Source organism: Rhinatrema bivittatum, chromosome 19 (assembly GCF_901001135.1).
Source record: "Rhinatrema bivittatum chromosome 19, aRhiBiv1.1, whole genome shotgun sequence".
Classification (NCBI taxonomy): Eukaryota; Metazoa; Chordata; class Amphibia; order Gymnophiona; family Rhinatrematidae; genus Rhinatrema; species Rhinatrema bivittatum.
The window spans coordinates 21,125,192-21,196,583 of NC_042633.1; the positions used below are offsets into that span (position 1 = coordinate 21,125,192).

General features: G+C 50.6%; 2 protein-coding genes across 2 annotated transcripts in view; both read right to left on the reverse strand.

Moving 5' to 3' along the window:
- Positions 1-32,533: 32,533 nt before the first annotated feature.
- CACNG7 (calcium voltage-gated channel auxiliary subunit gamma 7) lies at positions 32,534-44,804 on the reverse strand. Its single transcript, XM_029585717.1, has 5 exons — positions 44,609-44,804; positions 43,664-43,750; positions 34,226-34,366; positions 33,666-33,811; positions 32,534-32,890 (listed from the first exon to the last, which is right to left on the reverse strand). The coding sequence occupies exons 1-5, from the start codon at positions 44,802-44,804 to the stop codon at positions 32,633-32,635; spliced, it is 828 nt and encodes a 275-aa protein (XP_029441577.1). The 3' UTR covers positions 32,534-32,632.
- Positions 44,805-66,197: 21,393 nt separating this feature from the next.
- PRKCG (protein kinase C gamma) overlaps positions 66,198-71,392 on the reverse strand; it is a 43,671-nt gene continuing 38,476 nt past the window's right edge. Inside the window, 4 exon segments of the mRNA XM_029585346.1 lie at positions 66,198-68,009; positions 69,911-70,051; positions 70,405-70,512; positions 70,857-70,937. Of these exon segments, the coding sequence (XP_029441206.1) occupies positions 67,818-68,009; positions 69,911-70,051; positions 70,405-70,512; positions 70,857-70,937 (522 nt within the window). The 3' untranslated portion in view covers positions 66,198-67,817.

Consider the following 71,392-nt stretch of genomic DNA (forward strand, 5'->3'; position numbering starts at 1 on the left):
AGAGAAAGATGGGGCCAGGAGGGACCTTGGAGGGGGAAGTTATACAGAATCAGAGAAAGATGGGGCCAGGAGGGACCTTGGAGGGGGAAGTTATACAGAATCAGAGAAAGATGGGGCTGGGAGGGACCTTGGAGGGGGAAGTTATACAGAGTCAGAGAAAGATGGGGCTGGAAGGGACCTTGGAGGGAGAAGTTATACAGAATCAGAGAAAGATGGGGCTGGGAGGGACCTTGGAGGGGGAAGTTATATAGAATCAGAGAAAGATGGGGCTGGGAGGGACCTTGGAGGGGGAAGTTATACAGAATCAGAGAAAGATGGGGCCGGGAGGGACCTTGGATGGGGAAGTTATATAGAATCAGAGAAAGATGGGGCCGGGAGGGACCTTGGAGGGGGAAGTTATACAGAATTAGAGAAAGATGTGGCCGGGAGGGACCTTGGAGGGGGAAGTTATACAGAATCAGAGAAAGATGGGGCTGGGAGGGACCTTGGAGGGGGAAGTTATACAGAATCAGAGAAAGATGGGGCTGGGAGGGACCTTGGAGGGGGAAGTTATATAGAATCACAGAAAGATGGGGCTGGGAGGGACCTTGGAGGGGAAGTTATACAGAATCATAGAAAGATGGGGCTGGGAGGGACATTGGAGCGGGAAGTTAAACAGAATCAGAGAAAGATGGGGATGGGAGGGACCTTGGAGGGGGAAGTTATATAGAATCAGAGAAAGATGGGGCTGGGAGGGACCTTGGAGGGGGAAGTTATACATAATCAGAGAAAGATGGGGCTGGGAGGGACCTTGGAGGGGGAAGTTATATAGAATCAGAGAAAGATGGGGCCGGGAGGGACCTTGGAGGGGGAAGTTATATAGAATCAGAGAAAGATGGGGCTGGGAGGGACCTTGGAGGGGGAAGTTATACAGAATCAGAGAAAGATGGGGCTGGGAGGGACCTTGGAGGGGGAAGTTATATAGAATCAGAGAAAGATGGGGCCGGGAGGGACCTTGGAGGGGGAAGTTATACAGAATCAGAGAAAGATGGGGCTGGGAGGGACCTTGGAGGGGGAAGTTATATAGAATCAGAGAAAGATGGGGCCGGGAGGGACCTTGGAGGGGGAAGTTATATAGAATCAGAGAAAGATGAGGCCGGGAGGGACCTTGGAGGGGGAAGTTATATAGAATCAGAGAAAGATGGGGCCGGGAAGGACCTTGGAGGGAGAAGTTATATAGAATCAGAGAAAGATGGGGCTGGGAGGGACCTTGGAGGGGGAAGTTATACAGAATCAGAGAAAGATGTGGCCGGGAGGGACCTTGGAGGGGGAAGTTATATAGAATCAGAGAAAGATGGGGCTGGGAGGGACCTTGGAGGGGGAAGTTATATAGAATCAGAGAAAGATGGGGCCGGGAGGGACCTTGGAGGGGGAAGTTATACAGAATCAGAGAAAGATGGGGCTGGGAGGGACCTTGGAGGGGGAAGTTATATAGAATCAGAGAAAGATGGGGCCGGGAGGGACCTTGGAGGGGGAAGTTATACAGAATCAGAGAAAGATGGGGCTGGGAGGGACCTTGGAGGGGGAAGTTATATAGAATCAGAGAAAGATGGGGCCGGGAGGGACCTTGGAGGGGGAAGTTATATAGAATCAGAGAAAGATGAGGCCGGGAGGGACCTTGGAGGGGGAAGTTATATAGAATCAGAGAAAGATGGGGCCGGGAAGGACCTTGGAGGGAGAAGTTATATAGAATCAGAGAAAGATGGGGCTGGGAGGGACCTTGGAGGGGAAGTTATACAGAATCAGAGAAAGATGGGGCTGGGAGGGACCTTGGAGGGGGAAGTTATACAGAATCAGAGAAAGATGGGGCTGGGAGGGACCTTGGAGGGGGAAGTTATATAGAATCAGAGAAAGATGGGGCTGGGAGGGACCTTGGAGGGGAAGTTATACAGAATCATAGAAAGATGGGGCTGGGAGGGACCTTGGAGGGGGAAGTTATATAGAATCAGAGAAAGATGGGGCTGGGAGGGATCTTGGAGGGGGAAGTTATATAGAATCAGAGAAAGATGGGGCTGGGAGGGACCTTGGAGCGGGAAGTTATACAGAATCAGAGAAAGATGGGGATGGGAGGGACCTTGGAGGGGGAAGTTATATAGAATCAGAGAAAGATGGGGCTGGGAGGGACCTTGGAGGGGGAAGTTATATAGAATCAGAGAAAGATGGGGCCGGGAGGGACCTTGGAGGGGGAAGTTATACAGAATCAGAGAAAGATGGGGCTGGGAGGGACCTTGGAGGGGGAAGTTATATAGAATCAGAGAAAGATGGGGCTGGGAGGGACCTTGGAGGGGGAAGTTATATAGAATCAGAGAAAGATGGGGCCGGGAAGGACCTTGGAGGGAGAAGTTATATAGAATCAGAGAAAGATGGGGCCGGGAGGGACCTTGGAGGGGGAAGTTATATAGAATCAGAGAAAGATGAGGCCGGGAGGGACCTTGGAGGGGGAAGTTATATAGAATCAGAGAAAGATGGGGCCGGGAAGGACCTTGGAGGGAGAAGTTATATAGAATCAGAGAAAGATGGGGCTGGGAGGGACCTGGAGGGGCTCATCTAGAATCAGGGAAAGATGGAGCTGGGAGAAACTGCAGGTGGGGATGGGCATGGGGGGCTAATCTAAAAACCAAGAAAGATGGGGCTGGGAGTGGCCTTTTGGAGGTTATCTACAGTCAAAGATGGATGGGAGGGACCTCTGCAGATCATCTAGAATCAAAGGGAGAGAAGACTGGGCGGGACCTCAAGAAATCTAGAACCAGAGAAAGATGGAGCTGGAAGGGACCATCAGGGAGTCCTCTAGAATCAAAGAAAGATTCTAGATGACTCGGGGTCATCTAGAATCAGAGGAAGAAGAGACGGGGAAGAACCTAAAGAACTCATATAGAATCAGAGAAAGAAGGGATATTGAGGGGCTCATCGAAAAATGGAGAAAGATAGGAAGGAATTTGTGGGGTCATCTAGAATTGGAGAAAGAGGGGGCTAGGTGGGATCTTGAGGGGCTTATCAGGAATCAGCAAAAGAGGGGGCTGGGAGGGACCTCTAAAGGTCATCTAGACTCAGGGAAAATGGGTCTGGGAGGGGCCTTTTGGGAGGTCATCTAGAGTCAAAGAAATATAGGAGTGGCAGGGATCTCTGGGGGTCATCTAGAATCAGAGACCGGGAGGGACCTCAAGAACTCATCTAGAATCAGAGAAAGATGGGGCTGGGAGGGATCTTTAGGGAATCATCTAAAATTGGAGAAACATGGGAAGGACTTTCAGAAGTCATCTAGAATCAGCAAAAGATGGGGCTGGGATGGACCTTGAGGGTCTCATCTAGAATTAGTCTGAGAGGGCTGGGAAAAACCTTTGGAAGTCATCTAGAATCAGGGAAATGGGTATGGGAGAGACCCCCTGTGGGGGTGAAGGGCTAATCTAAAATCAAAGAAAAAGGGGCCTGGGAGGGTCCCTGAAGGGCTTATCTAGAATTGGCAAAAGATGGGGCTGATAGAGACCTTTTGGAGCGTTATCTAGAATCAGCAAATGATGGGCTGAGAGGGACCTCAAAAACTCATCTAGAATCAAAGAAAGATTGGGCTGGGAGGGACCTTGGAGGGGGAAGTTATATAGAATCAGAGAAAGATGGGGTTGGGAGGGACCTTGGAGGGGGAAGTTATATAGAATCAGAGAAAGATGGGGCTGGGAGGGACCTTGGAGGGGGAAGTTATATAGAATCAGAGAAAGATGGGGCCGGGAGGGACCTTGGAGGGGGAAGTTATATAGAATCAGAGAAAGATGGGGCTGGGAGGGATCTTTAGGGACTCATCTAAAATTGGAGAAACATCGGAAGGACTTTCAGAAGTCATCTAGAATCAGCAAAAGATGGGGCTGGGATGGACCTTGAGGGTCTCATCTAGAATCAGTCTAAGAGGGCTGGGAAAAACCTTTGGAGGTCATCTAGAATCAGGGAAATGGGGCTGGGAGAGACCTTGGAGGGGGAAGTTATACAGAATCAGAGAAAGATGGGGCCAGGAGGGACCTTGGAGGGGGAAGTTATACAGAATCAGAGAAAGATGGGGCCAGGAGGGACCTTGGAGGGGGAAGTTATACAGAATCAGAGAAAGATGGGGCTGGGAGGGACCTTGGAGGGGGAAGTTATACAGAGTCAGAGAAAGATGGGGCTGGAAGGGACCTTGGAGGGAGAAGTTATACAGAATCAGAGAAAGATGGGGCTGGGAGGGACCTTGGAGGGGGAAGTTATATAGAATCAGAGAAAGATGGGGCTGGGAGGGACCTTGGAGGGGGAAGTTATACAGAATCAGAGAAAGATGGGGCCGGGAGGGACCTTGGATGGGGAAGTTATATAGAATCAGAGAAAGATGGGGCCGGGAGGGACCTTGGAGGGGGAAGTTATACAGAATCAGAGAAAGATGTGGCCGGGAGGGACCTTGGAGGGGGAAGTTATACAGAATCAGAGAAAGATGGGGCTGGGAGGGACCTTGGAGGGGGAAGTTATACAGAATCAGAGAAAGATGGGGCTGGGAGGGACCTTGGAGGGGGAAGTTATATAGAATCACAGAAAGATGGGGCTGGGAGGGACCTTGGAGGGGAAGTTATACAGAATCATAGAAAGATGGGGCTGGGAGGGACATTGGAGCGGGAAGTTAAACAGAATCAGAGAAAGATGGGGATGGGAGGGACCTTGGAGGGGGAAGTTATATAGAATCAGAGAAAGATGGGGCTGGGAGGGACCTTGGAGGGGGAAGTTATACATAATCAGAGAAAGATGGGGCTGGGAGGGACCTTGGAGGGGGAAGTTATATAGAATCAGAGAAAGATGGGGCCGGGAGGGACCTTGGAGGGGGAAGTTATATAGAATCAGAGAAAGATGGGGCTGGGAGGGACCTTGGAGGGGGAAGTTATACAGAATCAGAGAAAGATGGGGCTGGGAGGGACCTTGGAGGGGGAAGTTATATAGAATCAGAGAAAGATGGGGCCGGGAGGGACCTTGGAGGGGGAAGTTATACAGAATCAGAGAAAGATGGGGCTGGGAGGGACCTTGGAGGGGGAAGTTATATAGAATCAGAGAAAGATGGGGCCGGGAGGGACCTTGGAGGGGGAAGTTATATAGAATCAGAGAAAGATGAGGCCGGGAGGGACCTTGGAGGGGGAAGTTATATAGAATCAGAGAAAGATGGGGCCGGGAAGGACCTTGGAGGGAGAAGTTATATAGAATCAGAGAAAGATGGGGCTGGGAGGGACCTTGGAGGGGGAAGTTATACAGAATCAGAGAAAGATGGGGGTCAAGAGGGACCTTGGAGGGGGAAGTTATACAGAATCAGAGAAAGATGTGGCCGGGAGGGACCTTGGAGGGGGAAGTTATACAGAATCAGAGAAAGATGGGGCTGGGAGGGACCTTGGAGGGGGAAGTTATATAGAATCAGAGAAAGATGGGGCTGGGAGGGATCTTGGAGGGGGAAGTTATATAGAATCAGAGAAAGATGGGGCTGGGAGGGACCTTGGAGCGGGAAGTTATACAGAATCAGAGAAAGATGGGATGGGAGGGACCTTGGAGGGGGAAGTTATATAGAATCAGAGAAAGATGGGGCTGGGAGGGACCTTGGAGGGGGAAGTTATATAGAATCAGAGAAAGATGGGACCGGGAGGGACCTTGGAGGGGGAAGTTATACAGAATCAGAGAAAGATGGGGCTGGGAGGGACCTTGGAGGGGGAAGTTATATAGAATCAGAGAAAGATGGGGCTGGGAGGGACCTTGGAGGGGGAAGTTATATAGAATCAGAGAAAGATGAGGCCGGGAGGGACCTTGGAGGGGGAAGTTATATAGAATCAGAGAAAGATGGGGCCGGGAGGGACCTTGGAGGGAGAAGTTATATAGAATCAGAGAAAGATGGGGTCAAGAGGGACCTTGGAGGGGGAAGTTATATAGAATCAGAGAAAGATGGGGCTGGGAGGGACCTTGGAGGGGGAAGTTATATAGAATCAGAGAAAGATGGGGCCGGGAGGTTCCTTGGAGGGGGAAGTTATATAGAATCAGAGAAAGATGTGGCCGGGAGGGACCTTGGAGGGGGAAGTTATACAGAATCAGAGAAAGATGGGGCTGGGAGGGACCTTGGAGGGGGAAGTTATACAGAATCAGAGAAGATGGGGCTGGGAGGGACCTTGGAGGGGGAAGTTATATAGAATCAGAGAAAGATGGGGCTGGGAGGGACCTTGGAGGGGGAAGTTATATAGAATCAGAGAAAGATGGGGCTGGGAGGGATCTTGGAGGGGGAAGTTATATAGAATCATAGAAAGATGGGGCTGGGAGGGACCTTGGAGCGGGAAGTTATACAGAATCAGAGAAAGATGGGGATGGGAGGGACCTTGGAGGGGGAAGTTATATAGAATCAGAGAAAGATGGGGCTGGGAGGGACCTTGGAGGGGGAAGTTTACATAGAATCAGAGAAAGATGGGGCTGGGAGGGACCTTGGAGGGGGAAGTTATACAGAATCAGAGAAAGATGGGGCTGGGAGGGACCTTGGAGGGGGAAGTTATATAGAATCAGAGAAAGATGGGGCTGGGAGGGATCTTGGAGGGGGAAGTTATATAGAATCAGAGAAAGATGGGGCTGGGAGGGACCTTGGAGCGGGAAGTTATACAGAATCAGAGAAAGATGGGGATGGGAGGGACCTTGGAGGGGGAAGTTATATAGAATCAGAGAAAGATGGGGCTGGGAGGGACCTTGGAGGGGGAAGTTATATAGAATCAGAGAAAGATGGGGCTGGGAGGGACCTTGGAGGGGGAAGTTATACAGAATCAGAGAAAGATGGGGCTGGGAGGGACCTTGGAGGGGGAAGTTATATAGAATCAGAGAAAGATGGGGCTGGGAGGGACCTTGGAGGGGGAAGTTATATAGAATCAGAGAAAGATGAGGCCGGGAGGGACCTTGGAGGGGGAAGTTATATAGAATCAGAGAAAGATGGGGCCGGGAGGGACCTTGGAGGGAGAAGTTATATAGAATCAGAGAAAGATGGGGTCAAGAGGGACCTTGGAGGGGGAAGTTATATAGAATCAGAGAAAGATGGGGCTGGGAGGGACCTTGGAGAGGGAAGTTATACAGAATCAGAGAAAGATGGGGCTGGGAGGGACCTTGGAGGGGGAAGTTACACAGAATCAGAGAAAGATGGGGCTGGGAGGGATCTTGGAGGGGGAAGTTATATAGAATCAGAGAAAGATGGGGCCGGGAGGGACCTTGGAGGGGGAAGTTATATAGAATCAGAGAAAGATGGGGCCAGGAGGTTCCTTGGAGGGGGAAGTTATATAGAATCAGAGAAAGATGGGGCCGGGAGGGACCTTGGAGGGGGAAGTTATATAGAATCAGAGAAAGATGTGGCCGGGAGGGACCTTGGAGGGGGAAGTTATACAGAATCAGAGAAAGATGGGGCTGGGAGGGACCTTGGAGGGGGAAGTTATACAGAATCAGAGAAAGATGGGGGCTGGGAGGGACCTTGGAGGGGGAAGTTATACAGAATCAGAGAAAGATGGGGCTGGGAGGGACCTTGGAGGGGAAGTTATACAGAATCATAGAAAGATGGGGCTGGGAGGGACCAGGGAGCGGGAAGTTATACAGAATCAGAGAAAGATGGGGATGGGAGGGACCTTGGAGGGGGAAGTTATATAGAATCAGAGAAAGATGGGGCTGGGAGGGACCTTGGAGGGGGAAGTTATATAGAATCAGAGAAAGATGGGGCTGGGAGGGACCTTGGAGGGGAAGTTATACAGAATCATAGAAAGATGGGGCTGGGAGGGACCTTGGAGCGGGAAGTTATACAGAATCAGAGAAAGATGGGGATGGGAGGGACCTTGGAGGGGGAAGTTATATAGAATCAGAGAAAGATGGGGCTGGGAGGGACCTTGGAGGGGGAAGTTATACAGAATCAGAGAAAGATGGGGCCGGGAGGGACCTTGGAGGGGGAAGTTATATAGAATCAGAGAAAGATGGGGCCGGGAGGGACCTTGGAGGGGGAAGTTATATAGAATCAGAGAAAGATGTGGCCGGGAGGGACCTTGGAGGGGGAAGTTATACAGAATCAGAGAAAGATGGGGCTGGGAGGGACCTTGGAGGGGGAAGTTATACAGAATCAGAGAAAGATGGGGCTGGGAGGGACCTTGGAGGGGGAAGTTATATAGAATCAGAGAAAGATGGGGCTGGGAGGGACCTTGGAGGGGAAGTTATACAGAATCATAGAAAGATGGGGCTGGGGAGGGACCTTGGAGCGGGAGGTTATACAGAATCAGAGAAAGATGGGGATGGGAGGGACCTTGGAGGGGGAAGTTATATAGAATCAGAGAAAGATGGGGCTGGGAGGGACCTTGGAGGGGGAAGTTATACAGAATCAGAGAAAGATGGGGCTGGGAGGGACCTTGGAGGGGGAAGTTATATAGAATCAGAGAAAGATGGGGCCAGGAGGGACCTTGGAGGGGGAAGTTATACAGAATCAGAGAAAGATGGGGTGGGGAGGGACCTTGGAGGGGGAAGTTATATAGAATCAGAGAAAGATGGGGCTGGGAGGGACCTTGGAGGGGGAAGTTATATAGAATCAGAGAAAGATGAGGCCGGGAGGGACCTTGGAGGGGGAAGTTATATAGAATCAGAGAAAGATGGGGCCGGGAGGGACCTTGGAGGGAGAAGTTATATAGAATCAGAGAAAGATGGGGTCAAGAGGGACCTTGGAGGGGGAAGTTATATAGAATCAGAGAAAGATGGGGCTGGGAGGGACCTTGGAGGGGGAAGTTATACAGAATCAGAGAAAGATGGGGCTGGGAGGGACCTTGGAGGGGGAAGTTACACAGAATCAGAGAAAGATGGGGCCGGGAGGGATCTTGGAGGGGGAAGTTATATAGAATCAGAGAAAGATGGGGCCGGGAGGGACCTTGGAGGGGGAAGTTATATAGAATCAGAGAAAGATGGGGCCGGGAGGGACCTTGGAGGGGGAAGTTATATAGAATCAGAGAAAGATGGGGCCGGGAGGGACCTTGGAGGGGGAAGTTATATAGAATCAGAGAAAGATGGGGCCGGGAGGGACCTTGGAGGGGGAAGTTATATAGAATCAGAGAAAGATGGGGCCGGGAGGGACCTTGGAGGGGGAAGTTATATAGAATCAGAGAAAGATGGGGCCGGGAGGGACCTTGGAGGGGGAAGTTATATAGAATCAGAGAAAGATGGGGCCGGGAGGGACCTTGGAGGGGGAAGTTATATAGAATCAGAGAAAGATGGGGCCGGGAGGGACCTTGGAGGGGGAAGTTATATAGAATCAGAGAAAGATGGGGCCGGGAGGGACCTTGGAGGGGGAAGTTATATAGAATCAGAGAAAGATGGGGCCGGGAGGGACCTTGGAAGGGGAAGTTATACAGAATCAGAGAAAGATGGGGCCTGGAGGGACCTTGGAGGGGGAAGTTATATAGAGTCAGAGAAAGATGGGGCCGGGAGGGACCTTGGAGGGGGAAGTTATATAGAATCAGAGAAAGATGTGGCCGGGAGGGACCTTGGAGGGGGAAGTTATACAGAATCAGAGAAAGATGGGGCTGGGAGGGACCTTGGAGGGGGAAGTTATACAAAATCAGAGAAAGATGGGGCTGGGAGGGACCTTGGAGGGGGAAGTTATATAGAATCAGAGAAAGATGGGGCTGGGAGGGACCTTGGAGGGGAAGTTATACAGAATCATAGAAAGATGGGGCTGGGAGGGACCTTGGAGCGGGAAGTTATACAGAATCAGAGAAAGATGGGGATGGGAGGGACCTTGGAGGGGGAAGTTATATAGAATCAGAGAAAGATGGGGCTGGGAGGGACCTTGGAGGGGGAAGTTATACAGAATCAGAGAAAGATGGGGCTGGGAGGGACCTTGGAGGGGGAAGTTATATAGAATCAGAGAAAGATGGGGCCGGGAGGGACCTTGGAGGGGGAAGTTATACAGAATCAGAGAAAGATGGGGCGGGGAGGGACCTTGGAGGGGAAAGTTATATAGAATCAGAGAAAGATGGGGCCGGGAGGGACCTTGGAGGGGGAAGTTATATAGAATCAGAGAAAGATGAGGCCGGGAGGGACCTTGGAGGGGGAAGTTATATAGAATCAGAGAAAGATGGGGCCGGGAGGGACCTTGGAGGGAGAAGTTATATAGAATCAGAGAAAGATGGGGTCAAGAGGGACCTTGGAGGGGGAAGTTATATAGAATCAGAGAAAGATGGGGCTGGGAGGGACCTTGGAGGGGGAAGTTATACAGAATCAGAGAAAGATGGGGCTGGGAGGGACCTTGGAGGGGGAAGTTACACAGAATCAGAGAAAGATGGGGCTGGGAGGGATCTTGGAGGGGGAAGTTATATAGAATCAGAGAAAGATGGGGCCGGGAGGGACCTTGGAGGGGGAAGTTATATAGAATCAGAGAAAGATGGGGCCGGGAGGGACCTTGGAGGGGGAAGTTATATAGAATCAGAGAAAGATGGGGCCGGGAGGGACCTTGGAGGGGGAAGTTATATAGAATCAGAGAAAGATGGGGCCGGGAGGGACCTTGGAGGGGGAAGTTATATAGAATCAGAGAAAGATGGGGCCGGGAGGGACCTTGGAGGGGGAAGTTATATAGAATCAGAGAAAGATGGGGCCGGGAGGGACCTTGGAGGGGGAAGTTATATAGAATCAGAGAAAGATGGGGCCGGGAGGGACCTTGGAGGGGGAAGTTATATAGAATCAGAGAAAGATGGGGCCGGGAGGGACCTTGGAGGGGGAAGTTATATAGAATCAGAGAAAGATGTGGCTGGGAGGGACCTTGGAGGGGGAAGTTATACAGAATCAGAGAAAGATGGGGCTGGGAGGGACCTTGGAGGGGGAAGTTATACAGAATCAGAGAAAGATGGGGCTGGGAGGGACCTTGGAGGGGGAAGTTATATAGAATCAGAGAAAGATGAGGCCGGGAGGGACCTTGGAGGGGGAAGTTATATAGAATCAGAGAAAGATGGGGCCGGGAAGGACCTTGGAGGGAGAAGTTATATAGAATCAGAGAAAGATGGGGCTGGGAGGGACCTTGGAGGGGGAAGTTATACAGAATCAGAGAAAGATGGGGTCAAGAGGGACCTTGGAGGGGGAAGTTATACAGAATCAGAGAAAGATGTGGCCGGGAGGGACCTTGGAGGGGGAAGTTATACAGAATCAGAGAAAGATGGGGCTGGGAGGGACCTTGGAGGGGGAAGTTATACAGAATCAGAGAAAGATGGGGCTGGGAGGGACCTTGGAGGGGGAAGTTATATAGAATCAGAGAAAGATGGGGCTGGGAGGGACCTTGGAGGGGAAGTTATACAGAATCATAGAAAGATGGGGCTGGGAGGGACCTTGGAGGGGGAAGTTATATAGAATCAGAGAAAGATGGGGCTGGGAGGGATCTTGGAGGGGGAAGTTATATAGAATCAGAGAAAGATGGGGCTGGGAGGGACCTTGGAGCGGGAAGTTATACAGAATCAGAGAAAGATGGGGATGGGAGGGACCTTGGAGGGGGAAGTTATATAGAATCAGAGAAAGATGGGGCTGGGAGGGACCTTGGAGGGGGAAGTTATATAGAATCAGAGAAAGATGGGGCCGGGAGGGACCTTGGAGGGGGAAGTTATACAGAATCAGAGAAAGATGGGGCGGGGAGGGACCTTGGAGGGGGAAGTTATATAGAATCAGAGAAAGATGGGGCTGGGAGGGACCTTGGAGGGGGAAGTTATATAGAATCAGAGAAAGATGAGGCCGGGAGGGACCTTGGAGGGGGAAGTTATATAGAATCAGAGAAAGATGGGGCCGGGAGGGACCGTGGAGGGAGAAGTTATATAGAATCAGAGAAAGATGGGGTCAAGAGGGACCTTGGAGGGGGAAGTTATATAGAATCAGAGAAAGATGGGGCTGGGAGGGACCTTGGAGGGGGAAGTTATACAGAATCAGAGAAAGATGGGGCTGGGAGGGACCTTGGAGGGGGAAGTTACACAGAATCAGAGAAAGATGGGGCCGGGAGGGATCTTGGAGGGGGAAGTTATATAGAATCAGAGAAAGATGGGGCCGGGAGGGACCTTGGAGGGGGAAGTTATATAGAATCAGAGAAAGATGGGGCCGGGAGGGACCTTGGAGGGGGAAGTTATATAGAATCAGAGAAAGATGGGGCCGGGAGGGACCTTGGAGGGGGAAGTTATATAGAATCAGAGAAAGATGGGGCCGGGAGGGACCTTGGAGGGGGAAGTTATATAGAATCAGAGAAAGATGGGGCCGGGAGGGACCTTGGAGGGGGAAGTTATATAGAATCAGAGAAAGATGGGGCCGGGAGGGACCTTGGAGGGGGAAGTTATATAGAATCAGAGAAAGATGGGGCCGGGAGGGACCTTGGAGGGGGAAGTTATATAGAATCAGAGAAAGATGGGGCCGGGAGGGACCTTGGAGGGGGAAGTTATATAGAATCAGAGAAAGATGGGGCCGGGAGGGACCTTGGAGGGGGAAGTTATATAGAATCAGAGAAAGATGGGGCCGGGAGGGACCTTGGAAGGGGAAGTTATACAGAATCAGAGAAAGATGGGGCCTGGAGGGACCTTGGAGGGGGAAGTTATATAGAGTCAGAGAAAGATGGGGCCGGGAGGGACCTTGGAGGGGGAAGTTATATAGAGTCAGAGAAAGATGGGGCCGGGAGGGACCTTGGAGGGGGAAGTTATATAGAGTCAGAGAAAGATGGGGCCGGGAGGGACCTTGGAGGGGGAAGTTATACAGAATCATAGAAAGATGGGGCTGGGAGGGACCTTGGAGGGGGAAATTATACAGAATCATAGAAAGATGGGGCCAGGAGGGACCTTGGAGGGGGAAGTTATATAGAGTCAGAGAAAGATGGGGCCAGGAGGGACCTTGGAGGGGGAAGTTATATAGAGTCAGAGAAAGATGGGGCCGGGAGGGACCTTGGAGGGGGAAGTTATATAGAATCAGAGAAAGATGGGGCCAGGAGGGACCTTGGAGGGGGAAGTTATAGAGAATCAGAGAAAGATGGGGCCGGAAGGGACCTTGGAGGGGGAAGTTATACAGAATCATAGAAAGATGGGGCCGGGAGGGACCTTGGAGGGGGAAGTTATACAGAATCATAGAAAGATGGGGCTGGGAGGGACCTTGGAGGAGGAAGTTATATAGAATCAGAGAAAGATGGGGCTGGGAGGGACCTTGGAGGGGGAAGTTATATAGAGTCAGAGAAAGATGGGTTGCAGTGAGATGCGGTTCTCACTGCAACTCTCGCTTTTTCCCGATGAATCAACTAGGATTATTTTCATCCTTTCGCATCTTGAGGGGAAGGTCTTGGCATGGACTTCCCCGCTCTGGGAGTGTTCCGACACAATTCTTCACCTGCTCCCTCAGTTCATCACCGTCTTCCGATGCACCTTCGAGGACCCAGGCCAACAGGCGGTCGCTGGCCACCACCTACTCCATCTCCGTCAAGGCTCGCACCTGCTCGCTGAATATACAGTGGAGTTTAGAACTCTAGCAACTGAGTTGGGTTGGCATGAAGACTGCCTGCGGGCACTTTACCTCGAGGGACTATCTCCTGCCTTTAAGGATGAACTAGCCGCCCACGAGATCCCCGTATCTCTGGAAGACTTGATCTCCCTGGTCGGTAGAATCGACTACCGCCTTCGACAACGGCATCAGAAGGTAAGGGTCCTTCGACCTCCTGCCCTACAACCACCCCATTTGGTGTTTCCTCGGTTGAAGGCCTTACCAGTGGCCCCTCAACCTCCCGAAGAGCCTATGCAGATCAACCGTGGCCGTCTGACTCCAGAGGAATGTCTCAGACGCAGAAGATCTGGTCTCTGCTTATATTGCGGCGGTTCCGGACACCTTCTTCAAATTTGCCCTGTGCGTCCGGGAAACTCCAAAGCCTGAGCCCGGCGGGGGTCCCGAGCTTGGGCGCTACAGTTTCTGGCCCTCAACTGATGCTGCCAATCTCCCTCCTTAGGGAGTCACGTTCATTCGCCACCACCGCCCTCGTGGACACTGGGGCGAGTGGAAATTTCATTATGGAGGAAATCGTCAAACTCCTCTAGATTCCAGTCCAACCACTGGAGGTACCACTACGTATCGCCTCAATTCAAGGAGAACCTCTCCCTGATCGGATCACTCACCGTACCATGGCCATTCACCTCACGGTTGGGACCCTCCATGACAAAGAGATCTCCCTCCTGATCTTGAAATGATCAACACATCCCGTAGTCCTTGGACTTCCTTGGCTTCAGTTACACAAACCCCATTTCAACTTCCAATCCCTGCAACTCACCCAGTGGGGCTCTCGATGTCAAACTCACTGTTTACGGCATGTGTCACCGTCTGTGACAGTTCTATGCTCTCCAACCCTTCCTGGGGTACCTGCTCCGTACTCAGAATTTAAAGACGTGTTCTCCAATCAAAACGCCAACATTCTGCCTCCACTCCGGAAGTTTAACTGCCCCAAAGAACTCCTACCTGGAACCATGCCTACTAAGGGCAGAACCTATCCTCTTTCACTCCCAGAAACCCAAGCGATGTCAACGTACATCAAGGAGAATTTGGCCAAAGGGTTCATAAGACCCTCTACTTCCCCAGCAGGCGCTGGGTTCTTCTTTGTAAAGAAGAAGGATGGAGTCTAAGACCATGCATAGACTACAGAGGTTTGAACGCAATAACCCTTAAGGACCAGTACCCACTGCCACTTATCAGTGAACTGTTTGACTGCCTACAGGGCACACAAATCTTTATTAAATTGGATCTACGGGGGGGGGGGGGGCATACAAGCTAGTATGGATCCAACCAGAAGACATCTGGAAAACTGCCTTCAACACAAGAGACGGTCACTACTAGTACGTAGTAATGCCCTTCGGGCTTTGCAATGCCCCTGCAGTCTTCCAGCGGCTAATGAACGAGATTTTTTGGGACCTTTTGTACTATTATACCAGTATTCAATTGATAGACAACTACCTAGTGCCCATGTTACTTCCCTATTATTCTGCATAAAGTCTCAAGTGGCCCCCCCTTCCCCCTCTCCTATTTATCTCTACCTTCACCTATTATCCACTACTTTTCCACCCCCTGTTGCGTTCGTGCCTATTCTCGCCCTTGCTCCACCCTCTCTACCTTTGTGGTGACTCCCTTCGGCTCAGATGGACAGATGCAGCCGCGGCTTCTCTCTGCCTCTTGATCCCGATGTCCCTGGGCTGGCTTGACGCTACGGATCCGCCAATTTCCTGATGACGTAAGGGTATGCGCGCACTCCAGACTTTGTAACAGCAAGGGCGCGAACCTCAGGGGCGTCCCCCCGTACTGACGTCATCCGTTTTCAATTTAAAAGGTCTTTGTTTGCTAATTACAAACGAGTTAGCAAGGAACTCCAATGGGACTTGCTTCAGCAGTCCACGCTACTTGCAACTACGCTCCGAGTCAGCAAGGGGAATTCTTCTCCACTGCTCGGCCTTTTCAAACTTACCAGGAGTACCCGCTCCTCGGGGGCTCCGCTCTCTATTCTTGATTTCAGATTGTTGGATGGGATTCGGTACTCGCTCCTCAAGGGCCTACATTCCCGAAGACTCAGAAGACTCCTACTGCCTGGAGGTGATCGCAGACATGAACACAGTGAGTCCTATTACAGACAGGAACCGGTACTCGCTCCATGAGGGCCATTGTTCCTAATCGCTAAGGCTCCCTTCAGTCTAAGACGTTATCACAGGTACGGAGATCGTGAGTTACCATTACAGATTGCAGATAGGAATCGGTACTCGCTCCATGAGGACCTATGTTCCTAATTCCTTTCTCATACTCTCTTCTTCCTCAGAAGATATCGCATACCTATATCTTATGGATTATTATTACAGATTAACAGATAGGAACTGGTACTCGCTCCACGAGGGCCAACGTTCCTAAATCTCTCCTAGCCTCTCTTCTATTCCAGAAGCCATCCCATACACAGTTATTGTGAGTTCTATTTCAGACTGCTTACAAGAACCAGTACTCGCCTGCGGCTCCTGTTCCTGAATACTGAAGACTCTTTGTTGCATATAGAAGACACTACTGAGATCTACTATTGTGAGTGTATCATCTATCATTGGTTATGCCCAGCATACCCTGTCTACTCACTACCTATAGTCTCTCCTTACTGCTCAGCAGCTCAGAGATCATGGTTCCAGTATCAGAGGGACTTCAGCCCTGCCGGGCATATCAACTCACTACTGCCACCTCTGGTGGTTCTACTTCCAGTCTAATAAAGAACTATCTGTGTTTGTTTCAATACTCCAGCCTAGTCGGTGGTCCCTCTCAGGATCTCCACTTGAGGGCGCTGTCAACTGCCATCGGCCCAGGGATTCACTATTTCTACTAAGTGTTATTCCTACACTAATAAGAGCGGTATCATCATCTACCATTCTGTGGGAGCCAACCCACATCAGACCATCACTCCTCTCTCTGCGGAAGCTGATCCATATCAGATAGCTATCTCCCCGTGGGAATCATACAGGTTGCTGGTTCATCTTCTACAGGAACAAGGCATAGCAGTTGCTACTCCTTCCCTCTGGAAGAGCAGAGCACTAACAGATTGCTACTCCTTAGTAAGATCCATACAGAGTGCTACTTCACCCCCTGGCAGGGTGATCATTTATAGCTTGTTAACTCCACCTTCAATGGAGGTATCCAGCATCCAGATTCATAACAGATTACTAACTCCTCCCCTCTGGGGGAACAGATCTATAACAGACTGCCAACTCCTCCCCTCCCCTCTGAGGAGCTGGTCTCTAACAGATTGCTAACTCCTCCCCTTTGGGGAGCTGGTCTCTAACACCCCTATCCAATCAAACATCTTAGTTCGAGACAACATCTTTCTAGCATCCCTTTTGAACCCCCCCACCACCACCACCACCACCACCACTTCCTACTCGTCCTGACAGCAGCCTACCACCTACCCCCTAACCAACAGCAATGCTATCCTGCACTATTCCCACCTTTAAATACCATCATCACCGCCACAAAATAACTCTATTTAACACACCTTCCCCCCCACAAGAAATCTGGTTCCAATCATGATTTCTCCTCTCACCAAATTCCTTGGCCTCACAGCTCTCTCCCTCATCTTGTTCAACTCTCAGTCACTAGTGAAAAAGACACCCATCCTGAACGACCTTCTCCTGGACTCCCAGCCTGAGATCTGTGCTATCACAGAAACATGGTTTAAACCTACAGACCAAGTCCTCATAAACCAACTTCCCTCTCAACTTTATGACATCATCTCCCTACCTAGACACAAAAGAAGAGGTGGAGACCTGTTATTAGCTGCCAAAAAAGAACCAAGGCTAATCCCTCAATCCACTAAAATCATCCCCTCAGTTGAAATAGGTCTCTTCAAATCTACCCAATTACAAATTTGCGTGGTGTACTCCCTCCCGGTCTGCTAGACAACAACCCCTCCCCTATCATTGAATTTATAGGTGATATGTTAAACTCCAACTTACCAACCATCATTCTCGGAGATTTTAATCTCCATGTTGACAAGGTCCCACTCTCCCCCAATTGTGAAGCCTTTCTATCATCCATGCTCGCCCTTGGTTTCAAACAAATCATCTCTAACCCCACTCATAAAGCAGGCCACTCTCTTGACCTAATATTTATAAACTCCCTCATCTCAGCTACAGACACACCCACCTGCACCCCAGTACCGTGGTCAGACCATGCTCTCATTAAGGCCCACCTAGTCATCAAAAACCTAAGCACCCCGCCGCCACACAAGAACACTATACACTTCAGAAAGCCCTGTGCCACAGAAGATCTTATCTCCCACCTCACCAACGAAATCAATAACCTTGACCTTTCCAACACTGAATCAGCCCTATCCTCATGGAACACGATAACCAACAATATCGCCAATAAAATTTGCCCACTAATGACTAAGGAATTAAACTCCTCCCTTAAGACCAAAAAACCTTGGTACACCATGGACCTAAAAAAGCTTAAACAGGAACTAAGAATTAAAGAAAAGAGATGGCGCAAGGACCCTTCAGCCACCAGGCAGGCTTCCTATAAATCAGCCCTCTATTTATTTTTTTATTTTATTTAAAAACTCTTCTATACCGTCGATAAGTTAGTTCACCATCACAACGGTTTTCAGAAAGGCACAATAAGGAAAAACTATAATTGGTATAGGTTACAATTAAACATATGCCATTATAGTACGGTAACATATTTTTAATAAGAGTAACTATGTGTTAATTTAAGCCTATATGTTGGAGACTATTAAACGGTTCAAATCTAACGTTAATATGCATTTGTAGATAATAAAGAAAAAACTGATTGCTTGGTGCATCCTTATCTATCAACTGTTTTTCTCCTTCTTTTTGTCTTTATAAAAAGCTTGTTTAAAGAGCCAGGTTTTCAGATTAGTTTTGAATAGTTTCAAATTTTTCTGCAGCCTTATTTTGAGTGGCATGGGGTTCCATAGAACAGGTCCAGCCAGCGACAGTGCTCTTTCCCTTACTTGAGTGAGGCATGCTGATTTAACAGAAGGGACAGTTAGTAGAGCCTTATTAGCAGATCTCAGGTTTCTGTGCGATATATGTACGCGCAGTGCTGTGTTGAGCCAGTCGGCTTTTTCATCGTGGATTAGTTTATGAATTATGCTCCACGATCCTCAAAACAAAAAGAGACTTTTACGCACAAAAAATCCATAACTTTCAATATGACGCCAAGGCCCTTTTCTCTTATATTTCTGACCTCGTAAAAACACCTTCTCCTGCATTCTCAGAAAACGAAGCAAAAAGCAAATGCGATGATCTCGCTGTCTTTTTCCAAGACAAAATAACCAAGCTTATGCTAAGGTTCACCACCTCCCCTACATCCCCTATCCCCAACCCCGGCATCTCTGAAGCCACCTTTAACTCCTTCGAGTCGATATCCTCCCTCGAAATCGAAATCATGTTAAAAAAGATGAAACCCTCCACACACCCTTCTGACCTGATACACTCAACATTACTATTGACGATACCAAATCTAATTGCTAAACCCCTAGCCGAAATCATTAATTGCTCACTCTCCCTCGGACATGTCCCTAAAGTGCTGAAACAAGCGACCCTCAAACCCCTATTAAAGAAACCCAACCTTGACCCTGGAGACCTCGCTAACTTAAACAAGCCTTCACATAGCCTACCCCTTTCTTCGATTCTCCCTTCCACTATCCCCATTATCCTGCTACTAGTGATCACTCAAGTTCCCTGGATCCCCTTCCTAACCTTAAATAAACTACTGTATATATTACATTCGTGGACCCTTGGGCTGGTTGGAACAGAAGATGGAGTGCTGTAGAGGTCCACCGCGAATGTCCCAACCAGGAGGCGGTTCGGATGCTCGGTGCTGGCTGACACACAGGATAAAGGTGAAGTCCTTTGCGACCAAGGACTAGATCCCCACTGGACAGATGGACGAGGTTGGACCTGCGGGGTAGAAGACTCTTCGCCCTGGAGACCAGCACTCCCCCGGGAGGAGCCCTTAGGAGTCTGGTCGCTGGGACTTTAGGAGATTCACCCTGGAAGCCAAAGTCCCCCCAGGAGGAGCCCGTAGGGACACGGCCGCTGGGACTTAGGCGACTTCCTGAAGGTGAGGGTGGTCCGGATGCAGGTGCCTCCTGCAGGTCGTGGTTCCGGACGGCTGGCGCCTCCAGCAAGGTCGTAGGGAATCCAGAAGTCGGTCCAGGAATCAAAGTCCAAGTCTGGTCCGCAGCCAGTCCAGGGGACAGCAACCAGAGAGTGGTCCAAATCCAGTCCACGGGTCGAAGCCAGAGAGCGGTCCAAATCCAGTCCACGGGTCAAAGCCAGAGAGCGATGCAATCCAATCTACGGGTCAAAGCCAGAGAACGATCCAATCCAATCCACGGGTCAAAGCCAGAAGAGTCAAACAGCGAAGGGAAGGCAGAAGCAGGACGAAGAGCAATCAGGAACTCAGCAGCAACACACCATACCAGGAACCTTGGTGCAAGGCACTGGAGAGGTGTAGGAGCAGGGTAGAAATACCCTAGGCGTCTGACGTCATACCAGGCATTTCCCGCGCTGGCCCCTTTAAGAACTAGCCCCCCTTCGCGCGCACGCGTCTAGGGGGCGGGGCCAGCGACGGAAGTCGGCAGCGTCTCCGACGCTGTGCAGGAGCCGCAGCAGGCAGCAATTCCGGCTCTGGAGTTCACTGGGCTCTTCTTCCCACCCGGAGCTGCCTCGGGGTAAGCGGGGGAACCGGGACCCAGCCCAGTTTTGTAACAGTATATGTCCACTGTAAATTGCCTTTAGTATAGATCCCATTGTATTTAACCCATAGTTTAGAATGTTTATATGTCCACTGTAAATTACCTTTGGTATACATCCCATTTTATTTAACCCATAGTTTAGAATTGTATATGGCATTATTATAGAGCCCTTTGTATTTTGCCTTTAGTTTAGAACCCTTCATATATAATCCATAGTTTAGAATTGTATACATAAATATATGTATTGTATTGTATATTGTCTTTAATAGAACCCTTTGTATATTGCCTTTAGTACAGAACCCATTGTATATAATTCCATAGTCTAGAATTGTATATTGTATACATACATTTATACCACCTTTAGTATATTGCATTAGTATATTGCATTATATTGTAGTATATTGTATATTGCATTAGTATGTTACCTCTAACTAACCAGTTAGTCAACTACGCTTTTATTTAGTTATCTATTTAACCATGACTGCCTTACCTCGTTGATATCTAATTCTCTTCCCTTCCAAGTTACCCCACCCCCTGTTCTTTGCAACTTTGTTTCTTCTGTTGCATTTTTTACCAAAGTTCATTGTAAACCGATGTGATATTTTATATGAATGTTGGTATAGAAAAGTCTTCAAATAAATAAATATTCATGTTGTGTATCTGGACAATATATTAATCTTCTCCAAAGACCTGAAATCTCATCATTCCCACGTTCAAACAGTCATCCAGTGCCTTAGAGACCATCATCTCTATGCTAAGTTAGAGAAGTGCATTTTTGAGCAATCCATTCTCCCATTCCTAGGCTACATCATCTCCAGCCGTGGGTTCACAATGGATCCTGACAAACTCCAGGGTATTCGAGATTGGCCTCAATCAGTAGGTCTCCGAGCCCTACAAAGATTCCTCTGATTCACAAATTACTATTGAAATTTCATCGCCAATTACTCCACGTTGGCCGTTCCACTCACCGCTATGACAAGGAAGGGATGTGATCTTCGAGTCTGGAGCCCCAAGGCCCAATCAGCCTTCCATGCCTTGAAAGAGGCCTTCTATACTGGCCTGTGTCTACATCACCTGGATCCTAACCGTCCCTTCATAGTCGAAGTCAACGCATCCGCCATTGGTACAGGAGCGGTATTGAGTCAATACTCCTCCAAGGGAACCCTAGTTCCATGTTCTTTCTACTCACATAAATTCTCCTCCACAGAACAGAATTATACCATAGGGGACCGCGAATTCCTAGCAGTGAAACTTGCCCTCCAGGAATGGCGTCCCTGGCCTGAAGGGGCGCAGCACAAATTCACAATATTTACCGACCATAAAAATCTGGAACACCTAAAAGATGCCCAATTACTTAACCCAAGACAAGCCTGCTGGGCCTTGTTCTTTGAGCGCTTCAACTTCGAGCTCCGCTATCGCCCAGTGGCGAAAAACCTCCGTGCAGATGCACTCTTTCACTCTGTCGAGCCAGAGGACACACCTGAGACTCCCAGATACATCATTGATCCAGCTTGCATATCAAAAGCAGTCGCCACCACGGTGCCAGCCGGGAAGACGGTGGTTGCCCGCCATCTATGTGAATGCGTACTCCGTTGGGCTCATGATTCCAAGCTGGCCAGTCACCCCGGCCGAGCCAGGACTCTCGAAATGCTCCAAAGGCACTATTGGTGGCCTGGTATGACGAAAGACTCCCGAGAATACGTGGACTCCTGTCCGGTTTGCGCACAGCAAAAACCCCCAACTGGCTGCCCGTGGGGGCTTCATCAACCACTTCCTGCACCCACCGAACCCTGGTCAAGTCTCTCCACAGATTTCATCGTGGATCTGCCTCCTTCAAAAGGAAATACGGTAATCTGGGTCATCATTGACCACTTCTCAAAAATGGCCCACTTCGTCCCCTTACCTGTACTCCCATCAGCTCCAGAGCTTGCCCGACTCTTCTTAACCTATGTATTTCGTTTACATGGTCTACCACAAGAAATCGTCTCTGATCGTGGCCCTCAATTTGCCGCTAAATATTGGAGGGCTCTCTGTAAAAAGTTCAATATTACTTTAACTTAACATCAGCCTATCATCCACAAGCAAATGGCCAGGCCAAGAGGACTAATCGCTCGTTGAAGACCTTCCTGCGATCCTATGTCAACGACCAGCAAGATAACTGGGCCGACCTCCTGCCATGGGCAGAATTATCCCATAACACCCATATCGCCTCGGCCACGGAAGTTTCACCTTTTGCCATAGTCTTTGGCAGTCAACCGCGCCTACCCCTGTCGGTTCCACTCAATGTACCCTCACCTGCAACCCAAGTTACAGCACAAACCATACGCCGGCTCTGGAATCAAGTAAGGAAGCGGCTCTGCCAAGCAGCTGGCCAGGCCAAATGCTTCACAGACACCCATCGTTGGACTGCGCCTTTGTTCCTGCCTGGACAGAAAGTCTGCCTTAGTACTAAGCACATCCGGTTACGATTACCTTCCCAACGGCTAGCTCCCAATTCCCGTCCTTCGATGCATAGGAGCAGTCACCTATTAGCTAAAGCTTCCACCCTCCATGAGAATTCACAACACGTTCCACGTGTCGCAACTCAAACCATTGGTCCTATCTTGGCCTTCCTGAAGGCCTCCTCCACCTATGCAACATACAGCGGAACCTGAAAACACTTTACAGGTCAAATAAGTCCTGTACATCTGACGCCGTCGAGACCACTGGGAGTACCTCCTGTCATGGGAGGGCTTCGGCCCAGAAGAAAACTCCTGGGAGTCCTTTCACCATATATTCGACAAAAACCTACTCTTGGACATCCACCGAGATCATCCAGAAAAACCCAGACTGGTAAGGGGGAGGCCTAGAAAGGGGGGGGGGGGGTACTGCTGCGCATCCCGGCTGCGGGGGGTGCCGCGGTCGGGCCTGCTCACTTTGTTTTGCCCTCAACTAGCTCCGGTCTCACCGCTGCTGCCAGCTCCCACCGTCCCCATTGTTCACCACGGCCCTCTCCGGCTTCCTCCATGCCGCAGGCCTCACAGCAGAGCTCACGTCGGGGCTCCACGTCTTCGGCCGCATCGGCCCCGCTCCTAGGTGCGTGTGTGGCCGAAGTCATTCCCTTTAAAGGGACCAGTGCGGGAAACTCTGGGAGGGACCTTGGAGGGGGAAGTTACGTAGAATTAGAGAAAGATGGAGCTGGGAGGGACCTTGGAAGGGGAAGTTAAATAGAATCAGAGAAAGATGGGGCTGGGAGGGACCTTGGAGGGGGAAGTTATACAGAATCAGAGAAAGATGGGGCTGGGAGGGACCTTGGAGGGGGAAGTTAAATAGAATCAGAGAAAGATGGGGCTGGGAGGGACCTTGGAGGGGGAAGTTAAATAGAATCAGAGAAAGATGGGGCTGGGAGGGACCTTGGAGGGGGAAGTTAAATAGAATCAGAGAAAGATGGGGCTGGGAGGGACCTTGGAGGGGGAAGTTATACAGAATCAGAGAAAGATGGGGCTGGGAGGGACCTTGGAGGGGGAAGTTATACAGAATCAGAGAAAGATGGGGCTGGGAGGGACCTTGGAGGGGGAAGTTATATAGAATCAGAGAAAGATGGGGCCGGGAGGGACCTTGGAGGGGGAAGTTATACAGAATCAGAGAAAGATGGGGCTGGGAGGGACCTTGGAGGGGGAAGTTATATAGAATCAGAGAAAGATGAGGCTGGGAGGGACCTTGGAGGGGGAAGTTATATAGAATCAGAGAAAGATGGGGCTGGGAGGGACCTTGGAGGGGGAAGTTATATAGAATCAGAGAAAGATGAGGCTGGGAGGGACCTTGGAGGGGGAAGTTATATAGAATTAGAGAAAGATGGGGCTGGGAGGGACCTTGAAGGGGGAAGTTATATAGAATCAGAGAAAGATGGGGCTGGGAGGGACCTTGGAGGGGGAAGTTATATAGAATCAGAGAAAGATGGGGCTGGGAGGGACCTTGGAGGGGGAAGTTATATAGAATCAGAGAAAGATGGGGCTGGGAGGGACCTTGGAGGGGGAAGTTATACAGAATCATAGAAAGATGGGGCTGGGAGGGACCTTGGAGGGGGAAGTTATATAGAATCAGAGAAAGATGGGGTCAGGAGGGACCTTGGAGGGGGAAGTTATATAGAATCAGAGAAAGATGGGGCTGGGAGGGACCTTGGAGGGGGAAGTTATATAGAATCAGAGAAAGATGGGGTCAGGAGGGACCTTGGAGGGGGAAGTTATATAGAATCAGAGAAAGATGGGGTCAGGAGGGACCTTGGAGGGGGAAGTTATATAGAATCAGAGAAAGATGGGGCCGGGAGGGACCTTGGAGGGGGAAGTTATATAGAATCAGAGAAAGATGGGGTCAGGAGGGACCTTGGAGGGGGAAGTTATATAGAATCAGAGAAAGATGGGGTCAGGAGGGACCTTGGAGGGGGAAGTTATATAGAATCAGAGAAAGATGGGGTCAGGAGGGACCTTGGAGCGGGAAGTTAAACAGAATCAGAGAAAGATGGGGATGGGAGGGACCTTGGAGGGGGAAGTTATATAGAATCAGAGAAAGATGGGGCCGGGAGGGATCTTGGAGGGGGAAGTTATATAGAATCAGAGAAAGATGGGGTCAGGAGGGACCTTGGAGGGGGAAGTTATATAGAATCAGAGAAAGATGGGGTCAGGAGGGACCTTGGAGGGGGAAGTTATATAGAATCAGAGAAAGATGGGGTCAGGAGGGACCTTGGAGGGGGAAGTTATATAGAATCAGAGAAAGATGAGGCTGGGAGGGACCTTGGAGGGGGAAGTTATATAGAATCAGAGAAAGATGGGGCTGGGAGGGATCTTGGAGGGGGAAGTTATACAGAATCAGAGAAAGATGGGGCTGGGAGGGACCTTGGAGGGGGAAGTTATATAGAATCAGAGAAAGATGAGGCTGGGAGGGACCTTGGAGGGGGAAGTTATATAGAATCAGAGAAAGATGGGGCCGGGAGGGACCTTGGAGGGGGAAGTTATATAGAATCAGAGAAAGATGGGGCCGGGAGGGACCTTGGAGGGGGAAGTTATATAGAATCAGAGAAAGATGGGGCCGGGAGGGACCTTGGAGGGGGAAGTTATATAGAATCAGAGAAAGATGGGGCCGGGAGGGACCTTGGAGGGGGAAGTTATATAGAATCAGAGAAAGATGGGGCTGGGAGGGACCTTGGAGGGGGAAGTTATATAGAATCAGAGAAAGATGGAGCTTGGAGGGACCTCAGGAAGCTCTCTTGTATAAAAAAAAAAATGGGGTTGAGAGGGATCAGGTGTAGAGGTCTGATTTAGTCCATCTGCTGCCTCTTGGCTGGATCCTTGGACCTAAGCCCTCAGACAGTCGTGTGTCTCGTCAGCGATGGAGATCCCACCCCCCTCGTACCAGCTCTTGACCCCTTTCTTCCTATGATCTCTCCTGCTGCCATTTGAACCTGTGATCTCATGTCCCTGCCTTAACCCGAGAGGGGAGAGCAGCCATGACCATGACCCTCCCAGCTCGACTCTGTCTATTGTGCAGAATAAACCTTCCGGTCTTGCAGCGGAGGAGGGGGGGGGGGCTCCTTCCCTCTCTGCAAATCTTGATGGGAGTGCAGAGCAGTGGTGCAGGGGTTAATAAAAAGAGGGTGAAGGGGCGTCATTTGATAACTCTTGGTTGTGCGTGACTGTGCCACAAAGCACGACATGACGGCGTGATCAGCCGGTGGCGGTGGTGGGCAATTGGGAACAGAAGAGATGCTTCATCGTTTTGCAGGAAAAGTCATCCAGCGAGGCATGCTGACCCCGCAGCCCCCCATCCTGCATTGTTCTCTGGCTGATGGACTCTAGAAATAAGAACCGGGGGGGAGAAGAATCTGGACGATCCTCCCTCAAATCCGTCCACCCATACATGCACGCATAGCTCTGTGCAAAATGACATGCCTTAGGTTGCCTCTTCTCCGGCCATTGCATGCTGGGAGGTGTAGTTTCCAATTTGCGAGCTGCAGGGACTGCATCTCCCAGCATGCAACGGGGAGGGGGCAGGGAGGGAACGAAACTAAGGCCTGCACATGGATCATCTGTCAACATGCTTGAGCACAGAGGGTGGCCAACTCCGGTCCTCAAGAGCCACAAACAGGCCGGGTTTTCAGGAGAGCCACAAGGAAGACGTAGGAGATGGATTTGCACACAGTGAAGGCAGTGCATGCAAATCTATCTGCTGCATCTTCCTTGTGGCTCTCCTGACAATCTGGCCCGTTTGTGGCTCTTGAGGACCGGAGTTGGCCACCCCCTGTGTTATAGAATGGCCAGTCAATGTAGCTACCAGGGGATGTAATTACCTTGCATTATTATTATTTTTTTTTTATAAAGAGTTTATCGAGCGCCTTTGTATTTTGCCATTTTAAATGATCTTATTGCATACATTTTTTTAAACTGAGGCGCCCGCCCACTGTCCTGTGAAGATGATCCCAGGGTTATTGTGAACCAGTGCTTTAGCCTTTATCACTGCTCATCTCCACCCCTCAGCCCCACTTCCTACCGTAAAAAAATACAGGTGCCGGTCTGCAGTCCTTCTTAGCCAACCCTCTCCCCTCCTCCCAGCCACAGGAGGAGGGGTAAAGGGGGTGGGGGGGATATAGAGAGTGCTTTGGTGTTCTCACTGGTCAAGGTGTCGAGGTTCTGAGAAAGGAAGCTCTCTGAGAAAAAAGGGGGATGATTTTCCCAATCCCCTCACCCAAATGTTTTAATTGTGGGGGGGGGGGGGGGGGGGGGGTGAGGATAAGAGATCTTGTAATTAGAACCTCCAATAGGGTTTCTACCCCATCCCTCCCATCACCGCCAATACACCCTCACGTTTACCCTTGCTCTTTCCTCTGGAAAAGCTCATGGACTACTCTCCCCTCCCCCATGTAAGATCTCATCCAAAGATAAGAGCAGAGATGCTGCTGGTCGGGAGATTTGCGGGGAGAAACCCCCCTGGGGGTGATCAGAGGACAGGAAAGGCTTAGAAGGGGTTGAAACAACGAACCCTTGGCCCTGGATCTCAGGGGGGGGGGGGGGGGGGAAATGACATCTCTTACCTGGTCCTGGTGGCAAGAGATAACGCTGGAGGGTTTGGCTTGATCCAGGACCATGGTGAACTCTGAATACTTACCATTTCTATAGCACTACTGAACATATGCAGTGCTGTGCGAGAGTGATAAATATGGCGGTACAATAAGTCCCTTCCCCAAAGAGCTGACAGTCTAACTGGGTACCTGAGGCGATGGGAGATAAAATGACTTGCCCAAGGCCACAAGGCATGGCAGTGGGATTGGAGCCCTGGTTTCCTAATTCAGGGGGAGGGAATTCCGGTCCTGGAGGGCTGCGAGCCGGCCGGGTTTGCAAGATGTGCGCACTGAGTATCCCTGAGAGGCATTTGCATTCACCACCTCCACTGCATGCAAATGTATCTTGGGCGCATTCGGTGCAGACAACACGAAAACCTGAACAGTTTGCAGCACTAGAGGGCTGGAGTTGCCTACCCCCCCCCTGCTCTAACTGCTAGGTCGCTCTCGCCCCAGAGAGAGAGAATGGCCTCGGGGCTTAGAGAGTAAGGGACTGGGAACCAGGGGGGCCTGGATTCAGGTTTTGCTTCTGCCACCAACACAAACCATGACCTCAGGCAAAGTCACTGCTGTCTCCCATCGACTCAGATACCTGCTAGGAGACCATAAGCTCTCTGGGCAGAGACTCGTTGCACCTCTGTGTTATGTACTGGTTTAGGGAACCATAAAATGCTCCCGTCATTCACACACCCCACAGCCACACAAAATTAATGTTGGTATTACAATACTTTTAAAAGCTCTCAAGGGAGGAGCTTGTGGTAATAATTCTATAACGTTAATATTAGATCAACCTAAATATTCTTTGAGTTTTTTTGTCCATCCATGCAGGTAAGGGGTCAGATGCAGTAAGCACTCCCCCTCTCCCCCTGCCCGCCAGGGTTAGCAGAGTGATAACGGGGCCGTGACCCACCCACTTCGCCCCCTGAAGCCGTCACACCTCCCTGTAGGTCTTAAGATCTTTAGGGAGTTGCGGTATATTGCGGTCCATGTGTACACAGATGGGTGGCTGAGCCTAAGACGTCACAGCAACATTTCTGATAGCTGGAGAAAGACGCCCCCTGCCCCACCCCACCCCCCCCCCTTAGAAAATCTGGCTTTGTGGCCCAGTAAATGAAGGGGGACTGCCTTTACAAACGTTGGCAGGTTGGACTGCAATGGGAGCAGGAGTGTCCTAAATGGACAGAGGCAGAGTAGAGTGGCCAACAGTTGCCCGCCGACAGGGGCTAAGCTGATCCAGTCCTGCTTCGTCCTCCTCCCTCCCACCCCAGCCGCATGCCTAGTCTCAAGGACTCCATCTCCCAGCACGGACCAGTCTTGTCTGTTGTGACCCTGGTGACCCTACGGTGGACCCCCAAGGACTGAGAGCCAAGTAGAGTTTAAGAAGGCACACGTTGGATGTCCTGGAAGCGTTGGCCACCCCCTCCCCAGTCCATGTCCTTTCTTAGAGAGATGAGGAACTATAAATCCATAGATGCCGTGTGCATGGGGTGAGGGCGGGGGAAGGAAGACCAGAGGTGGCTTGGCTTGGCCCTCGGGGGTTTGCTGAGCACCCTGGTCGGGGGACAACTTTATGGGAAACACTGATTTGTATAAATTCCAGACCGGGAATGCATAACTGCCTGGCGGCCAGTGCCCTAACTCTGGCTGGCCCCCTTTCCCCATCCACGGCTCCCGCCGCCACCTGGGCCTTTCGTGAAGACCCAGGAGCAAGCGCAGCCATTGGCGGTATCTCGCTCCCAACGTGGGTCGTCCGGCAGTCGCCTCTGCATTGCCCTTATCTCGACCTTAGCCCCAGATGGAGGCGGGCGGGGGGGGGGGGGGGAATCTTTCAAATAACACAATATAACCTCGTTTTTTCTTTTATTCTTAATAATAATAATTAATATTGTCATTCTTATTATCATTGCTAATATTATAAGTAACATTTTATTATATAAATAAAATAATTCTCTTCTGGAAGGTTACCTGAAGGTCCTCTAGCGACCCCCACCCACCACTTGAGGTTTTGGGGGGGGGGGGACCCCAGTCCTTTTTAAGGATGCTACAGATATTGTATTAAAGGATCTCTTCCTTGCCTCCTTTTTAAGAAAGGAGAGGGCCAAAGGTTGTGCTTTAAGTTCTTAAGTCCCATACGGTCTTTGCAACTTTTCTGTTGCGTTGGGGGAGCAGGAAGGAGGGTGGAGATGCTGTTCTGTTACCATCTTCTTTGTCCTGCCCTGCCACCACCATCACCCTGGCTCCTTGTGGGAATTATAGTCCTGGTCACCCTCATGGTCTGCCCCCTGCGGGGGGCTTGCTCCTTGGTTCCTGTTCCTCCGGCTCCGAAGCTTCAGAGGAGGAGTCCCCCGCCGGACGGGACGGCGCAGTCCGCAGGGGGCGCTTAACCTTTGCGACCCCATCCTCCTCCGGAGGCCTGGGTTTCTTAGCAGCCTGGACCCCCGTTTTGGCCACTTGTTGAGCCGACCGGGAGAGAGAGCTTCCTGCCGAATGACTCTTAGCTTCCTTCAGCGTCTCTCCCCCTCTCCCGAGGATGTCACCAACTGGGAAAACGTTTTGGGGGTGCTGGGAGGGGCCTGATTTAAGCCTTTGCAGACTCTCAACTCTTGGAAAGGGGAAGATGGGGGGGCGGGGAGGGTTGGGTCGTTGCGTCCAGCCGGCCAGCAGAAAGTTGGCGGTTGAGGTGGGAGGGTCTCGCCAGAAAGCGAGAGGATCTCTCGGGTCCCTCTGCTTCTGTACAACCTCCGGGCCGCTTGTGGCATTCCACGGTGGGGTGCCGTTTCGGAGCCCGGCTGTGCCCAGAAGGTCCGACCAGCTCGAATTTAAGAAAATAAATAAATAGCGGTCAAGTCCTCCTTGGAGTGCCGGGTGGCTTTGTGGCGGTCCACCAGCAAGTTAGGGTAGTGGGGGTAAGAGCTCTCGTTACCAGTGACCAAAGAAGGTGAACCAACTGCCACCCTAGAAACAATCCACCCGTGTATAATCCCATTTGAGTTCTTTGTCGCACCGACCAGGAGAATAGATTGACTGGTGGTCACCTCCATGGCCAAATGCCTAAGGAATGTCCTGGCAGGTGTGGGGGGTTTCCATCACTGGTGGGAGCTACGATTCTTTGATTTTCGCCACCTTCTCGTGTGCCGGAATAAGGGACTTGGAGAGGGTTGGATTCAGTACTGCTGGAGGGTGCTCTCTTTCCTAGCCAGGTCACAGCTCCATCTACCTCCTCCCCAGCACGATGTAGGGGGTACGCTTTTTATTAAGCTTTTCTTACCCCCAAACCCATGTCGTACGAACCCGTGCTTCTGGACATAGCCCCTGTTTGAAAGGAGAAAGGGACTTGAACCCTATATATTTATTTTGTAGACGTTGAATGTCCTACAGATAGGTGATGGGGGGGGGGGGGGAGGGCAGAGTAAAGGGACACCCTAGAGAGGAAGCCTTCGACACATATTCCACAGGGGATCTTTGTGGCCCCAATTCCCTTTGGCATGCAGTCCATCCACGTCCATGGAACTGGCCACAGACACCAAGCTAACTGCTGGGGACCGGTTTTGTTTGATGGGGGGGGGGGGGGACGGACGGACGGACAGGGAGGAAGGGGTAAGTAGTGGCAGTAGCGCTTGTGGGGGATGGGGGCCACCGAGGCTTCTGTCCATCCCAATGACGTCTACCGTGCCTCATCACCACCCACCTCCCTTGGGAATTGAGGAAATGTTAGGGCACTCCGAGAGATGGCTCTCGAAACTCTAAAACAACATTTTTCTTTTAAATGTAGGCTGTCCCCTTTCCTACCTCTGTCTCTCTCTCATACCCACATGTAATGCTCTCCTTTTATGCCACATCCCTGTCCATCCAGCTTGCACCTGCTTCTCTTCTCCAGGGACCTTCACCTTTCTAGTAAAGCACTTTCGGGAAATGCTTGCGAGAGATCCTTCCCGCCCGGCCCCCCCCCCCCCCCCCTCAGTGACTTCCCTGGAGATTCCAAGCTGGAGTTTGATTACAATTTGAGCGCCCACCCCGCTCAGATGCTCCAGAGTGGCTGCGAGACACGGGCGCCGCTGCAAGCCATTCGGAGATAATTTGAGGCAGTCCCTGGTAGGTCACGTCCCATCTCTAAGCCTCTTCTCAGCCGATGCAGAAGCTTAGGAAAAGAGAGGCGAGCAACACCTCGGTCTGACTCCGATCCCCCCGCTGGCCCCACAGTTGGCTGACAGCTGTGATTATAATCCTTGGGCGGTACACAGCTGCCTTTTCTTCTGAGGTAGTAGGGGTCTCGTTGTTGGTAGGAAAGGACCCTATGGTCCACTGAGTCTGCTGATTTCTCCCTGCCTACTGTGCTGGGCACCTCCCACCCTTCTCTTGGCACCGGCTCTCCACTAGACCAGAAGGAACAGCTGGGTCAGTTTGGATTTTCCTTGAGTCCTTACATAAAATGTTTACGGAGTTTTTCAAGGCAGAAAAAACTATATAACTGGGAAATAACAGCGGCAAAAATCTTAGACCAGCTCAACTGCAGGAAGCCAACGTAGATTGGGCGCCAGTTTTGTTTCATAAGGCCAAGTTGTGAGTTTAGGGTGGATAAGGTCGCCAACAAGAGCCAGGTCATCGAGGTATGGGCCGGGCCTGCCCCTCAACCCTCCCATCTAAATTTCTCTCAGAAAGGCAGAGTAGCCCCAGGTCCCATCGATGCAGCGCGACCGGTTGGCAACCTCTTACTGGTGGGAGAAACAGGAGTGACCTTTTAATAGTTTTTCTCTTAGGCAGACTGAACTAGGGAAAGCGCAATGGTCCTTTGATGAAAACCTGATTTCGGGACTGTGGATGCGGAGGCTCGGATGTCAGGCGACCATGACTAAGGAGTCAACCAAATGGTAGAATCTCCAGTCCATGCTGGGAAACCAGAAAGCCAGGCTCAACCTCCAAGAAGGTGGCCCCCTCCTCTTGGCCCGTTGGACTGTGCTCCCCCCCCCCCCCCCCCACCCTCCCTTTTTAAAATGTAAGTCCAGAGATGGTAAAAAAAAAACCAAGGGGAGAGGAAAATCCAGAGATTGAGAAGAGAAGAGCATAGGAGGCGGCAATCCGGTAGAGTTCTCTTATCATAGAAGAGTTGATGAGAACCAAGTCAATTATTCCAAGTCAATTATTTTGCAGTTCTGAAAGTCTCTTGTTTTGTGAGAGAGGGGACAAGAAATGGATTCCCGGTTTCCCCCTATATTTATTTTGCTGTCGTTACTTCTTTCCCAGTTTCTTTAGCAGGGCGAGGTGGATAGGTGGATGTGATCCGGGCACTTGATGGCCAGTGGGTAGTTTTGGGCCATCTGGATGGAGACGTCGCTGGAGATGTCAGAGGGGCTACGCCCGCGGTGCCACACCTCCGGCTGGAGGAACTGGCCAGAGTAGTCCGAGCAGTCGCTGAGCCGCGGCCGGTAAAAGGCCGGGTGGGGGCGGTAGGCCTCCTCCTCAGTGTAGCGCTTGGTGAAGAGGTACACGGACATCACTCCTGCGCCCTGAGAGGGGGAAAAGAAAAAGGGAGGTGAGTGACGGAGGGAGAACCGACTTGGCCCTCAGGGGAGCTGGAATCCTAGGCCTTGTGTCTTCCAAGCAGAAAAAGAAATAACCTTCCCCCTTCTCTTTAGAGATTATAGCTGTATGTGGGAAGAGTCAGAAACTTTGAAGAGTCTGGAAGCCAGATAGATGTTTATATAAAATGGATTTATCTGGGGTTGCGGGCTGGGGAGTGTTTCGAGGCTGCCGTTTGTTAAACGTGAGCCTTGATAGGAAAATATCTGCCTGGAAGAAGTGTAAGCAGGCCACCTGGTGGCTGACCTCTGGTAGTCCCCATTAATGCATCTGTATGGGCCAGCTTACCCCCTGTGCTTCTCCCCCTTCCCCCAGGCCCAGGGGAAATGGAAGGGATGCGGGATACAGATTGAAAGGGGTTGAAATGCAGCCAGGGCAACTTGTGTAGCGCTGCCTCTCAGAGCCAGTCCCTGTAACCCTGCATTACGAGGGTTATTTAGCCCACACGGCCAGAGCCAGCTGCTATAATGTTGTGTCATGAGGTTCATTTATCCCCCAGGACCAAGTCCCTGTCACTGCATCCTGGGGGTCATTTCTCCCAGCGAATCACTGCAGCCTGGCACCATCTGATGTAACAATTGGGTAACAGGAAATTTAACGATGATTATATGGAAGCCATCTTATTAGGAAAATATTTTGTAGAACAGAAGCTTCAAAGATGTGTTCGCAACCTGCGAGCATCAAATGGGAAAGGTCTCAAACCTCTTTGAGGAGGAAGGAGGAGGCAGCGAAGGCAAAGGACCAGCCATAGCGGTAGTGGAAGTACAATTCGGAGCTGCTGGGTCGGTTCATGACCTCATCGTTGATGCTGGAGATATAAAGCACCAGTCCGACCACCAGGGAGAGACCTGGAGAAAAAAAATACACGCAACAGATTCAAGATTCAGTCCAAGGAAAATAGACGTCGTCAACAGAATCAGGATCTGGTCAATGGAATGTAGATGCAGTCAACGAAAAAAAGATCTATCTACAGAACTGGGAGGTAATGAATGGAAACATAATCAACATCACCAGGACATAGCCAATGGAACCCAGAGGTAGTTTATCCAGTACGACTGGGATATTTCAATAGCAGACTAAGTTATAGAACTAGAAAAGGATCAAGAATACTAGAGTGCCGTGATTGGAGCTCAACAAGACTCTATCACAGCATGGTCTGAAGGAGCCAGTCCAAGACCTGACACTGCTGCTCTATGTGTCGTGTGTCGTCCCCCCCCCCCCCCCCCCTCCCATTGCCTTCCTCAGATTTTTGCCAGGCTCACCAGAAAGGATGAAGAAAATGCCTGAGACGAAGGCAAGGATGGTCCTCTGAGGTCGGATGTGGCCGATATTACTGATGACAAAGGCCGTGAACACCAGAAAGAGACTGACCATGGGGAATGGCGTGGCACTTCGGATTGTCTCTACACAGAACGAGAGAAGAAGGCACGATAATGGCATAAGGGTGAACTGCTGGTTTCAATGTCATAGGAGAGAATCTAGGGCGGAATTCTTATACATTATCCTCCTTTTCCCCCTACTGGGAGAAAAGGAGTCTCTCTCCTTCCTCCTTCTCTTCCCCACTAATTTGATGAAGCTCACAAGAGCATAGAGCTTCTGGATGATCTTGTGACAGGAGTGGCACATTAAGGCAGAGGTGCTCAAACCAGTTCTCAGGACCCCCCTCCCCAGCCAGTCAGGTTTTCAGGATATCTCTAATGAATATACATTAGATTTATTTGCATGCATGCAAATAATTCTCATGCATATTCATTAGGGATTGTTGCACTCCGCGGACCGCGGGATGGACCCGCTGTTATGATTCCTGCCCGCAGTGCCCATCCCATGAGCAGGCCTCTTACCTCTTGTACTGCTTGTTACCAACGCGGCATGGAGCCGCCAATGTTCTTCGCGGCAGGAGGCGCAGTCAGCTTGTCTTCTTCACCGCGGCAGGAGCCTCAGACTTCGGGGTGCCTCTCCGACTTGGCGGGCACTGCCGCAGTGTTTCAATGCAGCTGGGGCCACCGCTAACATCTCTCCATCTTCGTGGCCCGGAGGCCGCAGTTCCCGGTCTCTCCTGGCGGCCGGAGCCGCCTTTGATCCCTCCTGCAGTGGCAGGAGCTGTTGCTGGTGACGGGGCTTGCTCTGCGGCCCAGCTCTGCTCTTCAGCGACACAGCGGCAAGCATGGCCACTATCCTCGGTGCTGGACTTCTTGTTCCTAAGACACGGGCCGCGCCTCTTCACAAGATTTAAAGGGCCCGCGGCCGGATATGCCCTGGGCCCCACCTGATGACTGTTTCCTGTCTCAGCCCTATAAGAGGGCTTCACCTTCAGTCTTGCTTTTCCTTGCATTGGAGTTTCCTGCTCTTGGAAGTCTCGTCTTCCAGCGCTCCATCAGGTCTTTGTTCTTCATTGGAGCTCCATGTCTCGTCTTGCTTCCTGAGTCTTCGTAGTTTCCTGATGTTCCATGTCTTCATGTTCCGAGGTTCCTAGTCCAGGCTTCCTGATGTTCCACTTCCTGATGTTCCAAGGTTCCGCTCCTCCTTTGCTTGTTCCAAGTCCTCTTGACCCTCCAGCTCCTTTGGTTCTCCAGATGACACCTTGTTGGAGTAAATCCATCTCGTCAGTTCCTATTCTCGTCATTGGAATTTCGTCTCAGCTGGATTCCCTTCCTGCGCTTGTCCTGCTATCCACGTGGTCCGTGACCAGCCTCTTCAGGTTGTGTAGGGTGCGCTACAGGGACAGGGTGGTCCGTGACCAGCCCATTGGGTCCGCCCGTGTCGGTGGGCTGTGTAGGGCGCCCTGAGAGACAGTGCCAATGTCCGAACCTTCCAAGCTTCTCGTCTCGTCCAGAGTCTTCCAAGTTCCTCGTCCACATCCAGAGTCTTCTTGTCCATGTCTTGAGTCTTCTGTGTCACAAGGCCTCCATCTGCCCTCATCCTCAGTCCGGCCTGCTCCTTCTTGCCGATACCCAGCGGCAGGTCCGAAAGGGCTGGGAACAGTTGGAGGACTGTTCAAATACCAACATAGTGTTGTTGGCTTCCAGAAGCATGCAGGTCCGGCAGAGGGTCAGACTTTGTTTTCACCCATGCTGGGACACGTCTCGCCAACCCTCGGCGCTGTCTTGGAGTCCTCTGGGTTTGTGCCGAGGCCCAAGGGCACACAATCCCCTCAAATGGGATCGCTCTCCAAGTGGTCCCCAAACACAACAGTATGCAAGGCCTTGTAAGGCCGTGCTAATAGAACACACGCAGCCCATCGCTCTTACCTCCTGGCCAGGCCCATCCATCCTGCCTCCTGATGCCATGGCCGGCCTCCCCGGCGAGACACGGCTGTCTGCCATGCCTGCCTCCAAACTCCTGCTGAGCTCCCTCGTCGGGCCATTTCTTCTGAATGTGTTGCGACCGTCGGTCTACGACGGCTTCGCCCACCCTACCTCACTCTTCTTGTGGCTCCTCCCGCTCACCTTGGACTACTGGCTGCCGCGGCGTCTGTCTGCGGTTCTCTCCGGCGTTCCCGGACAGGCTTTGGTGCTGCTTCCCTCCATGCTCCTCCAAGGTACCTTAGAGCATACGCGCGCACGCCGCCCTCATCTTTATTTCATCGTTGGCGCGAACCTCAGGGGCGTCCCCTTGAGATGACTTCATGCTGCCCGGATATTTAAGCCTACAACTTTTGCTAGCTAATCGAGTTAGCAACCGGAATTCTACAGATGGGATTCGCTCTCCGTACCGTAGCTGCTCTGCCACTCCAGCGTTACCTGGAACTCTTATTGCTAATGGGGTACCTGCTCCTCGGGGGCCTCTTCTGCTTCTTTCAGGTGCTATCAGGAAACCGGTACTCACTCCTCGAGGGCCCATGTGCCCTGAGTCGCTGCCTGCATCTACAACCCTTTCTACTTGGAGGACTTCACTAACAGTTTCCATCTGTGAGTACAACTACCATCTATTCCACAGTACTGCTTCCCTGGAACCAGGTACTCGCTCCTCAAGGGCCTGTGCTCTGTTCCAGTGCCAGACCTCTCGTCTAGTGGAATCGCTGTGTGAGTACAATACCACTGAGTCTCCCTGCTCTAAGGGATCAGGTACTCGCTCCTCGAGGGCCTGCTCTCCCTGTCTCGGAGCTTCTCCTATTCTACCTGGGACTCTGTATGTTTCTCACTGTGTACTCATAACTCTCAGTCTCTTTCCACTACAGCACAGCCTAGCAGAGGATTTGCTGTTCCAGCGTCCTGTGGGATACTCGCCCAGCCGAGCTCAACATCTACTACTCACTACTGCCACCTCTGGTGGTTTCCAAAACTGTTTAAATAAAGATTCAAATCTGTGTTTGTGTGTCCAGAGCCTAGCCTGACACCGTGGTCCCTCACGGGACTGTCCCCCGTGGGCGTGGTCAGCTGCCACAGTGTCCAAGGATCCACCCAAACATCAATAACCATAATAGATTGCTAACTCCATGGATCCGGCTCAGCTCAATGCCTTGCAGGCCATCCCAGGCCTGGCCCTGCACACTGCTGAACAACAAGACGCATTGGAGAAACTCACTACTGCGTTTCATCAGCTGCACGCACAAAAGAATCAAGGCTCTACTTCCAGTAATGAAGGTCAGTTACCTGAAGTAACTATAAAGATTACTGTGCCTCTTGCTGCTCCAGTTTGTTTCTCTGAAGAGATTCAAAGAACTAGAGGCTTCTTAAACCAGTGCTGCATGCATTTTGCATTACAACCCTCTCACTTCCCTACAGCCTATGCCAAGACTACTTACATTCTATCTTATCTTGATGGAAGGGCCTTGTCTTGGGCTTCCGTGCTGTGGGAACGCAAAGACCCTATACTCCAGGATATTGATGGCTTTATGGACTTGTTCAAATCCGTTTTTGATGATCCTGCCCGACACACTGTTGCTGGTTCTGCTTTGGTGGACCTGAAGCAAGGCAACAGATCACTGGCTGATTTTGCTATAGAGTTCAAGACTCTTGCTACTGAATTATTTTGGGACCCTAGATGCCTGAAAACCCTTATCTTCAGAGGTTTGGATTCCCGTTTGAAGGACGAGCTAGCTGCTCGTGAGACACCTGACTCGCTGGATGAGCTACTGGCCTTAGCTACTAGAATTGATCACCGGCTTCATGATAAGGTACAAGAACTCAAGCCTGGTAAAGGACTTTTTCAGAAAGAAGTTCGTGCTAAGCCTGCACTCAGGATGCACCCTGTGATGCCTGTTGCCGTTGGTGAAGAACCGATGCAACTTAGTCGCAGTCACCTGACATCCAAAGAGAGAAGACTTTGGAAGAGGAATGGTTTGTGCATGTATTGTGGACAAGCTGGTCATGCAGTCCAAACATGCCCCATCTGTCCAGGAAACGGACGGGCCTAAGTCCTGCGGAAGGACTTTTCTTAGGCCTTACTACACCCTCTCCTCCGCTCTCTCTCCCTGTCTCTCTGATCTGTGGACCTTTGGAATTCCAGACCCTTGCCCTGGTGGACTCAGGGGCAGGAGGCAATTTTATTCTACGACGACTTGTGGAACATTTGAGGATTCCCCTCATCACTTTGAAGATTCCACCTCTCCTATCATCTATTCACGGAGAGCCGTTGCCGGGTGATGTTACCTGTTGTACCGAACCGGTAGTCCTCCGCACTGGAGCTCTCCATACTGAGTCAATTTCCTTCTTTGTGTTAGAGAAGGCCATGCACCCTGTCGTTCTGGGGTTACCCTGATTGCAGCTGCACATGCCACAATTCAACTGGGCTACATTGGAACTCTCCCTTTGGGGTCCAGAATGTCATAGCAAATGCCTAAAGGAGGTTTCTCCTATTCTCTGCATACCTACAACTCCAGTGATGCCAGGGCTGCCGCCTCAGTACGCATCATTCCATGATGTTTTCTCCAAAGAAGCTGCTGACATCCTTCCGCCACATAGATCTTATGACTGTGCCATAAGACTGAAACCTAACTTAACTTAACTTAACTGCAATGCTGAACCTCCTAAGGGACGTGTCTACCCACTGTCAGTGGTAGAGAACAAGGCCACGTCCGAGTACATTGAGGAAAACTTGCAAAAAGGTTTCATTAGACCGTCTAAGTCTCCTGCGGGCGCAGGCTTCTTCTTCGTGGGGAAGAAGGATGGTACTCTGCATCCTTGTATCGACTATCGAGGTCTGAACGAGATCACAATTAAAGACTGATACCCCTTACCTCTGATCTCAGAGCTGTTTGATCGACTTCAAGGAGCCAAGATATTCTCGAAACTTGGTTTGCATCCGTGACGGCGACGAGTGGAAATCAGCTTTCAACACTCGAGATGGCCATTTCGAATATTTGGTAATGCCCTTTGGCCTGTGCAACGCTCCCGCCGTGTTTCAGAACATGATGAACAACATTCGCACGGGACCTTCTGTACAAAAGTGTCATTGTTCACCTAGATGACATCTTGATATTCTCACAGGATATGCCTATTCATCTAGCAGATGTCAAGCAAGTATTACTGAGACTTCGAGAACACCGCCTCTACGCCAAGCTGTCAAAGTGCGAATTTCATAAAGATTCTGTGCCTTTCCTTGGCTATATCGTATCTAAACAAGGCTTCCGGATGGATCCCCAAAAATTAGATTATCAAGAATTGGTCTCAACCTACCAGTCTGCAGGCCGTGAGACGATTTTTGGGGTTCACAAATTACTATAGAAGCTTTATAAAGATCTACTCTTCTTTAACTGTGCCCTTAACTGCAATGACACGGAAAGGGGCCAATGCTTCTAAATGGTCTGCAGAGGCCATTTCCGCGTTCGAGGAATTAAACACTGCTTCAGATGTTGGAGTAGGGGCCGTGTTAAGCCAAACTGGAGATTCTAAAGCCTTACATCCCTGCTCTTTCTTCTCGCGACGCTTTTCTCCTGCAGAGAAGAACTATGGGAATGGAGATAAAGAGCTCCTGGCTAGTAAACTGGCAATCGAGGTATGGCGGCCTTGGCTTGAAGGCGCCCAACATCAAATTACCATATTCACAGACCACAAGAATCTAGAGTATCTCCGTCATGCGCAACGTCTTAACCACAGGCAAGCCAGATGATCCTTGTTTTTTAATTGCTTTGACTTCGTGCTCAAATATCGCCCCGGAGACAAGAATACCAGAGCTGATGCTCTATCACACTCTTTCCTCTCTGAGGATGTTCCTGAAGAACCTCAGCACATCATCGACCCGAAGAAAGTCATCTTGGCGGCTACCCATTCTGTGCCTGCTGGTAAAACAATTGTGCCAAAACACCTCAGAAAGAAACATCTATACTGGGCTCATGATTCCAAGCTGGCTGGCCATCCTGGTCAACGCCGTACCTTGCTGAAATTACAGAAGTACTATTGGTGGCCAACTATTAGGAAGACACATACTCCTATGTAGCATCATGTTCCAGCTGTGCCAAACATAAACCTACTTCTGGTCAGCCTTGGGGATTGCTACAACCGCTGCCAGTTCCGGAACAGCCATGGACTCACATCGCTACTGAGTTTGTAGTTGATTTACCTCTTTCTGGAGGAATGAATACCATCTGGGTCACAGTTGACCGTTTCAGCAAGATGGCTCATTTCGTGGCGCTGCCTGGCTTACCCTCAGCCTTGGAGCTTGCGAAGCTCTTCATCGCACACATCTTTCGCCTTCACGGCCTACCGAAGCACATAGTCTCGGATAGAGGATCTCAATTCATGGCAAGATTCTGGAAGGCTTTGTGCAAGCTATTTGACATCTCTCTGGATTATATATCTGCCTATCATCCACAATCTAAAGGCCAAACTGAAAGGATGACTAGGATCCTGAAACAGTTCATTCAGGCCTATGTGAGTTGCCGTCAGAATAACTGGGCTGAGCTGTTACCATGGGCTGAATTCACCATTAATTCACATCCAGCATCACCCACTGGATCAACACCATTTGAAGTGGTATATGGACGTTTACCTTCACCGCCACTTCCACTGAAGCTCTCAGTGTCGTCCCCAGCAGCTCAATCCACTGCTGATGATATCCATCAACTATGGACTCAGACTAAAGAAATGCTAATTAAAGCGGGTGATCGAGCAAAGAAATCATACAACGCTCAGCATTCTAAAGCACCTGTATTTCAACCTGGTGACAAAGTCTGGCTATCCACTAAGCATCTGAGACTAAAGTTACCCTCCACTCGATTTGCTCCTCGCTACGTTGGACCGTTTCCAATTCTCCGACGTCTTGGCAACATTACATACAGTCTGAAGCTACCGCCTGGATTGAATATCCACAATGCATTCCACGTTTCACTTCTGAAACCACTCATTCTCAGTGAGTTCTCATCCAAGTCTCCTGAACCATCTTCTATCAATGCAGAAGAAGACCTAGAATACAAGGTCAAAGCCATTCTAGATGTAAGAAGACATGGCAAGACTTGGGAATACCTTCTGTCTTGGGAAGCTTACAGCCCTGAAGAAAATTCTTGGGAGCCGATGGCTAATATCCTAGATAAAGAGATGCTTCATCAGTTTCACCAGATGCATCCTCGGAAACCAAGATCTGGTACAAGAGTTGGAGTCCGCCCTTTGAAGGGGGGTACTGTTGCGACCATCGGTCTGCGACGGCTTCGCCCCGCCTACCTCACTCTTCTTGCGGCTTCTCCCGCTCACCTCGGACTACTGGCTACCACGGCGTCTGTCTGCCGTCCTCTCTGGCGTCCCCAGACCGGCTTTGGTGCTGCTTCCCGCCATGCTCCTCCAAGGTACCATAGGGCGCGCGTGCGCACGCCGCCCTCATCTTTATTTCCTCATTGGCGCGAACCTCAGGGGTGTCCCTCTGAGATGACATCACGCTGCCCGGATATTTAAGCCTACAATTCTTGCTAGCTAATCGAGTTAGCAACCGGAATTCTACGGATGGGATTCGTTCTCCGTACTGAAGCTGCTCTGCCACTCCAGCGTTATCTCAAACTCTTATTGCTAACGGGGTACCCGCTTCTCGGGGGCCTCTTCTGCTTCTTCAGGTGCTATCAGGAAACTGGTACTCACTCCTCTAGGGCCCATGTTCCCTGAGTCGCTGCCTGCATCTACAACCCTTTCTACTTGGAGGACTTCACTAACAGTTTCCATCTGTGAGTACAACTACCATCTATTCCAGAGTACTGCTTCCCTGGAACCAGGTACTCGCTCCTCGAGGGCCTGCGCTCTGTTCCAGTGCCAGACCTCTCGTCTAGTGGAATCGCTGTGTGAGTACAATACCACTGGGTCTCCCTGCTCTAAGGGATCAGGTACTCGCTCCTCGAGGGCCTGCTCTCCCTGTCTCGGAGCTTCTCCTGTTCTACCTGGGACTCTGTATGTTTCTTACTGTGTACTCATAACTCTCAGTCTCTTTCCACTATAGCACAGCCAAGCAGAGGATTCGTTGTTCCAGCGTCCTGTGGGATACTCGCCCAGCCGGGCTCGACATCTACTACTCACTACTGCCACCTCTGGTGGTTTCCAAAACTGTTTAAATAAAGATTCAAATCTGTGTTTGTGTGTCCGGAGCTTTAGCCTGACACAGTGGTCCCTCACGGGACTGCCCGCCCATGGGTGTGGTCAGCTGCCACAGTGTCCAAGGATCCACCCAAACATCAATAACCATAACAGAATGTGACAGGAAGCCACTCCACAACACTCCTGCTGGCCGTTTTCTTCCTGTGTGGCAGGAAACAAGACAAGTTCCCTTGTCTTGTTTCCAGTTCTGTTGGCAGTCTGGTTTGTCTTGAGTTCTTGTCTTCCTAGTCAGTCTTCCCTCGTCTGTCTTCAGCATCCCTTCCTGCTCCTGTGGTTCCCCATCCTCCTCTTCATTCCTTGTCTCATCGGATTGGACTCCAGGCTTTGACTTCAGATCTGACTTCTGGTTTTGACCTTGGTTGAGACTTCTGGCTTGACCTCAAATTGGACCTAGACGCTGCTTGACCTCTGCCTGCCCCAACCACTGCCTGAACCATGACTCTGAGAGAGCTCTGCCCACCTCTGACCACAGTCTGAACCTGACGCTGATCACCTGCCGCCTGCCCTGACCGCTGCTTGACCTGACTCCACTCTCTCCTAGTGTGCTGGCCCGCAACATTTTCTACACAACGGATCTTCACCTCCACAGAGGCCCATGCCTAAGTCCAGCTGTCCCCAGCACCCAAGGGCTCAACCTAAGGGGAACGAGGGCTGGTATTGGTGAAGCTCCAGTTGGGCCTCTGCTTCAGCCAGCTCCGCCTGCCAACGGTGGGGACCTGCAGGGCTTCTCTCTGCAGATTGCACCAACTCCCCTTCAGCCTAAGGGTCATGCAACAGGGATATTCTGAAACCTGACTGGCTGGGGGAGGGAGTCCCCAAGGATTGGTTTGAGCCCCCTTGCATTAAGGAATGCTGGCACACAGTCATGTGATGCCATTTGACAAATCATATAACATGCTAGATGACAGAAAAAGACAAACTGCCCCACCCAGTCTGCCCAATTATGTGGTAAGGTTTATCCCAAAGACTTAGCTCCTGGAAATCACATCCAGAAACTAGTATTTTATTTTGGATTCGATTGACTGGAAGCCTCCTGGATGCTTTGTAAACTACTCTGGGTTGAGTCAGGAAGGGCACTTGTGTGGCAAGGCTCTATTGCAGGAATAAGAGGCCTTCTCACACACAAGGTTAGGCTGTTGCGGGACTGATGTGTGCCTGGTTACGAGATCTGGAATACTTTTGACTTACTAAGAATGTTTGCTGTATTTTCCGTCACAATGTCGGTATCTGGCCCATGGAAGAATTCTGATGCCACACATCTGCCTTTCTCTTTACCTGCAAAAAAACAAAAATATTTCCCCCCTGAGTCCTGAGAGTCTGTAGATTTATTGGGTCCACTAGCACTCAATGATGGCCTAACTCAATGACGATCTTAATGACAGCAGTACTCAACAGCAACCTTGATGATATTGCTTAGTGATGATCTCAATGACACCGTTGCTGAACGATGGCTTCACTCAATGACAACTTCGATGACAGCAACACAAAATGATGGTGTCAGTCAATGACAATCTCAATGATAATATAGCTCAGTGACTGCCTCACTCAATGACACCCTCAATGACAGCATTGCTCAATGGCAGTGCTCAGTGATGACCTCGGCCTTGCTTAATGACATCACTCAATGATGATCTTGAGGACAACATTACTCAGTGAGGAATTTCCTCAATAATAACCTTAGTGACATAACTCAGTGATGGCCTTGTTAACAGCACTGTTCACTGTGGACCTCATTGTTGTCTTTGCTCAATGACGCCATCACCTGAAGCAGGATTTCTTTCTCTTTCTTCCCCAATAGCACTAGACTGTAATAAGTCAAATCTGGGTCTGGTCAACAGGCCCAGGATACAGTCAATGGAGCCAGGAATTAACCCATTGAATCTCTGTCTAGGGAACAGAGCCAGGCCACGGTCAACAGAACCGGGATGCAATCAATAGAGCCAAGATGTATCCCACTGAATCTGAGTCTAGTCAACAGAACCAAAACATAACCAATTGTGTATGAGTCTTGTCAGCAGAACCAAAATATAACCCAGTCAACAGAACCAAGATGTAAGCCATCGAATCTGTGTGTAGTCAAAGGAACTTGGGTACAGTCAATGGTTTGAAGGACAAAGAGACTAAATTTCTCACCAGCGACAAAGCATACCCTCCAGAGCCCGGCGTGGAGTGCCATCTTGACCTCCGTGGTCTGGTTCTGCTGCAGGACGATTCCTTCTTCCATATAGAGCCAATAATCTGTGCTGACAGCGATGCCCACAAGCAGGAGGCCACACGCCCCAAAGACGCTACTGAGCAAGGTCAGCGCACGGCTGCTGCAGTTACTCATCCTAAGAGGTAGCGGGAGGCGAGCTCAAGGAAAGACGAGGCACAATTACCTGGGGAGAGAAAGGAGGGGGTAAAAAGGAGGAAATTCAGTTTCACCGGATGCAAGTGAGGCCAGCAGAATGGAGTCATCGACAAGAGGGGACTGAGAGAGGTCCAAGAGGGATCTTGTTCCAACTATGATATAACGAGAAGCTAATCCAAGAACTGGAGCCATCAGAACTGGTAAACCATGACTGCTGGATACCTAAAGAACATGATAGCAGATGGACGACTCTACACGTGCTCTCCTGCTTAGACACCCAGGATGCTGGGTGAGAGGGACCTTTGTTCTGACCTAAAATGGCAGCTCTTATGTATTTGCTTACTAATGAATATTAGTAATCACGGCGGCTGGAAGCAGTGCAAACTTCTCTCGCACACACACTGCCCCACTACAGAACGCGAACAGGGATAGCACAGGCAACAGCATTGCAAGCTTCACACATTCACGCACACGTGGAAGCTCCTGCAGACACAGTACTATGACGTTCCCTGTTGGCTTGTCCTTGGTTCATCCAAGGTCACCCGATCACATAGGCAGGGAACTGGCCAGGGATAACAACATTTTCTTTAGGAATGTCTGCAAAATGAGACTAGAACTTTTCACATCTCTTATTGTAGAACAGTATTGTTCCCGCGCGGGCATTAGTTAATAGTTATGGTCATTATCGCCCATCTTGGTGGGGGAAGGGGGAGAGGGACATGCATGCCTCTCTTTTTCCATATATTCCTCAATATGGACTTTGAAGAGGGGGCCATATTGGAGCATATAGAGCAAGAGAAGGAAATGTCATAGGGGAAAAATGCATTGCCCACAGCCAAAATCTTCTGACGCGCCATCGTCCGTGTCCCCCCCCCAATCACCCTTCACACTGAGCTGGTGATTTCACTTATTGAACAAAACAGCCTTTACAAGACTTGTGAAGAAACATCAGGCCATTGACTGCTTACTGGAGCTGGGACTGCTCAATAGTTCATTTCTTTGGGACACCCTCCGAGCTTGCTGGGAGAGATGGGCAAAAGTGTGTAAGAGTGGGAGATAGTCCACAACTAAGCGTGTAACCAGCTCTCCACCCCCCACCGCTGTGTGTGCAGCGGTGTGAGAATTCAATGCTGGCCTTAGCAAAAAATACATTGTAAAGGTTTGCTCTTGTATTCAGCTCCTGTCACCCTTCAGTGCATGGCAGCCATGTGTGCAAGCTGCATAGATCTCTGTGCATTGGAAGCACCCTCCTTACACACACACACACACACACACACACACATGCACACACTCTCACCACATACACAAACACACACATGCACACAATCTCACCACCCAACACATACACCACACACACACAATCTCAGCACCCCAACACATACACCACAATCACACACACAAACTCACCACCCAACATATACACCACCCAACACACACACACACAATGTCACCACCTAACATATATACCACAAACAGACAATCTCACCATGCAACATATACACCACCCAACACACACAATATCACGACCCAACACATATATCACAAACAGACAATCCCACCACCCATCACATACACCACACACACACAATCACAGCACCTCAACACATACACCACAAACACACACACAAACTCACCACCCAACATATACACCACCCAACACACACACACACAATGTCACCACCCAACACATATACCACATACACACACACACACACACATACACACACACACAATCTCACCACCTAACATATATACCACAAACAGACAATCCTACCACCCATCACATACACCACACACACACACTCTCACCACCTAACATAACCACCACAAACAATCTCACCATGCAACATATACACCACCCAACACACACACACAATCTCGCCACCCAACACAAACACCACACACACACAAAATCTTACCATCCAACACTTACAGCACACACACACACACAAAATCTCAGCACCCCAACACATACACCACAAACACACACATACACACACAAAATCTCAGCACCCCAACACATACACTACACACACACACACACACACACAATCTCATCACCCAAAGCACCCACTCCCCCTCACACACAGTCTCACCACCCAACCCACCACACACACACACAACCCCACAGTAGTCCTCCACCCATTCACATCCTACAAACCCTTCTCCAATCTCCCCACCATAATGGAACTGAAACATTGGTGTCCCCCTTATCATGAGGAGGCAAAACACAACCCCCCACCCTGCCATATATGTACTCATATTCGTGCAAACCCACCCCACACACATTCACCCCAATAAAGAAGGGAGGGGGAGGTATACATGAGAGACTACCTGAAGTAAGGGAGCTGGACACATAAGAGACACACTCACACACCAAAAAGGGAGAGGGAGGTATACATGGGAATCTGCCTTACAGTAAGGGAGCTGGATACACAAAGACACACACATACACACACACCAATAAGGAATAGGGAAGGAGGTGGTATGCATGGGAGACTGCCTTACAGTAAGGGGGCTGGAACCGCAGACACACACACACACACACACACACCAATAAGGAATAGGGAAGGGGGAGCTATGCATGGGAGACTGCCTTACAGTAAGGGGGCTGGACACGCAAACACACACACACACACACCAATAAGGAATAGGGAAGGGGGAGCTATGCATGGGAGACTGCCTTACAGTAAGGGGGCTGGACATGCAGACACACACACACACACCAATAAGGAATAGGGAAGGGGTAGTTTGCATGGGAGTTCCCCTAACAGCAAGGTTGCTGGGCACACAGACACACGTGTTCCCCTGTCATCATGATCACACACACAGGGTTCTCCCACCTCCATCTCTACTAGAGCCTATAATCTGTTTCCACCACCCCCCCCCCCCCCCAGGCCATAAAAAAAAAAATCCAGGAACTTGAGAGCTGAAAAATGTCAGAACACAAAGCAAACAATTCAGCTGTCCATCTTTGCCTTTGCGCCAGATTTAAACGCTTGGCTGTGAAAACTCAAGCGCCCCCCCCCCCCCAACCAAATAAAAATGCCCCTCCCTCTCGAAAGAAGCGGTGCAGCCCTCCGGCATCGGACCCCTTTGCTTGACTGGAGGGAGGGGTAGGGGGGGGGTTAGATCCAATCTCAGGTGTAGTTATTTGAAATCAGGAATGCATGCAGTGGGGGGGGGGGGGTAAGATCAGGCTGTCCCTTATGACAAAGGAAAACCTGGGAGCACCCCCCCCCCCAGCAGCACCTTCCTGCTTCTCGCCCCATCGGATAACTACCGTACAATCCCCGTACCCTGCATGCGCTCCTTTACGGGAAGCGCTCGGGCACAGAGGGTGTCCCGTCCCCCCCCCCACCGCCCCCCCTCCCGAAAGGCGCCGAGCCATCAACAACGTCGCCGCCCTCCCTCCTTCTCCCCGCGCCCGCCGCCGCAGCGGGCTCGTCGCCACGCGCAGCCGTACCTGCTCACCGCGGCCGCCGGTGCCCGCACCATTTCAGCTCCTTCGCCGGGATGCCGGGATGCCGTGCTGCGGCAGGATCTCCTCTGCCTCTCTCCCCCCCCCCCCCCTCCTCTCCCCCCCCCCTCTCTCTCTCTCTCTCTCCCTCCTTGTGAAATCGAAAACCTGCACTCCCTCCCCACCGCCAACCACCGCGACCAGGGGGAAAAAACAAAACAAAACCACAAAAACAAAAAAAGGACAAAGGGGGAAGGGATATTACAAAGGGTTGGCCCCCCCCCCAGCTTCCCTTTTAATGAGCTCTCCCTGTCTCGCTTCCCTTCTCTCGTTCTGTCCCTCCCTGGTAAATCCCAGCCTCTAGCAGGCCAGGACACAAGGAGGCGGAGGAGGTGGTGGTGGTGGTGCTGATGTTGGGGAGGAGAGGGGGGAAGTGAGACACAATCAGAGGGAGAGAAGGGATAAAAAAAAAAAATATATATATATGCATGAGTGCACAGACGAGAGAGAAGTAGAGAAGAGGGAAAGGTCTGCAGAATCCAGCCCTCCCCACCCCCCTCCAAGTCCCCCAACCAATGGGACCAGAATGGCAATGAGCAGAGAGGATCAGGCTGCATTGATTGAGCAGGCTGCTCCCTCCGTATTAATAATGCACGCCAGGCCCTCCCGGCTCTGCCTCTGTACAGAGAGAGAGAGAGAGAGAGATTCATAGGACACAGGATCAGATAGTGGGCACCTGGGGGCTGCTGTGTGTAGATACACATGGCCAGGCTATCTCTCTTCCACCACCTGGACAGAGACAGAGGGGCACATAGAGGTGGATTCTAACCCTGGGGGATGTATTTCTGTCTTCTCTGGGTGGGGGGAGGTGTATTTGGTGGGTGTTGTGGGGTGGGTGTATGGTGTCTACATATTGTAGATAGCTTTGATCTGACTTCCCTCTCTGTATATTGCCCGTTTTGCTTGATGGGGAGGGGTTCTCCTGGGTGGGGGTGAGTGTGTTATATTGTGTATATATATATATTATAGGTAGGTTTAGGCTGTGATCTGACTTCTCTCTCTCCATATTGCCCGTTTTGCCTGATGAGGAGGGGTTGTTCTATGATGGGGGTGGGGGGTGTTATACTGTATATATATATTATAGGTAGGTTTAGACTTTAATCTGACTTCTCTCTCTCTATATTGCCCGGCTGCTCTTTTGCCAGATGGGGAGGAGGTGTTCTGGGGGGGGGGGGCGTTATATTGGGTATATATATATATATATATATTATTTATTTATTTATTTAACACTTTTATAAACGCTTTTATAAACACTTTTATAAACACTTTTCCGACAGGCCTACCCTGACTCTAACCAAACTTAATTTCTCCCCCAGATCCACCCGCCCGACTTTTCTCCACCCGCTCCCACACCTCCCAGCCCCCCCTGCCCTTGTCACTTATCCCTTCCCCCCCTTCGCCCGACCCATCCCCACCCCCTCTCCCCCCCCCTAGCCATCCCTAGATCCTTGGGCCTCCTGGCCGTTATCATCTCCCCGAGTACACCTCTCTCTCTTTTGCACCTCCAGTTTCCCCTTAAATAAACTATATCCTAGTGAATACCCTCCCTCCCTCCCCATAACCTGCCCCCTGCCTATCCTCCTCCATTGCTCCCTCCCCCTTCCTCCCCCCGTTATCATTGATCCTTTGGTTCTCGTTGTATTGCAGATTTTTGGTTCTGTTATTAATGTGTTATTGTTATATTGTTATATTGTTATATTGTTTCATTGTATTTCCCGCCTGAGTTCTTTGTAAACCGGCATGATGTGCTTCACGAATGTCAGTAAATAAAAGTTAATAAATAAATAAAAATAAATAAATAAATATATACCGATATTCATGTAGAAAATTACATATCACTTCGGTTTACAGTATAACAATAACTAGCATGTAAGAATGCTTTTACATTTAACAAGGATCAAATAACTTGGAGCAATAGAACAGGGATCAAAGCAACAATTAAATAATAGGCTCTTTCATGGGGCCAGATATTAACTGGCTAAAGATCTGAGTGCGTATTGAATTAACTTAGGGTAGGGGTTAAGGAGCATAATAAGATAGATCATCTGCAGATTTGAGGTGCTAACCTAAGAGCTTTATTATTATTTTTTTTATTATAGGTAGGTTTAGACTTTAATCTGACTTCTCTCTATATATATATTGCCCGGCTGCTCTTTTGCCATTGGGGAGGAAGTGTTCTGGGGGGGGGGTGTTATATTGTGTATATATATTATAGGTAGGTTTAGACTTTAATCCGACTTCTCTCTGTTCTCCATATTGTCCGGCTGCTCTTTTGCCAGATGGGGAGGAGGTGTTCTGGGGCAGGGGGGGGGGGTGTTATATTGTGTATATATATTATAGGTAGGTTTAGACTTTAATCTGACTTCTCTCTCTATATTGCCCGGCTACTCTTTTGCCATTGGGGAGGAAGTGTTCTGGGGGGGGGGGGGGTGTTATATTGTGTATATATATTATAGGTAGGTTTAGACTTTAATCTGACTTCTCTCTATATATATTGCCCGGCTGCTCTTTTGCCTGATGGGGAGGAGGTGTTTCTGGGGTGGGATTATATTGTGTTTATATAATATAGGTTGGTTTAGGCTGTGATCTGACTTCTCTCTGTTCTCCATATTGTCCGGCTGCTCTTTTGCCAGATGGGGAGGAAGTGTTCTGGGGGGGGGGGGGGTGTTATATTGTGTATATATATTATAGGTAGGTTTAGACTTTAATCTGACTTCTCTCTGTTCTCTATATTGCCCGGCTGCTCTTTTGCCTGATGGGGAAGAGGTGTTCTGGGGGGGGGGGGGGGGTGTTATATTATGTTTATATAAAATAGGTAGGTTTAGGCTGTGGTCTGACTATATATATTGCCCGTAGACGGCTCAGTGACACTGACGGGGTCTGGCTATGGTAGTCGAGCAGTTTATGTGGTTCCTGTGGCTAGGAGTGGAGCATCAGGGATGTCTTCAACAGTTTGGGGGAGAGAGAGGAGGGAGGAAAGGTAATAACAGAGAGGAGCACCCGGGAGGTTGTGTAGTGCTTTATGTCTGGGATGGCATAGAATCCAACAGGATAAACATCCTGCATGAGACTAAATGCACAATTGAATCTTTATGGGTAGAAATCCCTTGTGTGTTGGGGAAAAGTATAGTGATAGGAGTATACTACCGTCCACCTGGTCAAGATGATGAGACTGATAATGAAATGCTAAGAGAAATTAGGGAAGATTAACCAAACTGGTAGTGCAGTAATAATGGGAGATTTCAATTACCCCAATCTTGACTGGGTAAATATATCATCGGGACATGCTACAGAGATAAAGTTCCTGGATGGAATAAATGACAGTTTTATGGAGTAATTGATTCAGGAAACCACAAGAGAGGGAGCAATTTTAGATCTAATTCTCAGTGGATTGACAAACTGAAGCGTAGTAAATCACCTGGACCAGATGGTATACACCCCAGGGTTCTGAAGGAACTCAAAAATGAAGTTTGTAACCTATCATTAAAATCATCCATTGTACCTGAAGACATTGTACCCAATATTGTACCTGAAGACATTGTACCCAATATTTAAAACGGGCTCCAGGGGTGACCCAGAAAACTACAGACCAGTTACCCTGAATTCAGTGCCAAGAAAAATAGTGAGAAGTATTCTAAATATCAAAATCACAAAACATATAGAAAGACATGGTTTAATGGAACAAAGTCAGCATGGATTTACCCAAGGGAAGTCTTGCCTCACAAATCTGCTTCACTTTTTTGAACGGGTTAATAAACCTGTGGATAAAGGTGAACCGGTAGATGTAGTGTAGGTTTAGATTGTGATTTGGCCTCCGGTTGTTTTATTCTCTGCCTGCTGCTTCGCTTTGGGGTGAGGTAGACCTGATGACGGGGTTGTTATATTATATATATATATTAGGTAGGTTTAGACTGTGATTTGGCCTCCGGTTGTTTTATTCTCTGCCTGCTGCTTCGCTTTGGGGTGAGGTAGACCTGATGACGGGGTTGTTATATTATATATATATATTAGGTAGGTTTAGACTGTGATTTGGTCTCTCGCTGTTTTATTCTCTGCCTGCTGCTTCGCTTTGGGGTGAGGTAGACCTGATGACGGGGTTGTTATATTATATATATATATTAGGTAGGTTTAGACTGTGATTTGGCCTCCGGTTGTTTTATTCTCTGCCTGCTTCTTCGCTTTGGGGTGAGGTTGACCTGGTGACGGGGTTGTTATATTATATATATATATTAGGTAGGTTTAGACTGTGATTTGGTCTCTCGCTGTTTTATTCTCTGCCTGCTGCTTCGCTTTGGGGTGAGGTAGACCTGATGACGGGGTTGTTATATTATATATATATATTAGGTAGGTTTAGACTGTGATTTGGCCTCCGGTTGTTTTATTCTCTGCCTGCTTCTTCGCTTTGGGGTGAGGTTGACCTGGTGACGGGGTTGTTATATTATATATATATATTTGGTAGGTTTAGATTGTGATTTGGTCTCTCGCTGTTTTATTCTCTGCCTGCTGCTTCGCTTTGGGGTGAGGTTGACCTGATGACGGGGTTGTTATATTATATATATATATTAGGTAGGTTTAGACTGTGATTTGGCCTCTGGCTGTTTTATTCTGTGCCTGCTACTTCGCTTTGGGGTGAGGTTGACCTGGTGACGGGGTTGTTATATATATATATATATATATATATATATATATTAGGTAGGTTTAGATTGTGATTTGGCCTCTGGCTGTTTTATTCTCTGCCTGCTTCACTTTGGCGTGAGGTTGACCTGGTGACGGGGTTGTTATATTATATATATATATTAGGTAGGTTTAGATTGTGATTTGGCCTCCGGTTGTTTTATTCTCTCCCTGCTTCTTCGCTTTGGGATGAGGTTGAACTGATGACGGAGTTGTTATATTATATATATATATATTAGGTAGGTTTAGACTGTGATTTGGCCTCCGGTTGTTTTATTCTCTGCCTGCTTCTTCACTTTGGGGTGAGGTTGACCTGGTGACGGGGTTGTTATATTATATATATATATTAGGTAGGTTTAGATTGTGATTTGGCCTCCGGTTGTTTTATTCTCTCCCTGCTGCTTCGCTTTGGGATGAGGTTGAACTGATGACGGAGTTGTTATATTATATATATATATATATATTAGGTAGGTTTAGACTGATTTGGCCTCCGGTTGTTTTATTCTCTGCCTGCTTCTTCACTTTGGGGTGAGGTTGACCTGGTGACGGGATTGTTATATTATATATATATATTAGGTAGGTTTAGATTGTGATTTGGTCTCTCGCTGTTTTATTCTCTGCCTGCTGCTTCGCTTTGGGGTGAGGTTGACCTGATGACGGGGTTGTTATATTATATATATATATATTAGGTAGGTTTAGACTGTGATTTGGCCTCTGGCTGTTTTATTCTCTGCCTGCTTCTTCACTTTGGCGTGAGGTTGACCTGGTGACGGGGTTGTTATATTATATATATATATTAGGTAGGTTTAGATTGTGATTTGGCCTCCGGTTGTTTTATTCTCTCCCTGCTTCTTCGCTTTGGGATGAGGTTGAACTGATGACGGAGTTGTTATATTATATATATATATATTAGGTAGGTTTAGACTGTGATTTGGCCTCCGGTTGTTTTATTCTCTGCCTGCTTCTTCACTTTGGGGTGAGGTTGACCTGGTGACGGGGTTGTTATATTATATATATATATTAGGTAGGTTTAGATTGTGATTTGGCCTCCGGTTGTTTTATTCTCTCCCTGCTGCTTCGCTTTGGGATGAGGTTGAACTGATGACGGAGTTGTTATATTATATATATATATATATATATTAGGTAGGTTTAGACTGTGATTTGGCCTCCGGTTGTTTTATTCTCTGCCTGCTTCTTCACTTTGGGGTGAGGTTGACCTGGTGACGGGATTGTTATATTATATATATATATTAGGTAGGTTTAGATTGTGATTTGGCCTCCGGTTGTTTTATTCTCTCCCTGCTTCTTCGCTTTGGGATGAGTTTGAACTGATGACGGAGTTGTTATATTATATATATATATATTAGGTAGGTTTAGACTGTGATTTGGCCTCCGGTTGTTTTATTCTCTGCCTGCTTCTTCACTTTGGGGTGAGGTTGACCTGGTGACGGGGTTGTTATATTATATATATATATTAGGTAGGTTTAGATTGTGATTTGGCCTCCGGTTGTTTTATTCTCTCCCTGCTGCTTCGCTTTGGGATGAGGTTGAACTGATGACGGAGTTGTTATATTATATATATATATATTAGGTAGGTTTAGACTGTGATTTGGCCTCCGGTTGTTTTATTCTCTGCCTGCTTCTTCACTTTGGGGTGAGGTTGACCTGGTGACGGGGTTGTTATATTATATATATATATCTTAGGTAGGTTTAGATTGTGATTTGGCCTCTGGCTGTTTTATTCTCTCCCTGTCTCTTCACTTTGGGGTGAGGTTGACCTGGTGACGGGTTGTTATATTATATATATATATATTAGGTAGGTTTAGATTGTGATTTGGCCTCTGGTTATTTTATTCTCTCCCTGCTTCTTCTCTTTGGGGTGAGGTTGTCCTGGTGACGGGGTTGTTATATTATATATATATATATTAGGTAGGGTTAGACTGTGATTTGGCCTCTGGCTGCTTTATTCTCTGCCTGCTGCTTTGCTGGCTGTTTGCAGCTCTCAGGCTCTGCAGTGCTTCCCTTTCATCAGCAGCAGGGGAGGAGAGGGGAGGGTGGAGAGAGAATTCCCAGGGTTTCTCCTTTCCTCCTCAACCATCCTTCATCTGCTGCTCTCCAGACTTCCTGCTTCCCGGTGGCAGAGCAGGCAGCTTCGCTGTAGCCCCCCACTCTCCTTAACCAATCTCACCTCTATTCCTCATCCCTCCTTCCCCACACACACTTTGTCCTCCCTCCCCCCCCACACGCTCCTGCCCTGTTCCTCCTCCCTCCCTCTCCTCCTCCCCCCATATGCTCCTTACCTGTTCCTCCTCCCTCCCTCTCCTCCTCCCCCACATATGCTCCTTACCTGTTCCTCCTTCATCCCTCTCCTTCTCCCCCCCATATGCTCCCTACCTGTTCCTCCTTCATCCCTCTCCTCCTCGCCCGCATATGCTCCTGTCCTGTTCCTCCTCCCTCCCTCTCCTCCTCCCCCCCCCCCCACCCACACACACTCTTGTCCTGTTCCTCTTCCATCCCTCTCCTTCCTTGAGTCACCAGCTTCTGGATACATCTCTCTGGGAGGAACACTCTTCCCCACTAGGTACCAAATCGCACGCTGAGGTATTCCAGGGTCTGTGTCGGCTGTAGACTGCTCTTGGCTAAGTTCAGCACCCAGCCTAGCTCCTGAAGCAAGCAGATCACTTTGCGAGACGCCAAATGACTCTCTTTCACACTCTTGGCTCGAATCAACCAGTCATCTAGACGCGGATGGACTGGAATGCCCTCCTTGGGCAGAGATGCAACTATGACCGCCATTACTTTGAAGAAGGTCCTGGATGCCGTAGCCAGACTGAATGGTAGGGCTTGAAACTGATAATGGTGCCCTAGAACAGCAAAATGAAGGAAACTTTGATGCTCCTTGTCGAATGGGGCTTGTCAGATAGGCTTCCTTCAGATCGAGAGATGTGAGAAATCCCCCTCTCTGTACTGCCATAATTATGGAGCATAAGGTTTCCACCTTGAAGTGAGTCACAAGCAAATGCCGATTGACTCCCTTCAGATCCAGGATCGGTCGAGGGAACCCTCCTCTTTCTTGGGAATGACAAAAATAAATCTAATAGCACCCGGTATTTTCTTGCGATCTGAGAACTGGAATTCCTGCCTTCACATCTAGCAGCCTTCTCAACGTAGCCTCCACTGCCACTCTCTTTGCTAGCGAGTTGCAGCTAGAGACCATAAAGGCATCCGGAGGAATTCGGAGAAATTCCAGACCATAGCCGTCTCTTATCACCTCCCGGACTCCTTTGATAAAAACGAGGTAGACGACCTCCTATCTTTGGATCCGGTAGGATGGGCCCCTGCACCTTCATTGCGAAGATCGAGATGCTCTGGTCCCGGAGCCCACGTCCTCATGTGGCTTCTTAGGCCGAAAGGACTGAGATCTTCTGAAGGAATGCAACCTTTAAGGCGCTGCCCCTCTGTAATGACGAAACTGATGGGATTCCCCAAAAAAACATAAGAACATAAGAAATTGCCATGCTGGGTCAGACCAAGGGTCCATCAAGCCCAGCATCCTGTTTCCAACAGTGGCCAATCCAGGCCATAAGAACCAGGCAAGTTCCCAAAATCTAAGTCTATCCCATGCTACTGATGCTAGTAATAGCAGTGGCTATTCCCTAAGAAAACTTGATTAATAGCAGGTAATGGACTTCTCCTCCAAGAACTTATCCAAACCTTTTTTGAACCCAGCTACACTAACTGCACTAACCACATCCTCTGGCATCAAATTCCAGAGCTTAATTGTGCGTTGAGTGAAAAAGAATTTTCTCTGATTAGTCTTAAATGTGCTACTTGCTAACTTCATGGAATGCCCCCTAGTCCTTCTATTATCCGAAAGTGTAAATAACCGATTCACATCTACTCATTCAAGACCTCTCATGATCGCTTTCTTGTCCTCTGGCAATTGCGGCATTTTGGATTTACCCCATCTATTCACCATCTTCTCCGACTCACTCCCTAAAGGGTGCCCTTGTCAGATTCAGCTTAGAAGCGGTATCTGCCGATCAGATCCGCAGCCACCACAGGTGCCTTGCCACTATTATGGAAGCCCCATCTCTAGTGCCTGCACGCGCCAAGTCACAGCCTGCATCAGCTAGAAATGCGGCTCCTAGTTCCAACACCAGCCCGCTATCGGCTCCCACTCCTTGACTCTCCTGAGGGAGCCGCCAAACAGCAGCAAGAAGCTATTTGCAAATTCAGTGCCATGGCTTCAAACGCCTGCTGGAGAATGGCCTCAGTCCTCCTATCCTGGGCATCCTTCAGAGCTGCTCCCCCTTCGACTGGGATGGCGGTAACAGTGCACATCAAGGCACACAACCTTCGGGAAGAGCAACTGCTCCCTTGCCTTTGGATCCAAGGGCTAAAGGTTCCCTCCCCCTAAGAATGCCCCCCCCCCCCTTAAAGCTCGATTACGGGGTGTTCCACTCAAGGTCAATTAACTCTTGAATTGGTTCCAGGAGGAGAAAGAAATAGGATGCCTTGCACAAGGTAACCAAGATGGGATCTTTCTTTTGGGATCCCGTAGTGTCACCCTCCATCTGCTCCGAGTGTTTTCAGGGTCTGAGTCAACAGACCTGGCAACTCGTCTTTGTGAAAGAAGCAGAATAGTCCTATGGGGTTCCAAGTCAGGCGGAATTTCCCCCTTTTCCAGAGGTGCGAAATCCAAATCTCCTCCAGAATCATCCGATGGGCCATGATCCTCATCCTCCTCTACTTCCTCAGGAGCAGCCTCTCGACGGCGCTTGCCCGACTTGGACCCCAAGTGGGACATCCCAGGCTGCTTTGCCTCTGCTGGAAGCCCTTTCAAAAAGGCCTGGAAAATCTCCCCCCAGGAGGAGGAGGAGGAGGAATCCAAACCAGGGCCCACAGGACCGAACATAGCACTCTCCGAACCCTCCCCCAGGGATGTCCCTCCCATCGGGACCAAGGGTGGAGGGAAACTGTCCATCATATCGCCTCCTGCGCCTCTTCCCACCAAGTCTTCCATTGGTGGAGGGGATGCCCCAACGGCAGAAAAATCCTTGGGATGAAAATCGCCTTGAGCCTCCAGACAGCACTGGCACAGGCAGCGACGGCTGAATTGCCCTCATATGGCAAGCCGCACAAGTAGCAAAGCGCTTAGACTTTTTTTTCTCCCCGGCGCCATTATCCTTCACCAAAAAGGTCACTCTCTTTCCACGTGGACCCCTGAACGCACACCAAAGTGCGTACCATGGCAATTATGTGCCGAAATCTAGGCCGCTGGCCTGCGCGCAGACATGCGCAGTGACATCACGAGTCAACTTTACTCTGTCTCCATCTGCTGGTTGGAGTGTATAACCTACTGGGGTGGATTGGCCTGCCTGAGGGCAGAGGAACAAAGGATTATAGGTTTAGTATGTTTACAGCGATTTGACTGTATGTCGGTCATTTCGGCCGGGATTAAAGAGGAGATCCAGTTCTGCCGAGCAGGGAGCTCAGCCTGGCCACGTTACCGCTTTGAGAAACCATGTCAGTAATTTCCCTGGAAACGGCAAATCCCAATCATTGCAGCTGATTTCCAGCCTGGGGCTGGAAAACAGGTACTGAAGATAGAAAACGAGGAATGGACTTCCCCACCCCCCAATCCCTCCAAAATGCATCTATTAAGGTCAGCTTAGGAGCTCAGCTGAAACAACAGCTCTCTCCCTCTTGGACTCCTTTGGTAAATTGTCCCATTTTCAGTGTTCTCGAGGCAGTGTAGCTTTAATTTACCCTTTTTCAGTAACTTTGGCTCAGCTTTTCCAGTCAACCCCTACAAGCAGCATTTCCAGAGGGCTCCCAGTGATCACCAGTAAACCATCATAGTAAGACAGTAATGTGGTAAGCAGTCCCTCCAGTCTGCCCAGCAAGTTGACTTTTTGTTTTTTTAGGGTAGTACCTGGTTACCCTAGTTAACATAGGTTAACCTTTTTCATCATTTCCATCCATTGGTCTCCAGTTGCTCGGAGAGCTAAGTTCAAAAATTCCACTGCCCGGTTTTCAATCAAATCCCCAAAAGCAGCACTGAGCTTCTCAGTTTAGACCGGCAGTCAAACAGACTGACTGCTAAAATAATCGTTCGCTACAAGCCTGGTTAAAAAATAAGTACCCCCTTGAGCCAGCCTGTGGAAAGAAAGCCTTGCTGTTTCAGCCTCATGATCCTCTGGCAGAGAAGTGCATAAAAGATTCTCACCCAGGCTCCGTCAAGTAAACCTCAAAAAGAGGATCGGAGAACATGGGCTGAGCGAGAGACCCCTAAAAGCAGAGTTCAAAGAAGGCCATGTATTGCTTCAAAGTCCCTCATGAGAGGCTTCTAAGAAAACTAAAAAGTCATGGGATAGGAGTCGATGTCCTTTCGTGGATTACAAACTGGTAAAAGACAGGAAACAGAGAGTAGGATTAAATGGTCAATTTTCTCAGTGGAAAAGGGTAAACAGTGGAGTGCCTCAGGGATCTGTACTTGGACCTGTGCTTTTCAATATATTTATAAATGATCTGGAAAGGAATACAACGAGTGAGGTTATCAAATTTGTGGATGATACAATATTATTCAGAGTAGTTAAATCACAAGCGGATTGTGATACATTGCAGGAGGACCTTGCAAGACTGGAAGATTGGGCATCCAAATGGCAGATGAAATTTAATGTGGACAAGTGCAAGGTGTTGCATATAGGGAAAAATAACCCTTGCTGTAGTTACACAATGTTAGGTTCCGTATTAGGAGCTACCACCCAAGAAAGAGATCTGGGTGTCATAGTGGATAACACATTGAAATCGTCCGTTCAGTGTCCTGCAGCAGTCAAAAAAGCAAACAGAATGTTGGGAATTATTAGAAAGGGAATGGTGAATAGAACGGAAAATGTCATAATGCCTCTGTATCGCTCCACGGTGAGACCGCACCTTGAATACTGTGTACAATTCTGGTCGCCGCATCTCAAAAAAGATATAATTGCGATGGAGAAGGTACAGAGAAGGGCTACCAAAATGATAACGGGGATGGAACAGCTCCCCTATGAGGAAAGGCTGAAGAGGTTAGGGCTGTTCAGCTTGGAGAAGAGACGGCTGAGGGGGATATGATAGAGGTCTTTAAGATCATGAGAGGTCTTGAACGAGTAGATGTGACTCGGTTATTTACACTTTCGAATAATTGAAGGGGGCATTCCATGAAGTTAGCAAGTAGCAAATTTAAGACTAATCGGAGAAAATTCTTTTTCACTCAACGCACAATAAAGCTTTGGAATTTGTTGGCAGAGGATGTGGTTAGTGCAGTTAGTGTAGCTGGGTTCAAAAAAGGTTTGGATAAGTTCTTGGAGGAGAAGTCCATTAACGGCTATTAATCAAGTTGACTTAGGGAATAGCCACTGCTATTAATTGCATCAGTAGCATGGGATCTTCTTAGTGTTTGGGTAATTGCCAGGTTCTTGTGGCTTGGTTTGGCCACTGTTGGAAACAGGATGCTGGGCTTGATGGACCCTTGGTCTGACCCAGCATGGCAACTTCTTATGTTCTTAAGAAAGTAACTCAGCAATAGAAATGGAGAGAAAGGCGGGCGGCCATCTTGGTTTCTAACTGCCCTCCTGCCTCCCATGATGCCTTGCGCTTGCTGGACCATGCTGCACAGAATGGCTGGAGGCAAAGTTGAAAGCCGACTTACTGGAAGAAACTGAGAGTGTTGGAAGTGCCGAATACATTTGTTTTAATTTTGGATGCAGAAATGGAAGACGGAAAAGAGGATACTCGCCCCAGCTCTGGAAGGCATGAGGCCTTCCTGGCCCCACGGCTTTGCTTTTGTCGCAGGAGCGCACAGTGCCTCACTGATATGGAAGGACGGGGTGGGTGGTGAAGGTGATGCCAGGCAAGCGGAGCTGCACTGATCAATACCTGCTTCTATTCTGGAAAGCAGAAAAGGCACCGAGGGGGTGAAATTGGAGCCATCTGGACCAACGGGGTTAGAAGTTGTCCTGGCAAGCTGACACTGCAGAAGAATCCCTTTGTGGAAAGCCAGTCAAGGTTAGCGCTATTTACAGAACAGGAGGGGGAGGTGAATGAGAGAGGAAAGGGAAGGAGAGACGGAAAGAATATTGAATCTGTCATTCGCACCCCCAACTCCCAAGCTCACTCCAGCTCCTCTTCCTCCCCTCTAAGACACAGTGTTATGACCAAGGACTTCACAAACACGGGCTGTCCAGTTTCCCACTGGAAAGAAACAGAGAATATGAGAACCATCGAGGCTGCCCATATTCATGCCTGGTGCATTGTCAGAGATCCCAGTTGGCCTCTGACTTTCCCCTCACCTTTTTGCAACCAGGAATACTTTGTGCTTATCCTGTGCCTTACCTCACACTCCCCCACACAGCTAATGATCCTCTGTGCTTCTCCCAGGCTTTACCCCTCACACCTAAGCGTCCTCTGTGCTTATCCCGGGCTTTACCTCTCACACCTAAGGATCCTCTGTGCTTATCCCAGGCTTTACCCCTCACACCTAAGCATCCTCTGTGCTTATCCCAGGCTTTACCCCTCACACCTAAGCGTCCTCTGTGCTTATCCCGGGCTTTACCCCTCACACCTAAGCATCCTCTGTGCTTATCCCGGGCTTTACCCCTCACACCTAAGCATCCTCTGTGCTTATCCCAGGCTTTACCCTCACACCTAAGCATCCTCTGTGCTTATCCCAAGCTTTACCCTCACACCTAAGCATCCTCTGTGCTTATCCCAGGCTTACCTCTCACACCTAAGGATCCTCTGTGCATATCCCAGGCTTTACCCCTCCCACCTAAGCATCCTCTGTGCTTATCCCAGGCTTTACCCCTCACACCTAAGCATCCTCTGTGCTTATCCCAGGCTTTACCCCTCACACCTAAGCATCCTCTGTGCTTATCCCAGGCTTTACTCTCACACCTAAGCATCCTCTGTGCTTATCCCAGGCTTTACCCCTCACACCTAAGCATCCTCTGTGCTTATCCCAGGCTTTACCCTCACACCTAAGCATCCTCTGTGCTTATCCCGGGCTTTACCCCTCACACCTGAGCATCCTCTGTGCTTATCCCAGGCTTTACCCCTCACACCTAAGCATCCTCTGTGCTTATCCCAGGCTTTACCCTCACACCTAAGCATCCTCTGTGCTTATCCCAGGCTTTACCCCTCACACCTAAGCATCCTCTGTGCTTATCCCAGGCTTTACCCTCACACCTAAGCATCCTCTGTGCTTATCCCAGGCTTTACCCCTCATACCTAAGCATCCTCTGTGCTTATCCCAGGCTTTACCCTCACACCTAAGTATCCTCTGTGCTTATCCCAGGCTTTACCCCTCACACCTAAGCATCCTCTGTGCTTATCCCGGGCTTTACCCCTCACACCTAAGCATCCTCTGTGCTTATCCCGGGCTTTACCCCTCACACCTAAGCGTCCTCTGTGCTTATCCCAGGCTTTCCCCTCACACCTAAGAACATAAGAACATAAGAACATGCCATACTGGGTCAGACCAAGGGTCCATCAAGCCCAGCATCCTGTTTCCAACAGAGGCCAATCTAGGCCATAAGAACCTGGCAAGTACCCAAAAACTAAGCATCCTCTGTGCTTATCCCAGGCTTTAACCCCATTCCCCCCCCCCCCCCCCCCAATCTAAGGATCCTTTGTGCTGATCCTAGGTTTTCTTGACTTCCGTTACCGTCTTGCTTTTCTCTACCTTAAAGTCTTGACTTGCAGGTGGCTTGACTGGTACAGAATGTGTAGGGAAGGTCAGGGATGGGAATGGGGGACGCTGCTGGGTTAGGCGACCTCACCAGCCCGCAGAAGCAGATCTGCCTTGTGCTTAGCGGGATGCTCAGAAGTGGCACAACCAAGAGCACACCCTGCCTCTCCAGGGGAGCTAGGCTTTCTTATGGAGGCAGTTTACCCTCCAAATGCGGTGAGAATAAACATATTGTCCCATAGCGACCCCTTATCTCCCTTCTGTACAAGCAGGTGTGCAGTGCCTTGAGTTAAGGGTGGAAGGACCACCGGTGGAGCGTCTCTCCTTACGCTGCCCTGCAGTGTCACTGCTGCAAGGCGGGGGCAGGGGGGCACCCCTGGCAGTGCCCCTCCTCCTCTCGTCCTGCCCCTGGCAGATGTGCTGTGAACCTCTAGCCCCCACGCCGGGCCTCGTGCAAGCACCTGAGTCAGAAGCGAGAGCACTGACGCCTACGTCACCGTCCCAGGGTCTACACATCGTGATTTCTGCACGTGTCAGGACGCGCGAAAGGCGAAAAGGAGAAGGCATCTGCAGCAACCTCCTCTGTGCACGCACGGGAAGCCCAGCCCCTCGTTCTAGGCCAGTAAAAGTCTGCATGAAGGGGGACTGCTAGGTCCTGGGGGCCCCTCGACGGTTTTGTGCAGGTTCAGCTCCTAGTTCTATTTCCTTCGTTACAGAAACTGGGCTCTGTCCCAGGGAGCAAGGATCACACCGGGAAAAACAGTGCCAGGTGTGCGCCGGCCCCTCGCAGCAGGGAGAGGGAGGCTCGTGGTAACAGGGAAAGGGAGAAAGAGCTGCAGGGAGAGAGAGAGAGAGAGATGGAAGGAGTGTGAAAGGCAGAGAGGGGAACCTGGAGAGTGTGGGAGAGCTGGAGTGTGAAACGGGGGGAGGGGGGGGGGGAGTGAGGGAGAGCACAAGAAGGCAGACAGACCCTCACCAGGCACAGAGTTAGAGACAGAAGGTGCAGGCAGAAACGGAGCTGGAAACCCCCCCAGAAGCCCAACTCTGCCTGCAGTGCAGCACCGGAGAAAGAGAAGCAGAAATGCATTTCCTCCTGCACTGAGAAAAGAGAGAGAAAATCCAGGACTTCCCACCCAGGAAGGAGCAGGAAAACCTGCGTCTGATCCTGGGGGAAAGAGGAGAAACAGCAGCCAGAGCCGCAGCATCTGTGGGGGTCAGAACCGGGATCTGAGCAGGGGCAATCCGGACCGGCACCAGAACCTGGGAACTTGTCCTCCTTCCAATTCTTTCTGCACAGTATGATTTTCTTTTCCTGCTATCATTATTAAACACATGTTTGTTCTTATTTTGACATTTTGACCACCTTGGGAGTACATGGAGAAATTGTCAGGCCCCATGCAAGTTTTCTGAGTTTGAAATAGGGAGAGAGAGAGCCTGATAGAAAGTGAGAGATGATAGCGAGGGAAACGGAGACCTGTGAAGAGACAGTCGGCGGTCCATATTCAGTCACTTTGGAGGGATATTCAGTGATGCTGCCGGCTGTCCAGATATTGCAGTTAGCCGGATAACTTATCAGATAACGTAACTTCTGCCCAAAAAGCCCCTATGTTGGCAGACTAGATTTTAGTCAGATTATAAGATATCCAGCTAACATTTAGCTGGATAAGTGCCCAAATATTCAGTTAGCTAGATAACTTCTGAGTTATGTCTCTGAATATGGACCTCCCTGAGACCTGGCAAGACACAGAGCACACAGAGCTGGCAGAACCTAAACTTGGAAGGAGAGCGGCAAGCTCTAGGGCCAAGGCGTGTTTAGGGCCCACGTGACAGACAGCACGCGGGGCTGTAATTTATCGACTGTGCTGGTGGCAGTGGTTTGGTGAGTGGAAGAGACCTGCCTCTCCCTGGGGGCTGGGATCCGCGGGCGTGGTGTGAAGCAGGTTTAGAAGCAGCCCCTTGCAACCCCTGCTCCTGTGCACTGTCCCCCTCTCTTTGCTTTTCAGAGACCTCCGGCAGGGGACCCTGTCAAGGCATGACTGGGGGTGGACAGAAGACCTTGTGCCACAAGCAGCCACCGCTGCAGGCCCAGCACCCGCTGGGTAGAAACCTGGCTGCTGACAGCGTTTGATTCGTTTTTTTTCCTTTTGGTATCAGGGAAGAAGTCAGCCTTTGATTGCGAAGCGGCACCGCTATTGTCGCGGTCTGCCCCGGCTCTTTTCTTCTCCGGCGGCTGGCAGGATAATTGGAGAACCATCTGGCACGCACCGCACACCTCTTTGTCAGTGAAAAGCAGGGTTATTAGATGTGGGGGAAGTTGGTTGTGGGTTGTTTTTTTTTTTCCCGGGCTCGGCAGCGGGAGAAGCACAAAAGGCACTTGATGGAAATTGGTCCCCAGCACCGCTTCCTCCTTCCTGCCGCTCACCGGCACAGCTGTGCGCCCGCCGCCGCCACGAACATAATGAGGCGCCGCGGTCGGGTGTCCCCCCCCCCCCCCCCTTTCCCCTCCGGCGGCAGTCAGGCCGATCCATTCCCCTAGTGCTCGCTCCCAGAAGCGCCCCCCCCTCCCCCCCTCCCATGAGAACGACTCCCCCTGCCTATGGGGAAGAGGGGAGCAAGAGCAGGAACAGGCTTGGGACCTGGCGGCCACCCCTAGGGGTCGCCGACATCTCGCCCTCGCCAAGAGGGCTAGGACTAGGGGACTCTCCGGGAAACCGGGTCATCACCTTTTACTTTTGGGGGGGGGGGGGGAGTGATCCATGGGAGGACGGCATTGCCCCAGTTCTGATCTGCCAGGTTAGTACTTGTGAACCCGGATCGGCCGCTGTCGGAGACAGGACGTTGGGCTTCAAGGCCCATCGGTCAGACCCAGCCCGGCACGTCTTCGGTTCGATAGGGCAGGCAGAACTGCACAAGCCGGGGGGATGGGGGTGGCCCGAGAACCAGAGCCAGGAAGACCACGGAGCGAGAGAGACAACCCCCCCCCCCCCCTGAATCTTGCTTGAACAGATGCCGGCTCTGGCCGGTGACACCAGAGAAAATACCTGCAGATGTTGGGGGGGGAGGGGAGCACCCAGGGTGGACACTGCATGCAAAGGGACAGGTCAGAGAGCGGGGGCGAGCTGAGAGGCAAAGTTGCATTTAGCGCCCTTCAGCTCAAAAACCCTAAAATGCGTGAGGCCACCGCCCCCACCCCCCCTCTCCGCTTTCCTCTTTAAGTGACACCGCGCGCCCCCCCCACCCTGCTTAATTTAAGGCCCTCACCACCTTCCCCTATCCGTCTCTCTCCCCCACCCTCCGGACCTCGCCACTAGTCCTCTGCCAGACGTGGCCAGCAAAGGGAAGAGCTGGTTGCCAGGGGGGGCTAGCATCCACCGGTCGCTCGCCCATCCTGGTGGCTGCCAAATTTTAAGACCTGACGGCTTCCAAACGGGGAAGAAGCTGGAGGACGGGATCCTGTGCTGCTGTCACCGCCGAGGGCCGCCATTTTGTAGCCAGCAAGCAGAGCTGTGAGGTCACTGTGCTGTCAGCGCCCGGGCTTTGCTGAACCTGGCTCAAAATGGCTACCCCCGGTAGAAGCCGCAGAGAGCCCCCGCCCCAGCACCATTCGGGGACTTTGCGCACAGGGCACCTGCAGTTTTGAACGCGAGAGCTCGCCTTCGGTAAGGCTGGCGGCTGGGCCCCGACCTCTGGTCACCCTGCGTCTCCCAGCAAATTGGCTTAGGAGTAAAATCCTGGGGTTTGCCCTGGCCACTTGTAGAGAGAAACCTCCAGCATTTTATTAGTGAGGTAGTGACCAGAGGGCTAGAGAAGGTCAGCTGTGGGCGAGTGGTTGTAGAGGTGTGAGATTCCAGCCAGCACATACACATTTCTCGAGGTTAGAGAAATCTACGAGAGAGGAAGGCCCCCCGCCCCTCCACGGACAGAGGGTAGGCAGAAGATGGAGGTTCTCGGTATAGTTTAAAACTTAAAATAAAAACGGGGGAGGGGAGATCACTTTCTCGTGTTCTAATGGAGAGCAACCCACCCAACTTCCCTTCTGAGCACTGGAAAAGCGCTACCGGTCAAGAATTGGCCAGACACAACACAATCCATGGACAAAATATTGTTGAGGTTTCAACCAATATACAACAACTGAGGCTCAAGGGAGAAGTACAGTATTGCATTGTAGCATAGAGTTAGAAGACAGTTGGTTGCACAGAGAGGGACAGAGAGAGAGACGGTGATGGCGGTCTTCCCGAACCTGTTCCTGGTGACCTCACAGCCAGTTAGGTTTTCAGGAGATCCTGAAAGCCCAACTGGCCAGGAGGGGGGTCAGTAGGCCAGGTTTCAGAAGCCCTGCCACTGAAGGCTACTTTCAGAGTCTTGGGTAGGGTGTACGTACTGTGCCATCCGACTGGAAAGGAGAGGCGTTCACAGCCATGCATGGCAAGGTAGGAGAGATGGAAGCTCGCAATTAGAGGGTTGGAGGGGGAGCGAAGAGTTAAGGGGAAAGACAGAGTCCAACCCCACCATGGGGGTGACCAAATCCGGTTCAAGGTGGCTCTTCCCACAGGCTCTGTACCCAAGTCCATTCCAGGCTGACACAGAAATCCAGTTTAGGTTCTCCTCCCCAAAATAGTCCATTCCTGACGGACATGAGGCCTCCAGCCCTAGTTCTCTGTCATATAGGGGAGCATAGGGTGAATGAATAACTCCTGGTTTTCTTCGTATTTGGCAGCACCTTTTGACTGCGTTGGTTTCTGGGAGCTCACGTTCAGCAGCACCAGAACGAAGACCATGGTAGAATGTTTTTTTGACTCCAGCAGGAAGGTATCTATGAACGATATTCCCTTTCCTTTTCTCCTGTGCAGGACTATCACATGTGGAGTATTCACTGGAAGGGCGAGAGCACAGCTTGGACAAGGCAAGGCATCACTGAGGAAGCGAGGGCTAAAACAAGGGCAAGGCCAACATTGGCCAAGGTAGGCAGATGGCGGCACCTTAGGAGCAGTGGAATGGGGGCAATGAAGGTGGGTGGGAGGGAAAGAGGGTGGCGATGTTTGCGGGGGGGGGGGGGGGCGCGGGGTCATCACACCACGGAGACAGGAACAGGGCTGTGGGGAACGGAGGGGGGGCCAGGCTGCTGGAACTCTGGGTTGACGTAGGTGAAGCCCCGGAATTCGCTCTGGTCGATGCCAGCCAGCACCAGTTGGTCCGGCGGGGTCAGCACCGGGGCGACCCCCGTGAAGAACTTGTCAAAGTTTTCCCCACTCTTTCCACACTGAAAACAAACAAACAAACAAAAAAAATAGAATTAGCTTCAACTATGGTATGTAAAACCCCCGGTGTGTCTGAGAAGGGTGGACCACTGGAGAGCCAACTCTGTGGGAGGGTGTTGGATGCCACCCATCTCTTTTTATAGTCCCACGAGAGAGTGAACAGACAAATCCTATATGTTACTTCCTGTCACTAGGCAAGGTGACACACGTGCCAGAACTTTCTCACCCTACGAGGCCAATGCAATAAACTTTAGCTTGCTTGGTAACACCCTACTGGGAATGATAAAAGTGTAGACATGGTCAGGAAGGTCTTCCTGTGCATGTTAAGAGGTCTGAGAAGACAAAGAGCCACGCGTCTGCGCACGCAAAGGACCCGGCGTCCCACCTTGTATGTAAGCGAGCATTCAAGCCGCACGCTTACCCTCCATGCTGGTCTACCAAGTGCTAGGGAAACGGCCACTGGCTAGGAACTGGTATTAACTACCATGCAAGCTAAATCCCGAAGGTCCCATTGCTGGAAGTGAGAACCCTGCCTTCTATCAGTGGGGACTGCTTCCCTCCCAGTAGCACAGTATTCAGCCCCCAACACGTCCAGGGCATCCCCTCACCCCTTTGGTGATCACAATCTACCCCACAGCCCTACAGCAGAAGGGCTGTGGGGTGATCACTTCTACCCCACAGCCCTACAGCAGAAGGGCTGTGGGGTGATCACTTCTACCCCCCCTCCCCCCCCCCCCAACAAGGCATTGGCACCGCCCTTGGCCACTCCCTCGAGACCCTCTTTGCCCCCTGTGGAAGGCGAGCGCACCCTTCTAGAGGATTCCAGGTCTTCATGGGCAGGAAGAAAGAGCCCCATACGGCACTGACCACTGCTACCGGCAGGAGGGTTTTGCCTTCGCTCCTACCCGTGAAGGCCTGGGACCCTCCAGTAGGGTTTGTTCACCTTCTGGAGGGCTGCAGAGGGGCTCGAGGATAGGAGCCTAACACTTGGGGGGGGGGGGGGGGGGCGAGGAGAAAAGGTGATAATTCGCCTGTTGCCGAGGGAGGGAGAAAATCCCCACAGCTCACCAGCCTGTTCGCTTCACATTTCGAACATGGTAGTGGCCTGCACTGTTAGTTTTTTTGGTTTTTTTTTTATTAGGGATTACCACACCAGTGTGGCCAAAGTATAACTTGACACTGCATAAACTCTTTATGGAGGCCGTTAAATAGGCTTTTACGCACGTGTTCAATTTCGTTGCAGATGTACGCTAAAAATGTTTTGGTGTGAGCTTTATTGGTTGCACCCGTCCCCCCTCCCCTGAGCTGCTGCATGCAGACTGTCATCCAGGCCATTTTCCCGTCGACCCTCCTGTTCGAGGGGGCAGGATGGGATTGTGGGTAGCTCTCACTCCCGCCGGAATGGCGGTGACCAGGCCTGAGTTGCCACACCTCCCTCTGCAAAGTTTTGGGTCCTTGGTGAGCTGGGGCTACCTCCCCATTGGACTAGACGGATGAATTCCCCAATATGGTGGGCATGGCGGAGCTTTGGGGACTGCCAGCCTCTGGCACAGGGAGCCTTAGACACTCTGGCAAACCCATCGGCATTTCTGGAAAATTCTTACATCCGTCCAGTAAAAAAGTATCGGCTACTGAGACAGCATTCTCAGGGTTTGGTGAACAGCTGGTGGCAGGTTGTTAGTGGTTTCTGAAAAGTGGTAGCCCCTTGTGGGATGCCTGGTAGCCATCTCCACCCCCCCCCCCCCCCCCAGCGTCCTGACACAAGGTCTGCTCCCTGAAATTACACTGAGAAAGAGGGGTGGGGGATATAGGTCTTCCCCTCCCCCTAGCAAGGTCCTCTTCCTGTATTCCCGTCACCCAGGGAGTATCAGGCCCAGCCAAGAGGAAGCAGGTAGGAACTCACCGGGCGGGGTTTGAAGGGGGGCTGAATGTCCAGGTTTTCCAGGCGCTCCCAGTCGATCCAGCGAAAGAAGGCATGCTCCCGGATGTCCCGCTCGCCCTCGCAGCCCGAGCCCAGACGCTTCAGTGGGTGTTTGGTGAGGAGCTGAGAGGTGGGGGGGGGGGGGGGGGGGGGGGGGGAGAGGAGGAAAAGGTCAAGCCGAGTGTAGAGGGGACCCCCAGCCCACCCTGCTGCCAGACTCCCCAGCTGAAATGGCGGGAGCTGGTTGTGATAGGGCCCTGGTAAAGGCAAAAAAAGTGGTAGGAGAAAAGGAGACAGATCCTGCAGGATGGCTCCCTGATGAGAGCCAGGTGGGACGGAGGCAGGCTGGTTCTAACTGGGGCTTTGCCAGGCTTCATGGAAGCTGCCATGCTGTTCATACGGTGCTGCCTGACCACTCCCCCCCCCCTCCCCCCCTTGATGCTCATTAAGCGGAAGGCAGGGAGAGCATGAATTACCCCTTTACAGATGGAGACAGCCTCCCGGGAGAGGGACTTGGGGTAGGTCACCGTCTGCTCCATGATGGACTGGAACAGTTCGTCCTCATCCTCCCCGTCAAACGGGGGCTGTGCGCGGTGGCGTTCCGGAAAGAAAACGGGAGGAAAAAAAAACCAAATTACAAACAGCAGGTTAGCCTCCCCCCACCAATACACAAATAGGGGGTACATTTCTTTCCCTACCCCACTCCTCGTGCCCCCCCCCCCTCGGCATCTTTCACCCAGTCCGGGAGAACCCGGGGCCGCGCTCCCTCTGAGCACCGGCCAGGGAAGACCCCCCCCCCCTCCCCCCCGACTCAGAGGAGGCCGACTCTGGACACCAGTGCCACCCTCTTCTGCCCCGGTGACTCATGGGGGGGGGGGGGAATTCTGGCAGCCCTTCCCCCCTCCTGCCGAGGGAGCTGCCTGCTTACCTGCCCCGCCAGCATTTCGTAGAGCAGGACCCCGTAGGACCACCAGTCCACCGATTTCCCGTAGGCTTGGTAGGCGATAATCTGCAACAGAAAGCCGCGGCACAGCTGGGAAATGTATGGCTTGGAGTGGGTAGAGGGTTCCGAAGTCCCATAGGCCTTTCCTGCCTATGGGACTTCGGAAGCTGCTGGAAACGTGAACGCTCAGGCCAAACTGTACAAAGTGAGCCGGGGAGGATCCTCCTGCCCTTGCTTCCTTAAATCTGGCCCCTCAAAAGACAGAAACACTGACAGCATGCAGCCTCTCCCGGGCTACGAATGCCAGACAAAAAACGGGCCGTCTGCCAACCCCACCCCCGTCAAAAGCTAGCCAGTCGGGAAGAAACGTTTGCCAACCAAAGGCGAAGCCGGGTGGGAGACAGGAGAGCATTTCCCTCTCATCTTCCCCTCCTCCGGGCATCGGAGGACAAAACTCCCCCTTGCCCCCCCCCCCCCCAGCTTCTCCTTTGTATAGGGAAACCCCTTCCGGCCGGTCCCGC

What these genes read in the sequence shown, in the direction of transcription:
- CACNG7 (XM_029585717.1), bottom strand. Translation starts at nt 44,804, where the DNA reads ATGAGTAACTGCAGCAGCCGTGCGCTGACCTTGCTCAGTAGCGTCTTT. An exon ending in AAATACAGCAAACATTCTTA is followed by an intron (nt 34,367 to 43,663) that starts GTAAGTCAAAAG and finishes CGTTCTGTGTAG; the next exon opens with AGACAATCCGAAGTGCCACG. An exon ending in CATTTTCTTCATCCTTTCTG is followed by an intron (nt 33,812 to 34,225) that starts GTGAGCCTGGCA and finishes TTTTTTCTCCAG; the next exon opens with GTCTCTCCCTGGTGGTCGGA.